This window comes from Ammospiza caudacuta, chromosome 6 (genome assembly GCF_027887145.1).
Source record: "Ammospiza caudacuta isolate bAmmCau1 chromosome 6, bAmmCau1.pri, whole genome shotgun sequence".
In the NCBI taxonomy this organism is placed as follows: domain Eukaryota; kingdom Metazoa; phylum Chordata; class Aves; order Passeriformes; family Passerellidae; genus Ammospiza; species Ammospiza caudacuta.
Window position 1 is genome coordinate 60,038,135 of NC_080598.1, and position 71,848 is coordinate 60,109,982.

Consider the following 71,848-nt stretch of genomic DNA (forward strand, 5'->3'; position numbering starts at 1 on the left):
AATAATAATAATGTGTATAATTATAATTATATTATTATATAAAATAGATATTATATTTCTATATTATTATATCTAGTATATTATATACTATATATTATTATATAATTATTTTGTTTAATATTAATAATCTTATTAATAATAATATTAAGAATAAAAATTCAGAATTAAAATGTATTTTATATTTTATTCTGATATATTTATAATTCTATATTTATTACAATAATTGTTACTTATATTATATTATATTATATTATATTATATTATATTATATTATATTATATTATTGTAAAATAATAATAATGATAATAATAATAATAAATTACAGAGCACTATAGAAACAGCACAGGCAAACAGGGAGCAGAAGCAAAACCCCCACAGTCTCGAAGTCAGCATCAGAGCAAGGTTTGTTCCAGTGAATGCATCCCTGCCCAGGGCAGAGGAGTTGTAATTAAATGATCTTTAAGGCCCTTTCCAACCCAAACCACTCCAGAACTCTGTGGCAGAATCCCAGCACAAGTCTCAGCTTTGCAAGGGACACAGAGAGACACAAAAGGGGCTTGTGGAACAGAGGGGTCAGAGTGGTATGAGGTGCCCTAAGAAAGAAAATAAACCAGCCCCATCCTGCCCCATCCCATCCCATATACACGTTTATTTATGTACGTAGTCTAATTTACAAAAAAAAAACATGTATCTTTTCTGAGCTGTTCCTATACTAACAGCCTTGTCTTCTTCCTTACTATAGATATGCTCAAAAATCATCAATTATTATTTTTTCTATCAACTCAACTTTACCTACAAACCAACTATCAAACCCCTCAATTTAACTGACTGTTTACCCACCCATTGTTCAACCCTCCAACACAAAGCCAATCTATCTGAGATATAAAAAGGAAAGCATCCAAGAAGTTCATTCCAGACAGCACAAATAACTTAGCACCCCTGATTGATTAAAACACCCCTGATTGATTAAGACATGCCTAATTGGAGTTGATTACAACCACTGTTACAGGCTGGGTGTATTTGTATCTGATTGATTACCATGTTTTCCTCTGATTGGGAATTCATCTCCCAAAACTACACAAAGAACACTCTGTGCAAAGTCTAAATAGGAACCAATCACACCAATCTGTAGAGGCAGTGGCTTGCCAGCTCTGAGGAAGCTTAAACTCAGCCCTTGCTGCATAATTGATCAAACTTTCTGTGAGCAGATCACACAAAGGGGACGTGAACACAAAATCTCCTTAGTGACTACTCAACCCCATCAGTCATCACATCAACCTACCTAAGGCACATCTGAGGCTGCTTTTTCAAAACAAAGCTGCCTGATGGTTTTAGAATGTCCCCTGGTAATTATGGCTGCCCCTCTTTGTTTAAGAGATGTCTCTACAGCTGAGCAGCTCCATGGAAGGACGTACCCAGATGGGAATCACTTGTTCCCCACGTGCACAGGAAGAGAAAGAGCACTCCAAGAAGGCAAATAAACATCCAGGCTCTGCAGATGGCTCCCTGAGGAGGGGCTGGCATCATTACTTGGAGCAAAGGCAAAGCTCAGAGCTGCACTTCCCAAAGCCTGACACAGCTGGAAGAGCTCTGGCTGCTTCCAGCACATCCTCAGCCACAACACTCCATCCAAAATCACCCCTCTGCACCGAACAGGACCCACTGCATGGTGACAGCAGCAAATTAAACCAGTGCTACAGCCCTCAGTAATGAGGCTACAGGGATGCATTCAGCTCAAGGTGCCATGCAACCTCAAAAGTATTTGGTTTAGTATAGAGGGGTTTGATAGCTGGTTTGTAAGTAAAGTTGAGTTGATAGAAAAAATAATAATTTATGATTTTTGAGTGTATTTGTAGTAAGGAAGAAGACAAGGCTGTTAGTACAGGAACAGATTAGAAAAGATACAGGAAAATTTTTGTAAATTAGACTACATACATAAGTAAATGTGTATATGTACCTAATTAAAATTCTATAAAAATTTAACCAATTATATTAACACTAATTACTTTAAACCAATGAATATAATAAGTTATTGTGATGTAGTTAATGACTAAAGATCACACTTTGTTAAGGGTATATAAATTAAAGAACAAGCAAAATTAAAACTTGTTTTTCTTAAACTCTAATCATGTATGTATATGTCACGTCCTACCTAACAGTAACAGTTTGGTAGCTCACTTTTGTCCTCAAACCTCTAAAAATGTTATTATAAGCTTGGCTGCAGGATTCACAAGCCCTTTAGCTTTGGAATTTTCTCTGCACCTTTGTAAATGCAGCCCAGTTCTTCAGTGAAGCCCTCTCCATCCTCTCCTCCAGGACATATAAAGGTGTCTATCTTTGTGAAGAACAAACCCTCCTCAGAGGCAGCATCCCTGGAGAATATCCCCCCCACCCCTTGAATCAAAACAGGAAGGACACAGATTTTTAATATTCTCTGATTTACTTTGAGGTCTGACTATGTACCTAAATGTTCTCTCACAGGCAGAGGTGCACAAATGCAGGCTCTTTGGGGAAGTGCCTGTGTTTCACATGCTTAGAAAAGAACACACAAGTGCAATGAATGTTTTCCACAAAGCTGACATTTCTTAAGGTTTGCTTTCAACACAGCCAGATGTGATGCAGGTCTATTATTAGCAACAATTTAGGCAATGTTACACCAAAATGAAACAAGAAAGGAAAACCAAAACCAAGATACAGTGACATGAACTTTCAAATGGAAGTCAATGTACTTCCAGTATTTAAAAACTACTCTGAAGAGTCACATGTATATTTCCTCTTTTAAATATATTCTCTTGGGAGATCTTTGATTTTAAAATATATAGAATGGTCATAATATTATAAGGATACCATCAAGTCATGAAATCATTTAGGCTGGAAAAGACCTCTAAGATCACCAAGCCCAACCAGCACTGCCCAGCCCACCACTAACCCATGTCTCCAGGTGCCACATCTGCACTTCCTTTAAATCCCTCCAGGGATGGTGACTCCACCACTGCCCTTGCCAGCCTGTTCTGATGTTTGACAACCTTTCCACTAATTTTTTTCCTAACATCCAATTTAAACCTCTTCTAGCACAACTTGAAGCCATTTCCTCTTGTCCTATTGCTTGTTCCTCACAGAGCCTGATCCCCACCTGGCTCCATCCCCTGTCAGGGAGCTGTAGAGGGTGAGAAGGTCCCCCCTGAGCCTCCTTTTCTCCAGGCTGAGCCCCCCAAGCTGCTCCTCATCAGATTTGTTCTCCAGACCCTTTCCCAGCTCCATTCCCTTCTCTGCACATCCTCCAACTCCTCAATGTCTTTCTTGACATGAGAGGCCCAAACCTGAATTCAGGATTCAAGGTGCAGCCTCAACAGTGAGAGTGCAGAGGGACAATCACTGCTGTGCTCTGGCTGGCCACACTGTTCCTGGCACAGCCCAGGTTCCATTGGCCTTCTTGGACGTCTGAACCTCACATTCATTGCTGCCAACACCCCCTGGTCCTTTTTCTCCAGGCAGCTCTCTAGCCACTCTGCCCTGCCTGTGGTGGTACATGGGTTCTTGTGATCCTGGGTTCTTGTGATCCAGGTGTAGAACCTAGCACTTCACCCTGTGGTCTCCTAAAATTGGTCCATCAACCCAGCCTTCCTCATCCCTCTGCAGAGCCTTCCTTCATCCAGGTCATCAATAAAGGCTAAACAGCACTGGCTCCCACAGCTTTAATTAAAACTGCATTAGAAATGGAGTCAAATGATCCACAGCTCTGTTTGGCACTGACCTGAACTGTGTCCAAGCTAAACTCATTTCCAATTGAGCTGAAGCCACAGTGACTGGAAACCAAACTTCCCTCACTTCTGATCCTCGAGCCAGCGGGAACAATGAATTATTCAGCAATTAAACCAGAGCAGACAGGATGTAAAATGGATCTCTGATCACCTCAAGTCATCACTGCCACCTCTTCTGGCAGCCCAGAATCACAGAGGGAGAGAGACTTTCTGGCTCTTTCTGCCTTTCTCAGAGGAACAACTCTGGCACAAGGATAGGAGTGGACACTGCCTGAGCTCTCAGGATGCCCTTGCTCTCCTCCCAAAGCTCCCCAGACAGGACAATCCCTGGTCCTGCTGATGGTGCCACTGCTCCATACAAGTACAGGAAAGGCTGGCATCTGCTGAGGTTGGATATAAGGCCAAACAGAACAACCCAGATTTACCCACCTCAATAAAAATCATGGTTTAAATCTAAGTGGAATTTAATACAAGTGCATCAAGTCCAAAGTATGCAAATTTATTCATTTGAACTTCAGGCTTCCCTCCAGTTTTTTTTTTTTTTCATTTCAGGTTATTATTTCTCTATCAAAACATTTAGCAATTCTCAACTGTCAGACGTGGATCCCTGTAAAATCCAACTCATGAAAGGACAGATTCTGCAAGGTAAAAGTGAAATAATACTACTCTAGGCAAACCAGGTTAGTTCCTAACTCTGCTGAAGCCACACTGAAGCACCAAATGGCTCCATGATGTGGAAAATCCACAACTCCACCCATCAGCCTGGGCCTTGCCTGGGATGACCCTTCCTTAGGGACACAGCAAACAAAGGAACATCACCAAATGGCAAAAGGGGGAGAGAAATTATCCTACTGATTAAGTAAAATCTTTTTAATAAATCAAGCCTAGGATTTTTTTTCCTGAGAGGTTATACACTGCTGTATGTCATCCTGGCATCTCTTAAAGGCTCACGTGATTGTTTTCCCCAAAGCTGGCAAAAGATGTAGCAAAATCAAGCCAGCAATGCTCAGGAAGCATTGAAGTTGTCATTTTTATAGAAAATCAGGAGGAGACAGCCAGGGCTGTGTCTAACAGCAGCAGATCAGGTTCAGCAACTCGCCGGTGCTGTGATCTGAAATATTGAGGGAAATACCTGGCAGCAGCACCACTGTCACAACCATGAGCTGAGCCAGGGTGGGTCAACAGCACCATCAATCAAAACAACACCCTCATCACTCAAAAATCCTCCCTCAGATCATTTCTATTATGCTGTGGTAAGAAAACCCAACAACTCCCAGGCTCCCAGACACAGACAAGTCCCCCATGATTACACGAACACCTGTTCTTTGTCATTATCTGCAAAGCCGGCTTTCCTATTCCTTTATTCTCCCTAAAATTGGTGTCTGTGGACAGGAACCCTCTCGGTGGGGAGCACACGGGTGACACATCCCGGCCCTGCTCCCTGTGACACCGCGGGCACAGCCGAGGGGCCCCGCCCGCAGCCGGCCGGGGAGGGGGCAGCGACCCCCCCGAACCTGCTCTCCCACCGCTCCGGGCCCAGGGCCGAGGCTCCTCACCGCCCCAGGGGCAGGGCCACAGGGGCTGGGCCCGGCTTCCCCCTCCGGGGGCCCTCAGCATCCCTGAGTACCCCGCTTCCATCAGCATCCCGCATCCAGCAGCATCCCATTCTCTCTCCCATCAGCATCCCGCTCCTCGCAGCATCCCGCTCCCATCAGCATCCTGCTCCCCCTCCCGCAGTATCCTGCTCCCATCAGCATCCCGGTCCCTCTCCTTTCAGCATCCTGCATCCCGCAGCATCCCGCTTCCATCAGCCTCCCTCTCCCTTCAGCATCCTGCTCCCCTCAGCGTCCTGCTCCCCGCAGCATCCTGCTCCCATCAGCATCCCACTCCCTTTCCCGTCAGCATCTCGCTCCCTGCAGCATCCTGCTCCCCGCAGCGTCCCCCTTCCATCAGCATCCTGCTCCCTCTCCCTTCAGCATCCTGCATCCCGCAGCGTCCCGCTCCCCGGAGCATCCCTCATCCCGCATCCCGGCCCCCGCCCGGGCACCGCCCGCCCGCACTCACCGTCGGTGGCCATGGCGGGGCCCGGCTGGGCGCGGAGGAGCCCGCGATGGGCAGCGCGGAAGGTGCCGCCGGTTCGGCCCCGCTCGCTGCATCCCCGCCCGGCGCGGGCAGCGGGGGGAGCCGGGCGCGGCCGCGGGTCCCGCGGGGCTGCGGGAGGGAGCGGCGCTGCCTCTGCCGGGGCGGCACCGCGAAACGGGGCTCGGCCACATCGCACCCCGAAATGCGGCTTGGGGGCTTGGCTGAGTCTTCCAAAATGCTGTTCCGTGGCTATGGATGGTGCTCCGGACTGGGCTGAGCACAGCGGGCAGCCCCCAGCCCAGCGGGATGGACAGTGACAGCTCCAGCCCTGTGTCAGAATCACCTGCTCAGCAGGTGCACCGAGCCTGTCTCTCGGGTTTAATTGCTGCCTCACTTTTCAAAACCCTTTTTTAAATAACAAAAAACCAAGTTACTCCCCATCTCCAACAACCCTTAGCAGCTGATGGTTATGTCCTGCCTTATTTCCCAGATTTACATTGCTGCGACTAAAGAGGAAGCAGTTTGGTGTCTGTTGGCTGAAAGGTAATGTTCCTTTGATGGTTTCTCTTACAGCCAAACTGTGTCACAGCAGAGAGATTGACACGGGGCTATGAAGATGGTGAAAGGCCCAGAGCTGAAGCCACACAAGAGCAGCTGAGGTCACTTGGTCTGCTCAGCTTGGGGAGAGTTTATCACAGTGTACAACTTCCCCTTGAGGGAAGAGAGGGGCAGGCACTGATTCCTTCTTCAGTGACCAGTGACAGGACCTGAGGGAATGACCTGAGGTTGTGTCAGGGGAGGTTCAGGTTGGATATCAGGGAAAGGTGCTTCCTCCAAAGGGTGCTCAGGTACTGAACAGGCTCCCCAGGGCTCTGGTCACCAAGGCTGACAGAGTTCAGCGTCTGGTCAAGGCTTTCAGGCACAGGGTGTGTGACTCTGGGATGGCACAGGCTGGGCCAGGAGTTGGACTTCAATGATTGTTGTAGGTCCCATTCATCTCAGGATCTTCTACAATTCTAAATCCTAAGTTCTAGGAGAATGACAGAGCTTAGCACATTTTAAATTCCTTGCAGCTGATAAATTCCAGGAGTTCCATTTCCAAACGTTGGGCTGCACATGGAGGGGGGAAATATTCCATTATCTGGCTTAACAATGTGCCCAGATTTGAGGACCAAGATGAAAAAGGGTTGAGGAAGCCACTTAACAAGCTTTGTAAAATCTAAATAGGCAACTCCAGAGGCAGAATGAACTTCAAAATGAAACACTCCAGACAAGAAGGGATAAAATATCAGTGTCATTTGAAGAAACTTGCTATGCAGGGCTCATGTGATGAGAGAATACCAACACTCTGCATAGAGTCCAGTTACATAAGACATTTAAGTACAACAGCAGAATAAACCTTGAAGTATCTTTTAGTCCTTTAGGATCAGGTCTACCTTTAGAATTCTAAAAAGAAAAAAAAAAAAAAAAACAAAAACAAAAGGAAAGCAGACTGCTTTTAATTTTAGCCTGAAAAAGAAAGGGTTTGGAATGAGTGGAAGTGTCTCTCCAGCTTTGTAATGTGTCTTGATGCAGATGGTGATTAATTAATTTTTCTCCCTGCTCACTATGGTAGGGATGTGCAATTAGTAGCAACACAAATTCACTCAATAAGAGAATTTCACAGTAAACAATCTGGCCTTAAAACAAACAGCAAAATCCCTTTTACTGCAGGATTCTCCAGTTATTCTAGAGGTGATACCTACATTGACACTAAGCTGTACACAAAGATCTCCACTGTCACCCATAGCATTTGGAATTTTTTTCACATTACTGCCATATTGCTATTTCAACTTCAGTTTGAAGGGTGCAAAAACCCTCCAGGTTGAGCACAGCTGCTTACAGGAGCATTCCTGAGCTGGTATTTGAGCTTAATTTGCCCAGTCTTTTACACTTACTTTGATTTAATTAGATCTCGTTGGTTGCTTGAATAATAAGAATAAAAAATATATTCTATACTTTCACTTAAAGAGTTTCCAGGTGTTCAAGAAAAGCCTGGATATTGTACTCAGGGCCATGCTCTTGTTGACAAGGTGGTGATCAGTCAAAAGTTGGACTCAGTGATGCCAGAGGTTTTCTCCAAGATAACTGATTCTGTGATTCTGTAAACTGATGTCACCTCCAGGTGTTTTAGGTGTATTTTGTTTTTCATCACCCACATTATCCTTGCAAACACCAAGCACTGGCTCCAGCCTCCACTAGGAGGATCTTTCACCTTTGCCAAAGAAATGGTGATTACTTTTGGATGGACAGTTGTGCATCTACCTCAGAGAAGCTTCAGCCAAAACATATTTATTCCATTTATTTCTGAAAACAACATCCAGATACACACTGTCATATGGCCTCACTCCTTTCCACCAGCACAGCTGGAAGTTAGGCTGGCATTACAGAGATTAAATTTCCTTGCAGACTTTAACCACTGCAGTAGCTGAGGCCACAACCAGGAGAGAAATTAGATCTCAGAAAGTCTACTACTACTATTACTATTTGGATTTCCAGAATTATTGTTGAAGGGTTTTTTTTAATGACAGCTGCCTGCTTCAATGAAGCATTTTAGGGAGTCCCTCTCCTGTTTTTCAAAGCCTGCAATTGCCCATCAGACTGCAGCAAGGGATTTTTTTCTTTTAAAGATTACACCAGCATTGTGAATCTCTGCTTACAGCTGCCTCTAAAGTCTCAGGATTACTGTTTTGAAACATCACCATGCATATAGTCAGCAGTTCTAAGTTTATTCTTAATCATGACTTCCATTTTCCATCTATGTAATTTTATGAACAAATTACAGAACATTTGTTTTCATTATTACAATATGAAAACAACTTCTAGTTGAATGCACCCATCCTTGTGCCAAGCCAACCTTTGCACGTTTTGTGCACCATTTGCAGAGGAGTGCAGGGAGGACTCATGTCACTGAGGATCAAAAATTGTGACAAATTCCACACTTACTCAGCTCTTGGGATGGCTCAAAGGTATAAGGAGAGGTAAATGAGATGGTCACGTTGTGAAAAAGTGAATACTGCAGGGAACAGTATTAAACATGTTCCTTAGCAAAAAGAGTCTGATTAAGTTTCCTTTTGAGGTCTCTTTTGGTTTTTTTGTACCTGCTCATCAAAAAGTAGAAGAAATGCACAGAGGCAGGGTTTGTGCAGGTGATAGAAAAGCACTGTCAGAAAACCCAAATAAAACCAAACTGTGCCAACTTTACAGAAATGATACCTCCAAAACATTTATAGCCATGAGTCCTTTCAAGACCACATTTGAACCATCCACAGCCTTAGCCCAACCTCAGGCCAAAGAGGAAGAGTGAATGATAAACCAGAAAAAAAAGTAGAAATTAAATGCATGTGTGATGACTTTAACTGTGTTGTTACTGCTATAGGGGTTTATACTCTGTGTAGAAGTATTCTTTTTCTATAATAATTAGATCTGGGCTAATAATGACTTTTGGATTAGACTATCAAGACTTTGGTTACTCAACTGACTGTGTGACTGTTCAGTTTACAGTGCAGTAAGGTTTATTATTATTTGGCTTCATTACAAAGTGTTTCCTCTTCTCTCATTAACAAGGTCAAGTGCAACTCTGGCACTTCATCATCAGCTTCTCCAGTGTCCAACCCCATTTTGGCCCATTCCTCCTTGCCAACCAACACATTTAATAAGGAAACCTTTGATAGTAAAACCATTTGTATCTCCACTTAAATGTTTTTTCTTCTAGGTAAGAGCACTTCAATTCCTATGGCCTTTGGCAGTGATACTACCAAACAAATTAATTCAAATTAGGTTCTTTTTGTATTCAAAATCTTTCAAATTTCTAACTGATATTTCCTCTTGAAGAAAAGGACACAACTCCTTTGGCTTTCTTGAAAGAACAGCTGTGATCAACTGGAGAAATTCCAAGGAGAGTAACTCCACATTCCTCTTAAACTGTTGTGGTCAGAGGGGGATATTTAAGGCTACAGCCTTCCAAGGCTGAGTGACACAAACTCTACTGGTTTCAGTGTTCACAGAAAACATTCCAGCTGATGATTCTCAGTCCATTTGCTTCTTCTGCTTCTTGAACTTGCACTGTTACCAAGCAAATATTTCTCCATGCTGTGCCTGTTCTCAGTGCTGAGATCCATGCTTATTTCTGCACCCACTTCTTTCACTCCCCTCCAATTTATAAAGATCATTTTGAATTCCAGTCCTGCCCTTGTACAGCTTAGGGTTATCTGCAGAATTAATGAACATCCTTTACCTCCTTCCATTTTAATACACAGTAACTCCAGATCTGCTGGAGACAGGGCACAACAAAAAGCTTATCAGCAAGTTCATTTCCACACGTGTGGGATCAAACCATGATAAGCAGTGAAGTTCACACACCATAAAATTGAGCAAGTCAAGCATGAAAAATAATTTATTGTACTAATTTCCAACAGGCAATAACCTTATGTTCAGAGATAAGGGATTACAGACATGTCTTACATGGACAAATATTCTCTGAGCCTTCTCTTTCCAGCTCACCCAGGCCACAGCAACTTCAGTCTCCCACAAGAAGTGTTCACCAGGTGGATAAAGGCACCACAAGACAGCTGAAGTATCCCAGTCACTGCCAGCATCCCTTCCAGCATCACCTGTGCTTCTGGTCCCAGACACTTCTGTTATGTTCAAAGGTATCCAAAGCAAGCACTTGGTGTTACGTCTGACATTTTCATTTTGTCATTAAAATTAACATTAATATTTTCCAACTGGATCCTCTAACGTCGTTTTCTCCTCTTGGGGAGAGATACTTCTGAAAGAAAATAAAGAGAAGGGTTTCTCACAAGCTTTTAAATCCATCTTCCCTCAGGGGAGTTGTTCAAGTAGAATGAATTCTATCCAGCACAGGAAATTAATTAGATAAGCTCTTGAGATCCCCTCCCAGTCCCTCTCCCCATGATTTTTAAATATGAAAAAAAATCTTTCTGGGTTCTATAGCACACTGTCATTCAAAGTATCAACTGAAATTCCATTAATATTGTACTTGAAAACTTACTCCATCTTAAAACCTTTCTGCTCCTCACCAACACCTTTCAGATTTTGTTGTGAATTTGACAATGGAATACTCATAAAATATCTGAAGAGACTGCTTATGGGGATTTTTAATGCTTCAGAATTTACTGGAAAATTCTGAGAAATGGGAGAATGTTTCTTATTTAGAAAGAAACTTTTTATCCACAACAAGTGGACAAGTGAAGGGAAAATACACAAAGTACAATATTAAATGCTCCATGGCACCTTCAATCTGACCATTTAAAACTGAATGAATTCCTAATGTCTACAAATAAAAGTGACCAGAGAATGTAATATTGCTTCCATAGTACAGGATGCTCCTTTGCTTCTAAAAACAGCAAATATAAATATACAATGTCACCAAAAATGTATTTTAATACATTTAAATGTATTAAATTGTATTAAATATCCCTTGTATTACATATCCTTCCATTACATACAATTTTGGATAGTAATTTACTACAGGTTTTTTTATACTGAGCCATGTTCTCAAGCAGCTGAGAACAGACCCTTGAAGCCTCTGAGTTGCTGAGCAGCTCAGTATCATCCAACATTGCTCAAAACTTACAGTGGAGCTGCTCTGCAGAAGCATCATTCTGCTTTCTTTTTGCTTCCCAATTAAAATTACATTATTTCCAGTAACCTGAGTGACAGCAAAGCCATTCACTGCCCTGCTGCAGCTCCCAGAGTCCTGCCCTGACAATGTCAGATAACCTCCAGCACAGCAGAGGATGCTATTGCTGTGCTGGAGCTCAATCCATGGAACACTGCCCAGCTCAAAGTAAGGCTGGAGAGGAACCTTCCCTCCCCTCAACAAAGGTGAGGGCAGCAAGGGCTCTTCTCTCCAAAGTTCAGAGTTACCAGAACACTTCTGTAAGTGGGTGACTGACCAAAAAAATCACTTTTCCCTACACACTGGAACTCCTCAAGACAAACTTGTATTACAGAAGAATAAGATTGTTTTAAACTGGACATAGTGTGTTTTAACTTTGAACACGCTATGATGAAATCTATGCAGAAAAAAACTTACTCTGGGGATTTTGCCATGGAGTTTTAAAGTTTCAATTTTCATGCAACAATTTGCAGGCTAAAACCAAAGCTAGCTTTTGCAAGGCAGCAAGACATGATCCAAATATTAAAGGGATATTAAAAACCAAGCCACTGGTTTGCTGGAATTGCAATCATTGTACCTCCTTCCTCTGAGTCCTCTTCTACAATTATTGGCATCCCAATATGCCGAGTTACAGCTTCCTCTGCCACTTGCTTTTCACCTGCACACAGATTTTGAGGAAAAACTGTCAGCTTTTTTTTGCTTCTGCATCATTCATCCAGCAGTTAAAAGACTGTTCACTGCTGCTCTCCTGAGATGCTGTCAAATGCTGCAGACAAACCTGCTTTTCACAGTACCTTCCATATGGCTCACTAAGAAACCTTCAATAACAAGTAATTAACACTATCAATTTAAAGCAAATTAATTACCAACTCAGTTCAGTAACTCACAATGCCCTTACTGCTCCAAAACACTTCATCTGCTCTTATAAAGTCAAGCAAAGGCAACACTGCCTAATCCTCATCTCTGAAGAGGGATTCATTTCCTCAGTAACTTTTTTTTCCCTAGCAGAGGCTAAGCAAGTCTGAAAACTGAGTGTGGAACTTTGAAAATAAATTCCCATCTTCAAAATAAAGACAAATGAAAAAGTGAAAAGACAAATGAAAAAGTGAAAAGACAATTGAAAAAGTAAGGGCAATCCAAAAAGTAAGGACAATCCAAAAAGTAAGGACAATTCATAACCATTTTGCTATTTAGTGTCATTTGAACTGTAAAAATAAGGAGTAAAGAAAAAATTTAGACAGCAGAGCAACTTCTATCAGTTGAAGAGTTGGATATCAGAATTTCCTTAGGAAAAGTACTTTCTCAGTGATCAACAGCAAAATTTAACAATTGAAAAAGTAAAGACAATTCAAAAAATAAAGACAATTCAAAAAATAAAGACAATTCAAAAAATAAAGACAATTCAAAAAATAAAGACAATTCAAAACCATTTTGCTGTTTAGTTTCATTTAAACTGTAACAAATAAGGAGTAAACAAAAAAGAAGTTGCTCTGCTGTCCAAATATCAGTTAAAAAGTTGGCTATCAGAAAGAGAATTTCCTTAGGAAAGGGAATTTCTTAGTGATAACAGAAAAACTTAACCCAGCTAGCAAAGGAATGGATAAATTTTGCAAGCTCCCCAGGTTCATGGAGGCAATGGAGAAGTACCTCTAACTTCTGAAGAACCTCTCCTGGCTGGCTGTGGTGTCCTGCTGCCTTTTTTACTTCGACCTGGAGATTTCCCACAACTGGGCCCTGATTCAGAGGAGTCCAACTGCACTTGCCGATGTCTCCTGGATCTGGAAACCTGAATGACACAAAAACACTGAATTTCTACAGCCAGGTCTTGCTGTGGGTCACTTGACAAATCAGCAGAGACCAAAGCATCAACTTAATGTCAGGGTGGAAAAGGGATAGAAGGGGAAAGAGGGAGGGAGGACCCTCAGTAGTTGCAGTTCTTCAGTTTTAACAGGACAATGCCCTTCTATGATTTAATGGGTGTATAACCTAAAGTGCAAATAATGAAACATTCATTAATTCCCAATCCATTCTGTTATTACCTACCCATGCCATGCTGCATCCCCCAAGACAAAAGAAACACTTCCAAATCTGCTGCTCTGTAAAGCCTCTTCCCCATCATACTTTGCTTAAGTGCCTAGAAAACATCACTGCACATTCACAAGTCTGGACTGTTATAAAATCCAGAGCTGTGTTTTATTCAATGACACATTTTTCAATATGAGATTTTAATAAATAGAGAAAGGTGAGATGTTTCTCATAGGACTGCTAAGAAAGACAAACCAACAATATTCTTTTAAGGGAGAAGCTACTGAAACAAAGTTTTCAAGAACTTGCAACTGACTTTAAACTCCCAAGTCCCATTTACACAGGCATCTTCCAAGATTCCAATATCTAAGATACAAAGAATCTGAGCAATTAAACTCTCAGGTATTTTTATACATCTTGTTAAAACTCCATCTACTTAAACAGAGAGGAGATATTAAAAGATATCCTGTAAAGGAAAATCCCCCAAGCACAGGCCTTATCTGCATTGTCCAACAAGAATAAGAGCTTTGGGTTTCCCTGCTGTGTTAGGAAAACAAAAACATTCAAAAACTGAATTACAGAGTGCAGTTTTAACTCATTCCTTTTAGACCCAACCTTTACATTAAACTGGTACTTAAAACTTGAAAAATAAAGACATTTCCCATTAGCAATTTTGATACCCACCTCAACAACTGCAGAATAAGACTTGTATTTGATTCTGGCCAGGGCATTTGCTCTTTCAGAACCCTGTAAAGAAACAGGAGTCCAGTCAGAAAACATTCTTATTCTATTCTAGCAGTACTGAAATATTGCATCAGGCAACCACTTGAGCAATAGCTCACTACAGCTGTAACTCCATAATTAGTTCTACAGAATTTCCATGCCACCAAAATGGTACTTCAAGGAAAAAAAATTCGTTAAAAAGAGCATAATCTTGGTTGCCTTCACTGTTACAAAGCCCAGGAGGATTCAAATTTGAAAATTCACATCTTACCTAAATTCAAAGCAGATACCAGCTGAGAAAATACAGCTCATTTCCCTCCTCACCTGAGAGAGACTTTTTATGGTGATCATGTAAGAGCTGTCACAGCAGTGAATGCTCTCAGCTCAACAGAAAACAATGAGAGTTAAAAACAAAACCCATGGAACCAGCACCACCAGCTGTCCTTGGGCTTTATTTTGAGACTATCAAACTTTGATCTGCACTGCTTGGCCTGAGATCTGAAGTCAAAAAATGAACAGATCTGGCCTGTGCAATGCAGCAAAGCTTCCTCACCTCTGATTTTAGCAAAGTCTCCTCTTTCTTTCTGTCTTCTGCTTCAGGAACTACTTCAGCATTTCGGAGTAATTTCTGTGGGGAAAAAAAGTGTTTTTCTTTGAACATCTGTGATATACAAGACAGCTAAAAGCCAAGAACTGTAAAAAACAAGACAAGCATTTACACACATGCTCATTTTCTACATCTCCCTTACACTGTGGCCTTTCTTTGATCCAGAAATGTGTTACAGAGGTATTTAATAAGGTCAGACCATCAGGGGTTCCCTCTCAGCAGTCAGCTGTGGTATCCCAGAGGGAAGACCATCCGCAAGTAATTTCTTCCATACCACATCCCTGCCTCAGGTTTCACACACTGCATGCCTTCAGTGTCACAGTTCCTTCTCTTCCAGTCTGAGATGTAATCACAGCAAGAAATCCAATTCTTCCATGTTCACCCAACCTGCTAAGGCCCCACAGCACAGTGGTTGGGGGTACCTACCATTCTGTTCTGCTGCCATTCCTGATGTTCCAAAGTTATGTCCTTGAGATTAACCACAAAGTCATCTTTTATCAAGCTCAGGGCCTTGTCTGGCTGGGATTTGTCAGCTGAAATGACACACTTCATTTTCTGGTAGTGGTCGTGAATATTCATCAGTTCCTAAAATTAATTTTTTAAAAGTGTCTTTCAGGAAAAAAAAAAAAAGATTCCAGCAGTAAAGCAATATTGGTCCTCAATGTACAAACCCAGAGTATAGAAACCATTCTAAGGAGACCATTGGCATTGGACCAGGAGGAATGTTAGAAACTGATTGTGGTTAGATTATTTGAGTTTTAGAGCCAAGGAATCCTGCTAACCAGAACTGACCCACCAAATAAGCTAAAGAAGAAAGAGTATCTTATATTATTTAAACCAAGAAGGTGATTCAGGACCACTGTGATTCTGATACTGTGGTTCCTTTTCATCTCTTTGGAGGAAACATTTTACTTCACAGATTTCTGTACCACTGCAGTCAACCTTGCTGATACACATTTGAATGAAAAAACCTGCAAAGAAAGTTCTGCCACTGAGTGATATAAGAACCTTTACCTGGCTCTATATAAGAACTTTTACCTCACTTGAATTACTCAGGTTTTTATAATATATAATAAATAATATAATAAATGCATCATATAATAAAAATCAAATGCATTTTCATATAATAAAAACCTCAATGTTTGAAAGGAGAAATAAAGGTGGGAGAAGGCTATGAACTTGCAGATAAGTAAATTCATATTATCACAAGTATCAATCCTCCAGCTGCAACCTGCAGATGTATCAAAACAAACATGCTTCCCCACTTTTCCATTTTTCTCTAAGTGACAATTAACCATTTACACCCTTTTACATCTTACTGAGGCACAACCACAAAACATTAGAGCATATTTCAGTATTGAAAAAGGTACCACAATTCTTCCAAACTAAATGCCACAGTTCTGAGTGTCTGGTAATTACCTGAGTCTGCATTCCACAAAAGAACAAGACTGCTGATTAGAGAAATTACAGCTCTTGGACAACAGAGAAATTAAAACAAAAAAAACCCCAATGATTAATCTGTATTTTAAAGTTACTGTACCTCCAATACATCATTAGTGATGAGGCTGTTTACTCTATTACTTGGGTCCTTAAATTCTTCTTTAAAATCATTTTTCTCAATCTTCTTCTTAGTTCTGTAGGTCAGCTAAAACAAGAGGAAACATTTGTAACATAAAAGAAAACTTTAAATGGCATTTCCTCCTGAGAATTCCTACTGCATATCCAACAATCAGGAGATGGGAGATACTGAAAGGCATAAAACCACATAAAACAAACAGCTTTGCTGTCACATGCTCAGAGGCAGCACTTCTCATAAGTTATTGTTTAGTTAAGAATTTAATCCAGCCACTAGACTAATTTCCCCAACTGGTAAGACATTTCAAATCCATCAGGAACATCAGAGACTGAAAAACTAAAAACTATTTTCAGGTGAGAAGCATTCAAACATCCTCTATTTTAAGTGGCCTCAAGGCTGAGCTGACCATGACTGCTGTTGAACTGTCAGGCACTGAAAGATGAGGGTATTTTGTTTAAAAATGTAAGACATTAATGTAATAACTCACTGGCTTTGGCATTGCTGTGAAGTGGAAGGCTCTGGCAAGTCTCAGTCTCCTGAAGATATAGACTGCATCATAGTGCTGGGCATCAAGCAGATCCAGCTGAAATTTCTGGATTTCAGGCCAATGCTTGAGTGCAATTCTGATCTGCAACAAAACAGTTACATACTGTTAAACCAATACTTCAACCATAAAAATTAACTGAGCTGACTACTGTGATCTACAGTCTGATCTGACTGCAGACAACACCTGCATGTCCAGAGCTGCAGAAAGGATCCCACCATAACATCTGTTATTGCCATCATCATTTTATGCACCTAAGATCATTATTATGCCACTTTCTTTGGCAGTGACATGGAACACAAGTCCTCTCTGACATTTGAAAACATTTATTCTTCACATTCTGAAGTGTGTGAAAAATAGTCTGCACCTGGGACATTCCCCTTCACTTGTGATTAGGAAACAATAATCTCACCAAGTTGTGCTGCCACTGAAATGCTCATAAATGTTTTCTTTCCCTTGTTTCTTCCTTTCTCCACTCTGCCCACTTCCCTTTCTGCTTAACTTTCTGGATAACTCCTGTATCCTGTTATAGCTGTGGCTTTAAAATTGTGCCTAAATTCATCTTCATAAAAAGTCATTGATTCCTCTGAGGTCAAAATATGAGCCATCATGGCATCATTGTAGACTACTTCTAATTCATTTTGTTAAAGAATTTGGACTCAATTTTGCACGTGCACTCAACATACATCACAGAGTTCCTAAGCAAGCCACTTCTCCTTGCACTGAGTTTGTAATTCCTTTAGACATTGGTCTCCTACCCTAAAAGCAGCAAGGAGGGTGTCATTCACCCTCTCAACCCTTTTATGAATTCTTTTTCAGGTTAACAGCAAGTGGAAATAATTCAGTCTCCATTCTGTTGGAATTCTGAAGAGTAACTCAGCCTGTAATGGGGTTCACCCTACAGCTGAAGAACACATTCTCTGTCCCTGCATTTTCCAGTAGCTTCTAATCTGGTTTTAAGTATTTTTGTGTTGAGAAAGCAAGAGGAAATGCCCTAACCATTTATGATAACAAAGCAGACAGCAGTGTACCACATATCTTATGCCTAGCATCTCCTGAGAATAAAACCTCAGGAACAATTACCTTTTGTTTTGGCTGACAAAGCTGGGCATTATAGAGCCCATACAGAAGGTACAGAGCACCAACTCGGATCTGGAAAGAGTAGGGGGGAAAGAAGTACTGCTGGGCCACATCCAGAGTCTTCTTTGTGATCTTATTCCTCTCCAAAGCTCTTATTCTACCACTAAAGCAAATAAACAAAAAAAAAAGGCAGTATGTTAAAACAAGTAAATATAAAACTGCAGGCTTTAGGAGAATCCATAATGCCGAAACAAGCTTTAGATGTTTTAAAAATAGAGAATCATTGGATGTCCTCAGCTGGAAGGGACCTGCAAGGATCACTGAGTCCAGCTACTGGCCCTGCAGAGGATGACCCCAAGAATCACAAGCTGGCAGAGTTCAAGAAGAGTCCGGACAAGATTCTCAGCACAGGCTGTGACCCTTGGGGTGTCCTGTACAGGGCATGGATCCATGATCCGTGTGGGTTCCTTCCCACTTAGGATATTCTGATTCAAACATGCACGCCCTACGATCACACTTTTAAATCTCCCGAGGATCGCACCAAGCTCCCTGCGGAGCCAGCGCTCAAACCACACACATTCCTAATGCACGAAATACCCCGAATTTAACACTCTCTTCCATCATCACAGACGGACCGATGCTCCTCTGAACTTTCTTTAGAGCCCAGCCAGGCAACCCTCTCCCTGAGCCAGGCCGGAGGGGGCACACGGCTCACTCACACCTCCTTTAAGGCTGGCCTGGCCCGGGGGGAAACTGAGCACCGGGGCTGCGGGGCTGGCGAGGGGAAGGTGAGGGGAAGGAGAGGGGCAGGGGCGGCTCGGCCTGAGGGGCGGCCGGGAGCCATCTCCACCATTACACCATCCCACCATCCCCCTCTCCCTCACTAGAAGATGGTGTGGAAGCGGCGCTCCCTCCACAGCTCGGCGAAGCGCTCGAAGCGGACGGTGTCTGCCTGCTGGAAGGCGTCGAGCAGCTCCTCGCAGTCCTCCTTCAGCCCCGGCACGCCGTCCATCCCTCCGGCTCCGCGCTCACCCTGCGGCCGCTCCGCGCATGCGCCCCCGCACCACAACAGCCGCACGGCGCCTGCGCACGGCCCGTGCCGGGCGGGGCTGGGAGGAGCTGCCCGGGCTGCCCGTGAGGGAGCGGGGCTGCCCGACCTCGGTACCGGGAGGAGCTGCCCGTGCTACCCGTGAGGGAGCGGGGCTGCCCCGATCCCCTGCACTCCCGCCGCGGTGCGGCCCCGGTGCCGTGAGGAGCTGCCCGTGCGGGAGCGGGTCTGTCCCGACCTCGGTGCCGGGAGGAGCTGCCCGCCCTGCCCGTGAGGGAGCGGGGCTGTCCCGACCTCGGTGCCGGGAGGAGCTGCCCGCGCTGCCCGTGAGGGAGCGGGGCTGTCCCGACCCCCTGCGCTCCCACCGCGGTGCGGCCCCGGTGCAGTGAGGAGCTGCCCGTGCTGCCCGTGAGGGAGCAGGGCTGCCCCGACCGCCTGCGCTCCCGCCGCGGTGCGCTCCCGGTGGTGCCGCTCTGTGTGGCGAACCCGTCAGTGACGAGCGCTCGCTCTGCCCGCCCTGAGCGCTGTCCCGCTCCTCCACGCCGTGGAGGGAGAGCCCGGTCCACAGGCAAAATGCTTCTCCGAGCAGCGCATCCCTGGGTGATCCCGGGGCGCAGCCCGCGGGGATGAGCGGGTTCCGGCGGGATGAGTAGCGGCGAGGTTGGTGCCGCTGTACCACAGCCCACAGATCCCGGGGACGCTCTCGAGGCGCGGGGCTTCACATCCCCGCCCCAGTCCCCACAGGCGCTCGGGGGCCGTGACCCGGCGGGCTCGGGAGCAGCGGTTCCCCCGCGGGAAGGGCGCCCGCGCCGCGCGGCCGTGGGGACGTGACACACCGCCACGCTCCGGTGAAGGGACACTGCCGGCCCCCTGCGCCGGTCCCCGCTGCTCCCCCGGCTGTCCCAAAACCCCGACGGCTGCAGGAGCCCCGTTTCCGCCTGGGCGAGCGCGGCACGCAGGGATAAGCCGGCGGCCGCCCCCCCGAGCGGCGGGATGCCGTGCCCTGCCCTGCCCTGCCGTGTCATATCGTGCCGTGCCGTGCCGCCCGCTCCCCGCATGCACGGCCACACGTAGGCGGCCGGGGCAGCGGGGCGGGCGGGGAGGGGGCCGCGGCTGCCGAGCCGCACGTAGGGTGGGTGGGTGCGGCCTCGCCGGCGGCGCGGAGCGGGCGGCGGGGGCTCCCCTGCCGCACGTACAGTGAGGGGCCAGCGGCCACCGAGGCGGCTGCCGGGACCAGCGCCGGCGTCGGAGAGCCCCGCACCGCGGTGAGTACGGACCCGCGGCACCGGGCACCGCTCGGGGCAGGGCGGGCAGTGTCCTGGGGAAGCCGGTCCTGGTGCCCGGGAGGCTGCGGTGCCCCTCGGGCGGGTCCCCAGAGGGTTTGAGGACGGGGCTCAGGTTTCAAGGCGGTGTTGCGGTGATCGCCGCTGCGGTCGGGGCTTGGCTTGGTGGGAGCGCGGCTGGACAGCGGCACCTCGCCGGGAGCGCTCCCGGGCCGGGCGCCTGTGCACCCACGGGATGCGGGGCTCGGCAGGTGCGGGATCCCCCCTGCCAGGGGAAGCCACGCTTCCCCTACAGCGTGTAGGGAAAGTATGGGCTTGGGATAGAGCCTTGCGTGGTGTCTTTGGGGTGTTTAAATCTGCAGGAGTTTTCCCAGCGACCGGGTAAAAAATTCATATTTTGCTTTCTTAAATAATCATGCACTGCAAAATGAGTGTTGAATTCTGCTGGCTACGGTACCGTGATGTTCTCCAGTTCACCAATAGCATCAAGTAATTGATCCAAAAGTCGCTTCTTACAGCGAGGCGCATCAAGCTGTCAGCTCCTACAATGTCAGGAGCTCCCACAGTGCTCCAGGCATGCAAGCATCTTTCCATGTTTATTGTATTTCCCAAAAGGTTGCTGGAGTGCAACCTTTAGCAGCCTTTATTAGGAGGTGATTTGCCATCGGCTGAACAGCAGTAGCCTTTGAGCACCACTGGTTGCCAATATCATTGACTATAGGAACAGAGATATTTGTAGAGCTGTTGCATATGAACTGTACAGAGTTTAGCAGGAGAGCTGCACCTGCCAGGGTTTGGTTTGCAATTTTTTCCTTTTTCTGAAAAGGCACTTTCATCTATCATTTGGATTCATGTTTGGAGAGGTAGGGCAGTGACCCCATTCATCCAGTACGTGACCCTGACTTCAACAGATTGTACTGATTTTGGGACAGAATGCCAACACTGTTAGGAAAACAGATATAATGTTCTCCCCCTGCAATGGATTTAAGGATTCAAAGCACAAGTAAGTCAAAAGTGACCCATCATGGAGCGAGTTCATTGTTACACACAGCTCAAACCAAGCCCTCTTTACTTACAGGAGTCATCCCTTAATTTAATAGGAGCAGAGGAGCCTGGCTCTGGAGTGGTGCTGAATTTGTGAAGCTCAGAGTGTGTTTCCTGATTTTTGTTTTTCAAACGTGCAGTGAGTGAGGTGATTTCTCAGAGATGATGTTTCAAGGAACGCTATATGGATTGTTTTTTTCCTAAGGCAGATGGGGCTGCATGATGCAAGATGTAGTGAGGATGAGGCTGTTGTACCAATGTGAATGTGCCCTAAATCTTCCCTTGCAGGAAGTTTGGGTACAATGTAAAGAATGAAAATGCAGAAGAATAAAACCAAGTAACAGGGTCTCTTCATACAATTTCTCTGATGTGGCATATAACATTTAATACACTATCAATTTTTTGACTAATTAATAGTCTTCTTCATCACCTGTGTTTTCAGTGTTCCTTCAAATTATTCATTAATACATTTTAGTACAATACCTTCAAACTAAAAGAAAAAATAAATAGATGATGTAAGGAAGAATGTGCTGGTTACTATATCTTCTTCATACTCAACTACTAAACAAAAGGATGAAATCCTATTTGCTCTATTAATTCCTAGTTTATAAGTTGCAATTTAAAAGCTATTTATCCTGCACTGATATAAACAATGGGTTTTCCAGGTGCATGTGGCACAAATTTTTTTTTTAAATACCTTATATGATTGCATTAGAACACATTTTCAAGTTGAAAACATGAAAATAAATCATGAATATATTTTATTAAATAGCTTATTCCACCTTCAGTATGTACAACCTGGCGCATGCCTCCTGCTTTCAGACCTCCCAGCAAGCACAAACATTGCAAAAGCTTTTTAATCTGTGCAGAAGGAAGTGGCATTGATTTAAGGAGACAGCAGGAGTCACAGGTTCTTGAGATATTTGTGTGTACTGACAGCAACTGAAATCACCTGGAGACACGGCCGTGGTTTCAAAGGAGTTTGTTTTGTTACTAAGGGTATTCCTGGTGTGATTAATCAAAGAGGCTCCATAAATGTCCTCTGTCCCTCTGGCTCTGTAGCTGTTGCTCTCTCTTTGGCTTCTTCCAGGAAAAGCTACTCCATCCCCATATCTGACTTGTTAAATTGTATGTTTGACCTCTTGTTCACACGCTGCTTAACTCAGATGGGACAACCACATGTGAATAGGATTCAGCTTATATATAAATATTATCTATTTATATTATATTTAATACAAAATGTATGTTTTTGGGACTGTGACCATGTCTGCTTGATGCCCAAGTTTCTGACAGCAGGTAGTAAAGTCTCAAACCTGCAAGGAGTTTGTTACTCTGCACAGTAGTTTAGTTCACTTTAAAGTCACCTCCACCTTTTACAATAGGGAAAAGGGATGGACAGAAAGATCACAGAAGTCACAAATTAGAAACAAACCCTCTCTTTTATTGAATTTTATACTGGTACACAATCAAAAAGAAATACAGTCACAAGTACATCAAAATGTTTCAAGAGAAATATCAATTGCAATACGTTGTACTTGGTTCCAAAAAAGAATTCCATTAAAATATACCACTTCTTCATGAGAGAATACTGCTATTATTCACAAAATCTACTGTACTGTATAAATCCAGCAGCAAACTCTTGAACTTTTTGGTAACTTGCTCAAGGTAAACAGGGAAGCAGAAGGAAAATGATAATTCAATTCTAGAATTTGGATCAAAAATCACAGTCCTCCAGAACGGATCTTTTCAGGGAGTCAAGTCATAATGGTATTTTCAATGAAAGCTGGATACCCAACTCGTGTGGAATTCCTATGAAAATGGACTTCCTACAAAGTCCTGGTGGTCTGTGAGCGTTTATTTTCATGCTGGACAGTTACAGTTTGAGCAGTGTGCCTTAGTGCAGTGACACTGGAGTGAGATGTGTGCTCAGGTCAGGAGCAGGGCAGCAGGGGAAGGGGACAGATGGCTGACAGGGACAGGATGCTCCCAGGTCCCACCACACTGTCAGGAAAGGTTCACTCAGCAGTGAACAGGAAGAACACTTGCCAACAGACACTGCCTTTAGCTGCCAGTGCTTAGCTGTTTAATTAAACAGCTCTTGAAGTAATGAAACATTACTATTAAATATGCAGTAGTTTAACCTGTAATCATCAGAATTACCTGACCCAACAGTTGTATTTCATTGGAAGCAGAGCTGATCATTCCATCCAAACTAAGCTTTGAAGTCCTTAAAACCCTCATCAGTGTTATGTGTAAATAGTTCTTTTGGGCCCTAATCTGTGATTCTTTAATTCAGTAATTACTTTGGGAGAGTTTAATGTGTGTACACAGATACTATTAAGTTTTGCTTCTCAGGTAAGTTGTTTCCATTTCACCCAAAGGCTTTCAAAGGTCACCAAAGTCCAAACCAGTCTCACTAGGTGGAAAGTATGTTAGCAAGAGGTACTTTGGACTTCAGGCTACCTTCATCTACTCATATCTTACACCCAAGACAAGTTACTGCACACCCTATGCAAGTGATTTCTGGGGAATTACAGTTGCAGTTAATTGTAACTACTTTCAGGTAAAGGAATGAATTATATAATGATAAATACTACTTTAAAAATTCCTTTACCCTTTAACAGATCATCACTGTTGATGATTAAAACATCAATAAAATCTGTACGTAAGAACAGTAATTGTACTATGCCCTGAAGAAGGCCTGGCTTGACTACTGCTGTAGTCAGGAAACCTGGAAGGTAACTGTTCTTCTCCTCAGTTTACCACTTTCACATAATTAGCATGTTCTATATACAGGAGACAATATTGTATTTACCCACAGTTTATTCTTTACAACAAAGAATAAATCACAGAATGACTTGGGTGGGAAGGGACCTTAAAACCCACCTAGTTCCAAGCCCCTGCCATGGGCAGGGACACCTTTCACTATCCCAGGTTGCTCCAAGCTCCATCCAACCTGGCCTTGGACACTTCCAGGGCTGGGTTATCCACAGCTGCTCTGGGAAACCTGTGCCAGTGCCTCACAATCATTAATTTCCTCATCATTTCTAATATAGTGTCTCAACATTTTAAAAAGCCAGCAAGTTGGTAAAGAAAGCATGCAAGAAGAACACTAAGAAAACACTTAGAAAGCTGTTTATTCTAGAAGCTTGTACTCCAAATTAGCTCTAGAATCCGACTGTGTGTTCCTGGAGTCTAAAGAGGCCAAAACCAAAAAGTTTACCTGGATACCTGGGGGGGGAACATTAGTAAAACAGAAATTTTTAAAAAAGCAACTGAAAGGTGAACTAGGTTTTGCAAACTGGCATCTGCATTTAGCAAAGCTCTTACAAGGCCATAGAAATTACTGCTCCTTTTCTGTGCCTTGTTCAGTGTCTTTAGGAGGCTTGGGGGGGATTTTGTTAGGTTATTTTTCCCCTACAGTAAACCAATACAGCTACAGCAGTTCATCACAGTAATCAAAATATTATTATGCATACTAAATGTTGTTATTATGCATACTAAAAAATGTTAGAATAGAGATTTTTAGGTGAAACATGGCTGAGTTAAATCTACAGCTGCTGTCACTAAGATCAGAGATGATCAAGGACAGGGTGGATGGGGCTCTGAGCAACCTGATCTCATGGAATGCCCATGACAGGGGTGTGGGAACAAGGTGATCTTTAAAGTCCCTTCCAACCCAAGCCATTCTCTGACTCCAGTGGGCTCATGACCATAAATCACATGGGGCACTTCAGTCTTCTTTCTCTTCTTAACACAGATCTTATTTTGAAAACTTTCTGCCTTCTTAGTGCACTGAAGAGGACCTGACAGATCCAAAGAGGTCAGGCTCCTCCAAAACACAGCCAAGAGAGCAGCAGAACACCTCTGACCTGTCTCTTGGAAGTGCAAAGGGATAATCCCCCCCAGGCCAGCTCAAAGTCTGGTGGGGCAGTTCAAAAGTAGAACCCAGCTGCACTTTTCACCTGCCTGCAAGACTCTCACAGAAACACCACATCAATCCATGCAGGGCTAAAGCAGGAGGGAGGCCCTAAACAGCAGGGGCTTAACCCAACTTCACTATTTAAACCTCCTAACTGCTGACACAGGAAGAAATGCCATGGAAAGAATGCCAGCCCAGACACAGCAGGCAAGGAGGAGCTCTGCTGCTTTTAGCCATTAAAAATGCATTAAAAATGTTCACTAGTGAAAACGTTCTCTGCATGAAGCTGCAGATGACTGCCCCACCTTCTCCTCTCTGTGCAGCTTCTACTCAAAACTTTATCAAGTGTGCAACTATCTTCTGCTGCCAGTGCCTTATCATTTTTTGTTAATAGTGTCCTTTTAATTTCACAGAGTTGTGGCAGTTTGGAAAGTGCTCCTTTCAGTGAAACAGTAATTTTAGAGAACAGGTTATGCTTACATACTATGACATTGATTTCAAAACACTGCAATGAAAACAAAAAGTTCACAACATAAAACCAAAGTAACTCCTGTGACACTCCATGGCTGATTACTTATATTGAGATAAGTTTTGTAAAAATAGTTTGGAGAATGCACAGAATATCTTGACCATATTTACACAACACAGGGTTACCAGTAGCATTGTGTTTTATGACAGCAAAATGAGGAAAGTTACTGGGTCAGCAGCACAAAAATGTGGAATAACTTTCATCAAGTACCAGCTTAATTTTCTAATCATGGAATTTTGTGATAGAAATCCATCTCAGACCAATCACTCCTGTCAATTTTACCTTTTCCTGCTTTCCTGTGTTACCTTGATAAAGCTTCCAGAGACAAGCCTTTAAGCTGTTCATAAAGATGAATTCTTTCTGCTCTAAAGTAAAACAAAGATGCTGCCTCCTTGCTGGCAGGTTTGCTCACTGCTGTGATTACAGGTTGAGAAGTGTAAGGTCTTTGGCGAGTGGTACAACACTGTCTGGGAGACTTCAGGACTGAACAGGCTCAAAGAATGAATGCAGAGATGTTACAATCAAAGAAGGAAGCAGTAGTTTCCAATCAACTCTAAGTTAAAAAGGGAACACGGATGAACAATAACCACTAACAAAAATATAAATTATCTCATTTCTCTCAGATAACACACTCCCCAAGGGGGCCTGGTCCACATATAGTTTATTGATGTAAGAAAACAATACAGTTAGTGTTAGATCCAACCACAAAGAGCAAAAAGAATGAGTGAATGAAGGTTTTGTACAGTACATATAGGAAAATAAGATGTTTGTGACACTATATATTTCTAAATAAAAAGGCTTCTAAATATATTCAAGTTATTGAAATCTACATGAAAACATATGGATGTTAATAGCAACAAGGTGCATAAAACCAAAACATCAAAATATTGAGCAACTCAATGATGTACTAGATAAAAGTTTGCTAACAATGCAAGATGTTTTACAATCTGCTTGAAATATCACCTATACCACACAGGGTAAGCTGAACATTTAGATTTAAGATCATACACAATATTAGCATTAACTTCAACAACTACAGGCAGGGATTTTTTTTTAAGCTGGCAAAGTGACTACTTTAAGAACATCAAACTTTCTCTAAATTGAGAACGTATCCAAAGAAAATGCTGCTAGCCCTTTCCAGATAAAGCCTTTCCTTTGACTTACCACACCCACTGAAGTCAAAAGCATAAGACAGCATTTGAGAACAATTTATATTACAACGTGACTAAAATAATGACATAATCCAGGTTTAAACATGTTTTCATAGGCAAACAAAAGATTCTTCTTAAAAACTAGTTTTTATAAATGCAGAATATATTGCATGAGGAACTGCTGGTATTTTTTAAGAAAATATATTGTGCGATTGTGGCTACAATGCACCGCTGCAAAGCATTGTTGTTTCTTATAAAAACTATTAACATAAAAAACTTACTTGAACATAAAGAGTAAGAGAGCACAAGTCTTCCAACTACCTATGAAAAGCAGGATGGAAGTATTGCCAGTTTTTCCTGTGTTGACATTTTACTAATGATAAGTTTTGGTGACCAACTCCCCAGCCAAAAAATAAATATATATTTTTTTAATCAGGTGCATATTTCAAAGCTGCTATTGCAAGTGTGTTTTAAATGTAATGGACTTAAAAGTGTACGTACCAAAGAATTATAAAAATGCACTAGAGTTTGAGTTATTGTTACATAAAGAACATATTAAAAAGACTGTCAAAATAAGTAGAAAGGGGATCAAAACTGAACTAACTGAATTAGTGCAGTACTGTAGCCAGGCTTCTAAAATCAGATATAGAAAATATAAATAGACTGCTTTAGGTGATGATTCACCAGTGTCCAAAAAAGGAGCAAGTTTTGTGAAAGCTCAGTTAACTTGATCCAGAGCTCTGAGCAGTTCTTCCCCCTGTAGCAGGTTTCTGTTGCCCTGTATGGGAGCGTTTACTTCGCAGTCGTAACTCGTGAGTTGGGGGAGTCCACTCTCATCCATCGACTGCCCTAGAAGTTTACTTGCTATGTCTAAAGAGGGAGGGGAAGGAGAAAAATGCACTTTATTCACCATGCTTAACCTCTCCTAGAGCTGTTCACAAGGAGCTATGTGTGGATAGTTCTGGAGTCTCTGTTCTCTTTCACACAGCCCCCTCCACCCCCTGTACCTAGGGAAGGAAGATACCAACCAGTTGATAGTAGAATGATTGTCTTTTGCTCCACTCCACTGTGATTATTTGTTTTGCATCCCTTTACACGTTTCCAAGCAAGTGATGCACTTCCTCCACGGTCACCTGTCTGCTGGAATAAAGACCCCTAGAAAGAAATAAAATTAATCTTCTTTAGTGAAAATTGTAGCTTTATAACCCTCCACATCCCTCTTCCAAATGAACAGTTCCTGTCACTAAGTACTAATATGGCATTGTTACAATTTAAAGTGGATTTGGTTCAGAATTTCCAAGTACACTAACTTGAAAATTATTTAACAGAAAACTGAATCAGGTTTCAAGACCTGACTTCCCTTAGAGAAAACAATTACAAAATCCTGGTTATCATCAGGTACCAGGCTCAAGATTAGCATGTACATGTACACAAACACACCCATTTAATTACCACTGCTCTGGGGTGAGTAAGCATCAGGTTTTCACTGCAGTCTCTAATGGCTTTCTGCACTGGAATTAACAGTGTAGGCAGGAGAGTCAGGAGCCTCAGCAGGCCGATTCTATCTACACATCTAGGATGTAAATTCTGCTTGCACTCCAGTTATTGCCACCAAGCCACCCAACCCAAGCCCTGTGAAAAATGCAGTCCTACACCAGCCTAGTGCAGATATGGCTCCTTAGCATATTGTTTTGACAGCAGAACAGAAGATATGGCGATTAGGAAGCTGTAAGGGATTCATGTAATTGGGATAAGGAAGAAGAAGCTGCCACTGAAACAGATGGGATGGAAAGAAAAAGCACCATCTTAGTATCAAGTCTGCTGGCAAAAGTACTTGAATCTGCAAAGTTTGGTCTTGTTAGTGACACTGACTGCTGCAAAAAGAGGAGAAGGTATTTCACAACACTGCCATTTCCTCAAAATAGTGAGGAACATATGTTTGCAGGTTAGAAAACACCTGTGTAAGTCAAGGGAGCAGCTGTGTAGTAGAAGTTATAGTTAACTCAGAGCTGCAGTTCATAGTGAGATTAGTCACCTACATTGCTGCTGCTTATTTTTTACCAAAAATGCATTCCAGCCCTACATGTTAAGAAGATTTGGCTTGTAACTGTTCCCATGTAGTGATTTATATCATTATTTTATAAACTCACTATAACACAATATTTTATCATCTTACTATATCTTGTCCTTGTCTAATTCTCCTGTTTTCTAGGAAGCTAAAGTAATATTTTACTTTGGTCTTCACTTATTTTCACTCTTGCAAAGTACATCCCACTTCCCTAGAGCTAAAAATTTGTGGCAAGTGTTTGTACAGCCCTAGAACAGCATATATTCTAAGCCTGGATTTAACATAATTTTTCTTCTGCTTGTGTGAAAGGCCTGTATATCCTCCCAGAAATCCATTGTGGAGAGAGAAGCCAAACAACAAAAGCACTTCTTAAAATAACTTCACTAAGACCCAGCTTCATGGAAATCCAGCTTCTGACTCTGAGAAACCATCACAATATTTGTAACACTTTTGTCAGATACAGACAAAAGAAAAAGTTTAGCAAAAGATGAAGTCTGAACCTGTAAGCATGAAACTGGCACTAAGCACAGAAGCCTGAACACTATTCCAGCAGTTCACACTGAACTGCTTGTGTTCTGTGCATTTAATAACATTCCATGCTGTTTTGAATATTTTACCAGCAAAACTATGAGCTGTAGCACCCTTGCATGAGAAAAGGGCAGTGGAAAGCAATAACCTTTCTTGCAGAGCTGTGAATTCTTACAGGGCTTCTGGAAGCAGCAGAACAATGTGCATGGAAGTGCAAAGCATTTAACAAATGAAAACAATCACATAGAAATGGCATAGAAAAACTGATTTGTCTTATGCCCAGACTGGAATGCTAGAACAGGAGTAAGGAGTGTTCAGAGGAAAAATAATCCTGCACTGTAAGATAGGGTAGATGACTACAACTAGGAGGTGGCCCAGCAGAGAAACAAAGAAGCTCAAAGGCTACGCTGCCATACAGGAATTAAGACTAAGACTTCTTAAAACTTGACAAGTGGGAATTTGCAGTGAAGATGAGAAAGAACAGTGTGCAATGGCAAAGCTCAAGGTTTCAAAATACTGAGAATTGACAGTGAGAGACAAAGATTATGGAGACAAGGTACCCTTGCGGAAAATAACAAGCTGGACAACCCCCAATCAAGTGACACAAATGTAGGACTATCTACAAAGTTTCTTTCGAATAGCTGGGACAGATGAGGATGAGCTATTCCCAAGTGCCCACACTAATACTAGAGAGAGCATGCATGAAGGGAGTGGCAGTAATAGACATCAGCTAGGTTATTAGAGGAGCTCTCTTCCCTCACAGTTCAGATGGTCTTATCTGATTAAGCAAAGGAATCTCAGACCCAATGGAAAAATAAAAGCATAGGAAGAAGCCTAAGAACACTAATCTTCAGTGTTGACAAATGTGAAAACTGAGTTTGAATTCAAAAGTTAAATAAATACAGCAATTACACATTTAAATGTGATGTCTTACACTTGTGCATATTCTACTAAAGAAACACATATGTTCACAGAAGAGTATCTTCTATCTAATCAAGAAATGCACATGGGTGTAGAGGGCCCTTTTGAAAAGTTGACAGTAAAAGAGAACTAAAAGTGGAGTATCTGCATATATAGATCTATTAAAATTTCACTATCAATTATCTCTCATCCCAAGATTCCAGTGCTTACCAACAGCTTAACTCAGAAGTCTGCACTGATGCCTCATTTCAGAAATTGCAAGGTTAAAAGTGAATATTTTAAAATGGTAAAACAAAACTCACAATTCCAACTGCCTGAAAAAGTGAACCATCATGTTCCATTTTTCGTTTTCTCTGAGCATTATGCAAAGCTAGCATCTTTGGATTTAGATCTTCATCCAGTGCAGTAGATCTAAGAAAAATTGATTCAGGCTGTTAAGACGTTTCTACTTTCCTTGAGCCATTCTTCTTTGGTGGACACTTTTATATACAACATCACAGAATTTATGAGCTCCACTACTTTTTGTTCATAAATTGACTTATTTCAACAATCATTTTCTATGAGCATAGCAAATATTAGCCTTTAATCTTGCTGTGAAGCTCAGAATGAGTTTTAACAAAAATTTTTAAATCTGCAGAAAAAAAGCATAAAAGTTCAACAGTTCACTAGCAACAGAAAAAAGGGAAGGAAGGGTGAGGGAAAGTCTACTCTGAATATTTCTATGTACAGATAAATCTTTGACATATCACAAATCTCATGGTTGACTTAATATAGTTTTCTATTGTGATAACTAAGTACTACAGGCACCACGGATCATCACAAAACACATTTAGCTTGAAAAGCAATATCTATTGCTTGTAGATATCTGTACATCTGATATCTGCAGTATCTGCAGCACAGACTGTAGTTGCCTCTTACCTCTAACACAGTGGACAAGGAAAGCACCAGAAACATTGTATGGGTGTAACTACCTGAATTGCCTGCTTTTTTATAAATGCTGCACACCAGGTACAAGAGTAGAATAGAATTTTTACATGAGGTGCTTAGGTAAAGGCTACCATGAAATTACCTTTAGAGGAGTTTACTATTAAAAAAGGACTCATTTGACATGTCCAAATTTAAATGTCTGTGAAGAACGCTGAGGATGAACACACAAGAGCTGGCAGAACTTATATCTAATTCCTTGAACAGGCACCACAGCTTAGGCTGCACTTTTAAAATACCTTTCATTGAGAGTGACTGTTAGCAAGCTGGGTGTTCCTGGAGAAGGCTTTTCCCCCTGCTCCACCGTTCCCTTCCCGGCCCTGATGGGCGAGGCAGTTCGACTCCTGCTCCCCGCGTAGGGCGAGGCGGGGGCGCTGCCGGGCTCAGGGCCCCCGCGCGGGGGCGAGGAGGGGACCACGATCGGCTTCACCTCATCCCCGTGCTCTGCTGGCTTCAGCTTCACCTCCTCGGGGCTGGCCCCGCCTGCCTGGCCCTGCTGCTGCTGCTGGAACAGGGGGATGCTGCTGCCTGCACTCTGCGAGCTGGACGAGCTGCTGCTCTCCAGCGGGGACAGCTGATCGAAGGAGCGCAGCTGGAAGTCATCATCCATCGGGATGTACGGAGCCAACATCTCTAAATCTAAATCCGTTTCCTGGAATGGACAAGAGGGGGAACTTAGCAGTGTGGAAGAAACCTCAGCTAGGACTTCATCAAGGCTTTTCCTTTTACCAAATCCTTAAAATTTTTTTTTTTTTTTTACATTTTAATCAAAATATTACATAAAAAGGGAAGGAGGTGCCTAAAAACATTCAAAAAAGAAAATAATTACACTCAAAATTCTTTATAATCTTATTCTAAGTTACTGTACATTACCTGAGTAGAGAATGGATTTTTTGCTTCTGTATCTATGGCAAAGAGTTTCTCCACTAATTCCAGTTTGAATTCACTGGCCATATCATTATCCACATCAAAGCAGTAGTCGTTGGGACTGCTGGGCTGTGAAAACATTTTGAACACAATTTTAGGTTTCTGTCACTGCAACACTTGGCATTGTTACCTACAGATTCTCTGCAAAATGTTCTAATGTAGAAACTAATCCCAAGCTGTAGCTGCACAAAATTAAAATGGGAGAGGAAAACACATTTACACTCAAATTTACCCCACCAGGGAAGCATTGCTTAACTGAAACCTGGAAGTAGCCTCTACAGGAATTCACTGCAAATACTTTGCTGTTTAGGGAAGCTGTATCTGAACCAGCTGAACAAAAAAGATCAATCCCAAGCTCTCCTTATTGCTGTCAGATAGTACTGCAGACATTTGCAAGACTCACTTTAATAAAAAGATATGACAATTTATCAGTTTCCTCAGATCATGGTGTGAGCTTAAGTCATAAGGTAGAAATAATTTCCAATTCCTGTCCTGGCTGCATCCTTTACCAAATCTGCCCCACAAAGCCCAACAGCACATCCATTTTAATGACAGCATATCCAAATGACAACACTCACCTCAGGTGAACTTTGGCTGGTACTTGCATCAGAAGGGCTGGTTGGTTGTTCTTGCACCTGAGGCATGGTAAAAGAAAGTTCGAGTGGCTCTGTGTTTGGCTCCAGCTTTGATACAACTTCTCTATTGAGTGCAGGATCAGCATTGCTACGAAGTGGCTTTGTAGTTTCAGAGGCAGGTAGTGGGGACATTGCCATATTTATATTCTGCAATTTCTCACTGGATGAGGGGAGCATTACATCATTATACAAAGGAACTTCATCACATTGTTGTTCATCAGACTCTATAAAAATTAAAAGAAACCATCAACCTAAGTAACAGTACTGTGTGTGTCTATGGACCTCATTAAATTGAAACAGCAGCTGAAATACCACTGGGCAAGTGGTACTGGGAGGTTATTTTATGAAATCTATTATAAAAAGTAACTTTGCTAATTAACATGCTCTCCAATTTAAACACACACCCACCATTACTGCTGAAATCTAGAGAAATAATTGTGTCTCCAGCAGCTGGGGCTAGCACAGTTAAAGCATCTGGTTCCTGTTTAAGTTTTTCAAATAGGCTGTTGGTATCATCCAGGTCATCTTTACTGAATATTTTGGTCATTTTCATGTCAGGAGACTCCACTGGTTTCAGCATACACTCAGTTTGTCCAAGGGAAAAAATTAAGTCCTTCTGAACAATTCCACTGTCAGACAGAGAAGAAGATGACTGTTAAAGAACAGCTAAAAGCAATAAGTTCTGGACTAATAGCTTTGTAGGTTGAAACCCACCCACTCTCCCCACCCAAAAACCCCAAACCAAAACAAACAAAAAACATCCCACCACACATATCCCACAAAATTACCAGGATAAGAGCTTTAAGAATTTATTTTGTTACTCATTCTTTCCTCAAAAGTAACAGACAAAGCAAGCACTAATTGTGGTGCAATCATAAAAAGGTAACAAACATAAACATGCTTTTCTGAAAGCATTGAAAAAGGAAAAGATTTTTTAAAGAGGGAAAAAAGATATTTCCTAAACAGCTTTTTTTTGTTTTAAATGAATATGCAATATCTTGCTAGACTTATATTGGGACATTCACTGTAGTTTTGAAAAACTAATTTAGGATTATTAGACATTTGCAGAAGAATAGTCAACCAGTCTGCCCTGAGCTGAAGCTTTCAACTAAAAGAGGAGTTCAAAGGAAGAAAAACATAGATGGGATTGAGAATGACACCACTACTGCTGCTCTGACTCCATGACAAAGTTGTTGGTGGAATTAACTGCTCCAGACTTGGGACAAAGATTAGAGAGTTGTCTAAAATGCAAATGCTCAAATGCTTCCAATCATATAGAAGAGGCTGGTTCTACACTCATTTGTCTGCAGAGATCATCTACTGACATCACTAGACCAAAAAAGCATCTTATTCTCAAATACAATTTCTAATCCTAGGACTGGCAGTATTCTAAGAAAAATTCCACTGGTAGGGAACAGTACCATCATAACACACTCAGCAGGGAAGTGTGCCATCAGAATCTGACTTGGTCTTCACTAAAAATGATGACAAAGAACACTGAAGTCCACTAAACTTACCTCAACACATAGTTCACACACACTATGCACTGTGGCTGAGAATTCTTAGTGTTGTATATAACAGTTGCTTGAGTTTCAACCCAGACATAGCCACCTTGTTTGGCCAGCATTCTGTACTGTCCTGTTGTCACCTGCCCTTTTGTGAACACTAAAAGCAGAAAGAACACCAGCTTCAATTACAGGCAGAAAAACCCCACAAGAACTGTTTGAGGTCAGTATTCATTGCAGATTCCTATCTGCAACTAAAAGAAAGCCTTTGTTCTTCTGCTGCTTTCCCCCAGGGCTGTCTCTCATCTCCTGTAGTTTGAGGGCTTTAAATTGAGTTTTCACTTACTGTCATGGTGTGTTTTGGTCAGATGATCAGAATCCAGTGCGTGATAGTACTCATAGATTGAGCGACCCAGGAGCTCCTCTGGCTCATACCCCATCAACTCTGTAATTCTTTAAAACAAGGGAAAAAATTGCTATGTGAAAGCAAACACTGGCCAGCACAAATACCAGAGCATTTGGATGCTTGCACATCTAGAAAAACCTTAAGAATCACTTCCACAGATATTAGCAGCAAATTTGGCTTATTGGGACTTTTCATTTTGAAATAAATTGCTATTTTGATGCTTCTTTAAAAGAGAAATTTCAGTAGACATAGGATTTTACTTCTCACTGAGTATTTATAAATCATGTAGTGGGGATAAGATTAAACAAATCCCTTCTTTTTAGACATTTTTGTCTTTTTGCTTCAAGGTAGACCAGCTACTTACAGACCAGCTTAGGCAAACATGAGAATTTAACAAAATAATAAAGATACACTTCAACAGCTTTAATCCTGTAACTTAGAGAAATAGGAAACAGATTTACTCTTCCCACTCAAGCACTGCCTGCTTTTAAGGCAAGTGGGATTTCTTTAGTCTCTAGAGGGCAGTGCTAACCAGGGAAGTGCTTCTATTTTGCCCCATTCTAGATGCAAAAAGTGACCAAATAAGTACCTTTTATGTGACACCATCAGTCCTAGAAAGGTTGTTACTGCAGAGGTCAGAAATTACCATGTATCAACCTCTTCCTGCATCTAACTGCAACAACTAACTAGAAATTCACTTTTGTTATAAAGGAAATGGGTAGTAACAAATGACACCAAATTAAAAACAAACAAAAAAATGAAACAAACCAACCCCAAACAAAAAAACTTGAGCTATTTCCTTCATTTGCATTTATCAAATTTATCAAGCTAAGTTCCCAGAGGATAGGAAAATCAGTCTGATGTCTGACTACACCCCTGATTTGCACCAGAACACAAAATCTCATTTTTCAACAGCAGATGTATTGCATTAAAAGTACAGCTGAACATCTGGGGTTTTTTTGATAGAAGAAAGCAGACACTGATCCCCTGAGGAAGGAAGAGGGGGGGAAGCAGTAGCAATAAAATACATCTGACAAGTATTACACACATACTCTTTTCTGTCACCAGAATGCCCCATCTTTGACAAACCTAAAATCCTGCTTTATCAGTGTCTGGAAGAATCCACTCATTTCAATTTAAATCACTGCCACTATAGTAAAGACCAGTTTGAAGAGGCAGTTAAGTGAAGGCAAAGGATTTATTAATAGAATCCTAGAATGGCTTTGGTTGGAAGGAACCTTCAAGACCATCTTGTTCCAAACCCTTGCCATGGGCAGGGACACCTTTCACTAGAGCAGGCTGCTCAGAGCTCCATCCAGCCTGGCCTGGAACACCTTCAGGGATGGGGTAGCCACAGCTCCTTGTCAAGAATTTCTTCCTAATATCTAATCTAAACATGCCCTCTGTTTACAACCATGGTCCTGTCACTGTCTGCCTGCAGAAAACACCATTTTCCCTCTGTTATTCTGAAGTGATAACCCTGTATCCTCTTTAGATCTAAAAATCTGGCTTTTAAAGCATCCTGATCAGTTAGGAAAAGCCCAAAGCATGCCATCAATGATTGCATTGTCAAGATAAATCAAATTATTGAGAAAACAAACACTAGCCAACATGTACCAGCCCTGCAAATGTTTCAAATGAATGATTTTTTACAGTATAAATCATACACATTACCTTTCATCACAATAGGAAAATTTCATATCCAGACTGTGACGACTGAGGAACGTTTTACTGTCCAGGGGGACCTCAATGTTTGATGGGTGAGGAATAGGTTCACAGATCAACACCAGGCAGGTCATGGGAGGCTTTTTGTAGCCACAGTGGGTCTGGTTCCCACACGTGTCGTACACACGGATGTGGCCAGTGCAGTGCAGCACCTGCAGGGGAGTTGGGGTTTAGAAAGAAACAAGGTTTGCTCTGTCAGAAAACACAATCCTGTTTCCACCAGCACACCCAGAGCCAAGTCCTTCCCCATCCCACCCCTCAAGGGAGGGCTGGAGGAGAGCAGTGTCCTCCTCCTCCTCCTCACCCCACACTGCTGGGATGGGTTCACAGCCCAACTCCTTCCTCAGCAACAGCAGCCACTGCTGCATTTCTGTGAGCTCTTCTCTCTAGTCACTCTGATGAGCAGCTGCCTCAGCAAAAGGCATCCACAATTTAAATCCTAAAGTTATGGTACTAGTAGAAACCCCCATTTTAGATATTCTGCAGAGCTGATGACACAGATCAAACACATTCTTCAATAGACAGGAACTTTTGCATTCTGTGGGGTTTTCTTTTAATCATTCTGAAGCAGAAATAGTTCACAGAGAGCAGCAAAGAAGTTGTTTGATCCAGAATAATCAAATTCAAATCATAAAAGAGAACTGTGAGCCATAATCCACTGGATACAGTAAAAGGTTACTTTGTCCAGAGGAGAAAATGCATTCACTGCAGAAAGTTATCAGGCTGGCCTCTTTTTGTTCCAACTGTTACAAAAGGGAGAGCCAGCAGCTTCAAAAGAATGGCATTGAAGTCCTTCAGAGAGACCTCAACTATCACATTTTCAGTGACAAATCAAAAGAAATCAGGGATCAGCATAAGTGATGTCAAGTGCTTTTTTCCCAGAGAAGGCTTTATGCAAACATATTTGGTAATTATGTTTGTAAGTAAATGACCTCTAATTTAAAATGGAAAATTCATTAAAAGAGTTTTGAAAAACTAATTTTAAAACATTGTTTCAGTTACCTCTGTGATGTAGTCAGCATTAAAATTCAGCATAATGAAGCAGAATTATTAAATTATAAAGTACTTAGTGAAATTCAAGCTCGTTACATGAAGCAAAAATGTTGAAATACAGTGTTATGACATCTGAAGAGGAAGCTGCCAAACTATGCAAATATTTCTTTGCATTAGTTACCTTCCATGTAGCAGACTTTATATTCACTGTTCTTCCCCTGCTAGTGAGTGTACACTTCATTCTGAGAAAAAAGCTGCGCTCCGTGTTCTGCTCTTTGCCCTTTTTCACAGGACCTAGCAGAAGCAAAAGCAAACAATTCTTAAAACACTTGGATCATCTTCCAAAGGCAATAAAAAACCTCCACAGACATGTTATAGGAGTCTAAGACTAAGGGAAGATCCGAAAAATAAACTAAGAAAATTCATACATCTAATAGTACTTCTAATAATGGTATTTTTTAGAGCAAGTTTTACTATCAAGTAGATTTAAAAAAAAACCCACAAAGTTTCATAGAGCTTTAGAATGGTTTGTGTTGGAAGTGATCTTAAAGAGATCATCTTGTTCCACCCCTCCTGCCATGGGCAGGGACACCTTCCACTATCCCAGGCAGCTCCAAGCCCCATCCAAGCTGGCCTGGAGCACTTCCAGGGATGGAGCAGCCACAGTTGCTCTGGCACTTAAGCCTCAGCACCCTCAGTGGGAACAATTCCTGCCCAAAAAGCACCTAACCCTTCCCTCTGTCAGTGGGAAGCCATTCCCCCTGTCCTGTCACTCCAGGCCCTTGTCCAAAGTCCCTTTCCAGCTCTCTTGGAGCCCTTGTAGGTACAGGAAGGGACTCAAAGATGTCCCCAGAGCCATTTCTTTTCCAGGGCAAACAAACCCAGCCCTCTCTGAGTCTGTCCTCACAGGAGAGGCTTTTGATGCAGCCCAGTTTCAATAATTTAAGATCAGGATTGTATTTATAGCCAACTCCACATTCCCAGATTTCAGGAAAAAGGAGCAGGAAGAAAGAGAGACCAATTGGAAATTTAATATATATTAAAATTGTGACAGAGGAGAAGAAAAACATATGTAGAATAAGAAGCCTTGTTGAGGTGGTTTCCACTGAAATGCATCAGTAATTCACTATGAGGAGGCTCAAACCAAGCACCTTTTGGGCTCATTGCTCCTCAGGACTGCAAGTTTCTCAATTCAAAACTAACAACTCAGCTGTTTCTATGCATCCAAGTATTTCCACGGTGATTTACACTCTTGGAGCAAACAGGGACCAAGGTTTTAGGCACATTATTAACATTCTTGGGAGGAAAAAGTTGAGAAGCCCTAACACAAATCAACATAGGCAGCACTTATTTTTTGCTTGCTACCAGCAGGCTTTAAGTGAAGTTTGTGCCTGTACAGAAGAGAACCTTGCAGAGTCAATTACTAGTTATGCTCTTGTGGGCAAAGAAAATGTAACTGATGCTATCAGGAGAGCTGCATCAGCTCACAATGTGTGCAAGGAGGAAATGCAGCAGCCAGGAGAAGGAGCAGTGGAAGAGCCAGTTTGCTGAGGCTTGCTGAAGAGCAAGGACCAAACCATGGCAGAGGGAGAAGTTTAGAACACATGAGCTCACTTCTGGTACAAGTTTATACAATAATTTGCTCTCATCCTCCACAGACAATAGTAACTATGAAATTCTTCATGGTGGCTTGCACTGCAGTCAAAATTAATTAGAAAAATGTTAAAGCCTCTATGCAAACTTGTTTATTGCTTCTAGCAGAGGCAAAGACTAAAGGGCTCAAGCATATTTTATGCTACCTTAAAATAACCTTGATAATGGAGGAAGTGGAGGAGAAACTAAAGCAGAATTCACAGAAGCAGCAAAAATTTATTTAATTCAGTAAGTTTTAAGAGTTAAACCAATCTAGAAATTGATAGCTGAAGATCACACAACATTACTGTTACCAAGTCCTGATGCATGTGGCTCTGCTTCTAGAAGCAGCTGTAAAAGATGGAGCAACTTTCAAGTCTGATTCAGCACCAGACATTATTTTTTAAAATGGCCAGCTTTGAAAGTTTAAAAAGCAGCTTCATAAAATGAGAATGCAGTTCTGTTTCTGCCAATTGCATTTATATTCACTTGCACTTGTACAGTCCCAAAGGGGAATATTTAATACTCAATTCAAAACCAAAATAATTCCACTGATGTAAGAGCTGCAGTAGAAGGCAGCCTGGGAATACCAATAAATATAAAAATGTACTATTACTACTGTAATTTAGACTTCTGTCTGCCAACGTCATTTGCAAAACAGCTTTTGTAATAATGGTTTCCAGACATCTGATTCCAGGCTGGCCAATTTAGACATGCTTGAGATGGTTTGCATGAAACTCAGTGATAGGACATTTTTAAGAATAAGCTTTTGCAACAAAAGCAGGTTTTTTACACTTTAGGGAAATTGCTCCCCCACCCCCAAGATTTATTACTGTATTCCAAAAGGGGAGGCAGGGGAGTCTCATCTAGCCTTAGAAACATTCTAAGGGAAGACAAATTTACAAAATGCTTACAAAAATCAAAGTCAGGCCCTTAATGCTATGGCATCTTATCAGGTCCTTTCCACTGAATTAAATAGGATGGCAACATAAGACTTAAACAAAATTTACAGTGCCACAAGAAAGCAGAGGTCAGGTTTATTAATTTACCACTATCTGAATTCAGAGTCCATATAAACCTCATTTGATGAAAGAGAAAGCAGAGGTCAGATTTTAGGCTTCTAACTACTGAGTAAAGCAGATTTGTTTGGAGACATGCAGGCTGCCAAGTCTTTATAGCCTTTATCAAATCTTTAGAAGACATAAAAGCTGTAATTCATGGGTAATTGTTAAATTTCAAAGCACACAGCACTGTAAACATGGTGTTCTGCTCCCTCAGATGGAGAAAAGAGCCAGAAATCTGTGAAAAGATACCAATTTCATGCACCAATTAAAAGGTGCAGAGAAGCATCAACCCCAAAGCCCTTTTTTGGGCTGTTTAAGTATTCCCAGATCAGTGTCTTGGTGTCCTAAAATTTAAATACAGTATTCTTTTTGTCTTGGGTATACCACCACAGCTTGCTGGAAGAAAGCCTTTCTTCTCAGCTGTCCTGTAAAAGCAAGGCCAGACCAAGACAAATGCACGAACTGAGCTTCTCCATGTCCCTCTATAACAATTGCTTAAAATCATTCTCATTCAACCTACCTCTAATTTTATTCCTCTAGGCACTTATTCTTTCAACCCTCAAAACCTCCATTTTAGTAATTAATTTTGTTAGATTAAAAAAATCTCACTTCTTCTATAATTAGGATATAGCCAAAACATTTTGGTGATTCCTGTTGTTAGTGTCTCTCAACAAGGTGCAATTTAAGATTTAAGAAATAAAAATATATTAGCTTTTGAACTCAACACCACTTCCTGGCAGATATCCAACTGTATTAATGCCAACAGAAACTATCCATAAGTAAATTAAATTGATTATTGATTTTTTTTTCTTTTTTCTCACCATTTCTGTGTGTAAGCATTTCTCTCAGCTCCTCGTGGTCACATGGATGAGTGAAATCAAATACACTGTGCCCCGTCAACTCAAACTGCAAAAACGAACAGGTACATGGGTGTTTAACTTCACACACACAAAAATGGAACAGCTTTGTGAAACAGTCTTAGGAAATGTCAGTATTTCACCTGAGTGAGTCCCATACACTTGTTCACGTTTTCAGACATGTAAATCATGTCTCCATCTTCAGACAGAACCATGACAAAGCCATCAAGAGCTTTCAAGTAGAAACAGTTCAGTTCCTTCTCCATTTTGGCTTCTGTCTCCAGCTCACCTGCAAACAGCCACACATTTTTGTTTAAGCAAGCACCAGCCATTCTTCACTTACCAGCAGGAATGACTTCTGGCACCAGTCTGCAAGGAGTCAATCTTGCAGGACCATCAAAGCCAGTATAATTCATTTAGATAAATTATGAGTTCAATTCTTCAAGCTCTAGTAAAGGTATCAGAAATCACAGAAAATCAGAGTGAGTAACCCTCTGTGCTGTTATGTATTAACCAATGAAACTTCCACCTTAAGGAAAAGGTCTATGTGGCTAAAAATTTATTACCCATCTCAAAAAGGCATTCTAAACTTCTCTCAGGGGCTTTCTGGGAGAGTTTTCCAAGTCTGGCTACTGAAGTTACTCCTCCACACAGCAGAGGCAGACATGCATGAGCACAAATAACCAGCACACTGCCCATGGCAGGCTATCAGCCACAGGCTACACCCTGACTCAGATATTCCTGCAGATGTAGCTGCAGACACAACACATCCTCAGCTGACTTCACCTTCAGAGAAGCACACCACACAAACACAATTTACAAAACTATTCCTTGCAGTTTATTGTAAGGAGACACAACTATAATTAGCTCAGTCAACCTTGAACCAAGTACCTACAGTCAAGAAAGCACAGCTGAACAAACAAGTTTAGAGGGGAAAAAGTTTAAATGAAGGAATTTAACTTTGGAGAAGGGTCAGATAAGACTGAAAAGGGCACTATAGCTATGATGAGACAGCCAGGATCACCAGAATAGAAAGAGAAAAAATGGAATCCATTGAACAGTGAATTTTTCTTGTGTCATTGCTAACAGCTGATTTCTCCTGTAAAGCCTCCCACCTTCACGAAACAAGAACACATCTAACAACACATTCATTTATTTTACTGCTGACAGCCCTTACAAACAGACTCCTCCTCAATATCCCTCCCAGAGGGTGCCACGTGCCCCTTACCAGCATCCAGCAGCTTCCTCATGCGCAGGTAGCTGATGGTGAGCCTCATGATGGAGGCCTTGTCCAGGTGGGCACTGACAGTGTGGGGCAGGGGCAGCTGGTGGGCCAGCTCATAGAACACCTCCGACTCCTTGCTCCTCCTGCACCGCGCTGCGTCCCGAGACTTCTCTTTCCTGCGTTCTGAGCTAATCCTAGAGAAACAAAGTTTGGGGTTATACAGGGAACTGAGCTCTCGGGGATGTGTGGCTTTGAAACTAAGTTGCCCAGCAGTCAACTGGAAGTTGAATAAGGTTAAGATTCAGTTTAAAAGTGCAAGTAAGTTTCAGTTTAAAAAGTGCAAGTGTAATTCTTTGTATCAACTTCTGCCCCCTGCCAGAACTAAATTCAAACACGCAGTCTTCCAACGAGATCAGTTTTTCAAAGAGACACTTCCATACTCAGAACTTGTGGATCTGTGCAAAAGTCCTTTTTAGTTAGCACACATTTTGTGAGAGGTACCACAAATTACAGAGCAAAACAATTAATGAGCTAATGATCCCTGGGACATAATGAACCAGATTCAAAGAATCAGAGAATGGTTTGGCTTGGAAGCGACCTTCAAGATCAACCAGTTTCCACCCTCCTGCTGTGAGCAGGGACAGCTTCCACCATCCCAGGCTGCTCACAGCCCCATCCAACCTGGCCTGGAACACTGGAATGGAGCAGCCACAGCTGCTCTGGGCACCCTGTGCCAGGGCCTCACCACCCTCAGAGTCAAGAGCTTCCCTATATCTGATCTGTATCTCCCCTCTTCAGTGTTACCAAATACATACCCAAAAAACACATTTTCAGTTCTTCACCTGCTGTGCTACCCACATGGGCCAAAATCTTGCTTAGTTTGTGCAGAAACACAGATGTGACAATACCTTGTGTTGGATGTTGGAAGTACAAATGCCTTGACACATGGGGGAAGTTTAATAATCCATGAAAAATACAGAATAAGCTATCAGAATCTCTTTTACAACTACCTTCCTTTCTACCAACTTGGTAAAATTGTGTGCCATGCCCACCATCCTCTCCTCCTACTCCTGCCACTGCCAGCAGAGAAAAACTATTTCTGTGGAATGAGAAACATTAATTGTTTGACATAATAGCAATAAAGACCTTTGGAAAACTAACTTGTGGGAATTATAGTTGTAAAAAACTCTGGACATACAACAGTCCCATTGATTCCTGTGAATACAAACCCATGTCCTTAGAATGGCAGCCTAAAATATTTGACAATATTTCCCCATATTGAAGATTTCTTCACATTGAATTTCCCTGTGACAACAGTGTTCCTGTTGTAGTGATGGATATCTTGGTCTGAGAAGCTTGAGGCTCCTGACATACAGGTATATCTGGAAATAGCCATTACGAAAAGTCTGACCTTTAACAATACTGCAGAAATATTTTAGCTATTTAACCTGACTGATTAAACATTTATTACTGAAAACAGGCCTCAAGTACCTTTTCTCTTGGTGGAAAACCAAGGGTGGAGGGGGAAAAAACCATCTGGATTCTCTTTGTCCTCTTTCTTGAACCACAGATTTCACCGTAACTCTATTTTGCCAAAGGTATTTCAAGGTAACTGTCGTGGTTTAACCCCAGCCCACAACTGAGCACCACAAAGCTCTTTGCTCACTACCTGTCCCACCCTTGTGGCATGGGGAGGAAAACTGCAGTGAAGGTAAAACCCATGGGTCAACTTAAAAACAGTTAAAAATTGAAACAAAATAATAATTGCAGTGACAAGGGATACAATAAAGAAAGAAACAAGACTCAAGAGAGACAAATGATTCTCGATGTAATTGCTCACCCACCCTCTGACAGATGCCCAGCCTGTCCCAGAGCAGGGACCAGCACCTCCCAGCCACCTCCCCCAGTTCACTCTGTGCTTTGGAATGTCTGTTTGGTCAGTCCAGGTCAGCTGTCCTGGCTGTGTCCCCTCCTGCCTTCCTGTGCACCTCCTCACTGGCACAGCAAGGGAAACTGAGAGTCCTTAACTCAGGAGAAGCAAAAAGAACTAAAACCTCAGTGTGCTGTCAACATTATTCTCCAAAACAGCCCTGCACCAACTGCTAGGAAGAAAATTAACACTATCCCAGCTGAAACTGTAACAGCAGAACAAGAAATTCTGTTGCTTTAGACAGATTCACCTTTATACCTTTGATTTTTGTTAGCTACTCATTCAAGATCATTTCACAGGCAAAATATTCATTCTACAACAAAAACTCAAGAGAGAATTACTGGAAGTAAATGGCTGAATCCACCCAGATTGCTGCAGCTTTGTCACTGTTTCCTTTACAACTGCAGACACTTTTAAGTTAAAATTCCCCTGCTTTGGCAATCAAGCTGAGCACTGCAAGTCCACAGCTTTGTCAGGCTTGTGTGAATCACACAGGGCACTCAAGAGATGAAAACAGACAATAACCTCACAAGTTGGGATTTCAGCCCTTGTATTTTCTTTCTGACAGCCTAATGTTCTTGAACATATTTTGGGTAGTTTCCAGATTTTGGCCAGGTTTTAGCACCCTTGGCAGCAGCCTTCAGCAGGAACAGTCAAAACTTCTCCCAGCCATTCAATTATTAATTACCAACTGAAATGCTGCTCAAATCCAGCCCATAGTGCTTTCTGTTAAAAATTAATCCCAGAGTAAGATCATCAAGTGCTGCCAGCTGGAGCTGATGGGCAATACCCAAGGAAAAGGGGATGTTGGAACCACTCAGTGCTGCCTGAGTGGCAGCATCTCCTCTCCCTTTTACTACAGGATTCCTTTCTAGAAAGGCTGCTACTATAGATAGATGTTTAAACTGTACAGCACAACAGTTGGCTATTTTTAGCTGCTATTTAAACCTAAGCTGTAACCAATCTGAGTAAAACCCAGCCATTTAAATAGGAAGATTAACTACCAGCTTCAAAGAGCATTTCTTTAATGGATCAAATTAATAGGGAAAAGGTCTTTCACAAATGAGGTTTAATTACCAAGTGAAGTCATTGTTGCCTCAACATTGAAATGCCACCAAACTAAAAAAAAATTCTTTGCTATTGCAACTACTCAAAGCTTTGTTACAATTGCATAAAGTAAATTAAACAACACACATCAGCATGTGTAGCTGCTCACAATTTTCTGTGTAGTCAATTAAATGACACTGAATTCCTGTAAAGAAAACCTATTTCCAAAGTGAGCATTCTCCTCACCAGAGGGGAAGGAAAGGGGGCTCAGGGAAGGAGATTTGAAACAGTGAGATGTGAAGTGCCACAAAATCAGTTTAAACAAATCATATCACTTCTCTTATCTGTTCTTTTTGAGCTGCCCCCATGTAAAGTTCATGATCTCAATAGAAAGATCATTCTGCAGAAAAGGAGAATTTAAAACAATTTAAACATTCTCCATTTGAAACAAACCCCAAACTTCAGAGCTGTATTGCAGCCTTCTGCTCTCAGTCTGGCAGGAAACAAAAACACCTCAAGAGCCTGAAGAAAACCTCAGCTGCTGAGTGGATTATACATGCAATGAAAATATCAGAAATGCCCGTGCTGGACAGGAAATTGCATGCATTTGCAGGTCTGATTTTTCCTGCACAATTTCAGTGCCAGACATTCATTTCCATTTTGTATTTCTACCACAGAATACAGAAGCAGAGAATCATAAGCATGTTATCCATGAGAGCTCACTGAAAGCTGTTTCATTGACCCCTTCAAACCCAATAGTACTTCTTATATATAATAGATATTTACATGCAATAGCTGAACAAAATCTGAGCTCCAGAAGATATTTCAGTTACAGACCCAGAGCAAAAGGGTATTTCACAACCAGGACTCACTGCAGCTGAACCAAGAGCTCAGCTGAAGGATATAACCCAGACTCCCACTCCCTGCCTCAAATCATAGAATAGAAACAAAATTGCACAGCAACATTTGCCCAAGAGCCTTGAGAGCAAAGCACACCAGCAGCAACCCCGTGCCACCAGTTACAGATGCTAAAATTGGCCTCTCTACTTGAGTGTGCAGCTCCTGTCCTCATGGTCATCCAAACCTTGTGGGCCACAGCATCTCCCAAATAACACATCATTCCCCAAACCAGCCCAAAGACCCCTCCACAGCAGATTCCTACAAGTGAGCCCCCAATTCTCTAAATGCAGCCCAAATTTTTCATCTCCTTGACTGAAAAATAATCAATCACCACATATAAATTGGCCTGTTCCTCCTTATTTACCAATGGCAAATAGACAAAAACAAAACAAAACACCCACAAAAAAAAAACCACCAAACGAAAAAACACCAACCCTAGAAAATACCACCCGTAACTGGTAAATTTTGGTTGAAGATACTTAGATAAAAAATGGTCAATGGATAGAACTTAAAATGTGTAGCAGTCAACTTTGTGTCCTTCTAGCTTTTTAAATCACCACCCAGTATAAGAAAATTTTTATACTGTGTACATATTATTTGGTTAAAAAAAAAAATTAAAATCAAGAGGTTTCCTTTCTTTCACTTTGCTATGGGCACAGATTTTTCTCCCATTCAAACTTACTATTTCTCTAATCAGGTACATTTTACTCTAGAGATGTTTTCAGTTCCCATGTAAAATAACTTGTGCATGATTAATTAACTCAGGCTCATCTTTCTCGATACAGGTGTGAGAACATTATAAAATATGAACATCTTCCAATAGCAACTCACATTTTTCTCTTTAGATTTGCTTTCTTCAACCAAGTGGCTTTGTATTTATCATATTATTTGTTCCCAAAGTTTCATAGACATATACATTGTAGAAAACAAGAAATCCTAATTATTAATGTGTTTCAAATCTGGTAACATCTTCTTGAGCTTTAACTAGTTTTCAGTTCTGCCATTTATTGCCATCATTTGCCAGTAAAAGATTAAGATATCTCCTTGCTAGTAACAATCTTTCCTCTCAGACTGTAAAATTACTCTAGAAAACACCTGGCTTAGAAATGGAGTCACAAAAACTATATCCATTATAATACAGCTTCATTTTTTTCTTCATTACACCAAAAAGAGATGTAAATATTACAACATAAAAGTATATGGCATCAGGATGGTGTTGGAACTTTAGAAAGTAGAACTTTACAAAGCAGACCTGCAAGTGGTCTCACGTTTAATTTTAAGGCTGAATGCATTCCTGAGGTTGATATAAAACTTGGTCACCTTTCCAGGCCCAGCCTAAGCAAGGTGTTTCTGGCAGCACAGCTGAACAGGACACAGGGGCAGCTCCTGGTTTGCAGCCATACCCAGAATAACCAGTTGTGTCCATGTGGAGAGCACATGGCTCAGCCCTGGGCTTGTCCCACCAGCCACCCTCACCTACAGCCAGAGTGTCAGGACAAAATTTACTCTCCTGACTGTGCTGAGTACATGTTCACTTGGGGTTTTTCACTGTTTGTAAGATGTGTGTTTTGTCCAGAGCTGCTAGCCATGACACTTGCTAAATCATTCCTCCATGGAAAGGAGAAGCTAAAACAGTGGAACTGCCCTATTGACAACTTCATATTAAAAACTGGTTTATAGTTTTTACCACTCAAAGTTAAAACTTTGAGTAGTAAAATTGTTTAGGTTATTTAGGTATAGGGGACCTCAGGAGCTGATCAGCTTTAACAGGGAGGGACAGAGCTGCAGTGTTAGCACCATCTATCAGGCCTTGAGACAGACCCACACCAACATGGCCCCGAGAGCCCCATTCCCTCTCCCTCCCAGCCCTGCAGTGACACACTTGTCTGTCCTGACCAGCAGCCCGGACTGCTCATCCCTCAGCAGGCACACTTTTTCCAAAGTGCTTGGGAGGGGTGCTCCTTCCTCCTATTGCAGCCCTACAGAATTACTGCAGTCTCTCACTGCCAGTTCTCTATGGGTTGGGGTTATTGCTTTGACCCACCTTGCTCTGATGTGATTTCCTGTTAAAGTATTATTGCTTTATGGCCAATTTTATTTACTAGTTCTTATGTTCTAGTCCGTGTAGAGAGTTCTTGTGAAGGAAAAAATAAAACCCCACACCCAAACCTCGTGTGTAATCAGAAGCATGTGATTATACAGAAGAAAGTCTTGCCCTTCATGAATTAATGAACATCACAGCCCACTAATCCAGCTCAGGAAAAGAACTCAGAAATTCCTTACATACAGTATGAATGTTCAAAAGAGATTTAACTACAGAAACTAATGTCATATCTAAGCAGAAACAACACCACAAAAGTCATTCCTTGGTATATTTCTTTCTAACACAGCAATTCAAACCATTTTCTACACATGAGGATAGTTACAGGCATTTCCCATAGCCTGACTACCACCAAAACAAACCCCTAAGTGATAAAACTCTAATAAATCAGGAGAGCAGGCAGGCAGGTCAGCCTGGATTAGCCACAGCAGCACAAATGCTCTGAAAGCCAGCAGTGTTTGCAAAATGAGAGTGGGAGAAGCAGCGAGAGGAGACTCACTCAGCTCACCTAGAGAAGCCTTCCCCCACAAATGCAGATAAACACCCATCCCACAGACAAACCCCAGCACAGCAGCACAGCCCTAATGGCCTGAACCCACCACAGCACCACCCTGACAAGGGTATCCATCATCTGCATTTGCCCTTGGATTGACCTGAAACCCCAACTACCTCCCCACACAGAAATGTGAGTAAGAAGGGAAAAGCTTCAATATTGTCATTTCTAATTTAGATCATGGTGAAGGGATTCTATCATGTCTTACTACACAGTGTAACCCACCCACAGTTCACCTTTGCATGGTAATATACTGGTTTAAAATAACCACATGGCATACAGTGGTGGCATAAAAGATTTTTTTTTCAGCTACATTATTTGGCTTTTTCTTGAGAATATTTTTTTCCTTAATTAGTTGTGCTTTACCCTTCAGGATTAAAGGTACATGGTAGTAAAATTGTGTTTATTATTACAGAAAAATCAGAGCTATTCAAAAGAGATATCTGAACACAGGCTTGACAGAACTAGACACTAAGTGCTCTCCTCCCTTCAGCCCTTCTGCTTTTGCTTCTATCAAGCTCACAAAAAATGATGCAAAACATATCCCCAAGATATCTGTCAGGCTTTCAGTAAACAATGTTTTAGCTAAGAACTGGTCTACCTTCAGACAGATGCAGACTCTTGATAAAGTAACTAATTTTAGTCTAAATCATGGCATTAAAATCCATCTTCTGTTTTGTTCACTGCATTTTGTTTTCAAGATTGGAGGCTGGACATTTTCCCTCATTGCTTCCATCCAAGTTTCATCCCTTCACCTCAAGTTCCTCAACTGCTTTCAGTTAACAGGGTATTTTGTAATCAAAGGTTTTTAAGAACAGGGGGAAAAAATAACAGAAGTAAGAGATATCAAGTTTTATTTTTCTCTGTGAATAAAGAGCAAACCACAAAGCAGTCAAGAGAAACATTTACAACAATAGCTAGGACAAAAAGCCTGTAGCAATGTCAGCTCAGCATCCAATAGACTCAATAGGGTGCAAGGAAAAAGTCCTTTCTGAAGGACTGAGCACCAAAATGCCAGTCCCCAGCTAAACCATTCCTTTCTTTAGTTTAGCTAGTGGAGGCTGCAGCCTTTATATTTGATGTGGATTACTTTATGTCTTCCAAAGGAGGTGAACAAGAAGCAAACATAAGGAGGTAAGCCTTTAATAACTCCCTTTCTATCATAACAGTCCATTTACTATTCTCATTTGTGAGCAAAAACAGGAGGCTTGGCCTCAAATCCTTTTGCTTCTTGAAATGCACACATTTCCATAAAGTGACATCAGTCTAGTTTTGGTTTAGGATTGACAATGAAAGAACTCATTCTGGTAAAAAAAACAGGTCATCTTTTCCAGGTAACATTTCCAGGATTATTACATATCAAGTCAAAATGTTTATTAAATTAGTTGCTTGGTAAAACCTTCCACTGTTGCAATTATAATCAGTGCTGCTGATTCAGAAGACTCAATTTTTCACTTGAAGTTCAGGCTCTATTTTAATGCAGTGAGTTAAAAGATTTGTTGCAACATTTCTCAAAATGCTTAAGGAGCATTCATTGACACCAAATTAAACAGAAGCTGAACAGTATCTCTGCCAACACACACATTTAAGCTTTGGTGTCTTTAAGGAACAACCAGTGGACCATCCTGAAGCACCAGCTCTTCTCCAGTGCCAGCAAAGCCATTTTGAATTTCTTGCTACTAAAACATCTCAAGCTTTTAAAGGGCTACATTTCTGTACTAGTCCCAGTGTTATCAGACTTCAACAGGAAGAAAGGACAGATGATGCACATGATGAAGCTGCTCTTTATCAATGCACTTTCTCTGAGTTCTCAAACCCAACCCCCAGGCTGGTATGAACAGGCACAGCTTCAACCCAGGCTGTGGCTCCACATCAAAGAACCCTCATGTTCATCACCTACATAAACTGCATTCACAAAATACATATGCTGGCATGCATTCACTTCATTCCATGCTCCTAATGATTTCAGAATGTAATTTTGGTAGAGATTTTTATTCCAACCTAAATAGCAGAGACTCAGAAGAGAAAAACCTCAACAGGCTTCATGTCCAGTGGTGATTTGGAAATCTGGATCTTCCTTGAATTTTCAGTCACTAAAGTGCAAAGGCTCATCCTGTAGTCCCCAGCATCACAAAACCTCCCTGTGTCTCCCATTTCAGAGCAGCCCTCAGTGGAAAACTCAGATTCTCCTGCATTCTCTTCCATCCCCTCTAACACTAAGGGAATTTCTCAGAAGAGGCTCAAAATGCTCAGACTTTCTCAAATTCAAAAGGGAAAGGGCTGTTATAACATGAAAAGGTGATTAAGGTCCAAGTTCTTTCCATGCATTACCTAGGTGGTTTTTCTGAGGCATGTAAACACCTGCCCATATAACTGTGTGTGTGAAGATAAAAGGTGCAATAATCTGGAACATTCCTTCCTTTTGGACACCAGCTTGCTAGGAACAGGTATGGGCTACTGTGCCTTCTTGGAAAGCTCTTGCAAGATTTGTTTTTGCTTTGAATCTGCTTGTTTTTAAAGAACACATCTTGTAATTGAATTGGTATTTGCATCTCCTTGGAAGTACCATCAGGAAAAGCTTGATGCTCTTGTACACCACCACTAAACCATGTGGGACTTCCCTCCTGGCCTTACTTAGCCATGCACACTCTACAACCAGGTAAAAATTATTTTGTTGGCATGTCCTAACACCAAAGCTCTTTAGGAATAAATTAATACTGCCAAATTCTCTTTGGTAGTGCAAAAAAAAAAAAAAAAAACGGGGGGATTTTTAAAAATCAGCAGCTTCTGTCATTTGATGTCCCCTTTAAAGTCACAAATCTAGTTGAAATCCAGTCTATTACTATTGAGCAACATGAACACATCCAAGAATTCAATCCAGTGTTACACAGGCTCAGCAAGAGTCCTCCAGGCTCCCAGGCTGGAAGCACACCAACAGGAACACGCACAATCTTAGGGATTTTGGGCTCACACTGCAATGCCACTGACATTTGACAAGGTTATTAATATTTATTGACTAATTTTTTTTATTCCTGTTCACCATCAGCAATCAGAGTCTTGGAGCCAGACACATAAACTCGAGGCATTATAGTCCAAGGCCAGGGAGGAATGAGGAATAAAGTCTGCGGCTGCTTGCACAAGGTGCAGGGGAGGGAGCAATCACCTGCAGGGGAATTCACGCATGGCACCCGTGACAGCAGCGTGGTCTCCTCTGGTGGCAGCAGCAGGACAGCGGGGCACAGCTCCTCAAGGCTCACAAAGAGCATGCCACCTCAGCCTAACCCAGGTAAACCCTTGATGGGCACTTCTGATAAGAGAGAAACCAACCAGCAGATGGGGATGGCAATTAAATGAGAGAATAAAATCGATTATCCACTTCACACCTCCACCTTTAAACCAACAGTTGACTTAAGTGCCACACTTAGGATGCTGATAAGAGCGTGCAGCTAGGTTTGTTACCCCCTACACCTTCCAAAAATGGTCCAGCATGTGCCTCCAGGAAAGGAAAAGCTTTTCAACACAAGGTTGAATTGCTAGAAAAGCCTGAAAGGGCTTCAAAGGAAAACCTCTTACTATCACATCACCCTGTTACAGACCCCCGACAACCTGGACCATCTGATCGCAGCTGCAGCAGCCCTCTTAGCTAAGCATGGACTGGTTATTGGTATTTCAGGCACCCCAACCAAGAGACCCAGACTGCAGACACTGTGTTTTAAAGGGCAAAGCAAGCATGACTGTAAACAAAAACCAGAAAACCCTCCTGCTGCTTCCATCAGCTCACTGGCAAATTATCACACGTTCACTGATAAATGGAACCAAAGCACGAGCAGAGCAAAATTATGGAAAATTTCTGCAATAAGCAAATCCTCCACAGCTATTCTTCCCTGATTTTCAGTGCCTTGATGATGATGAGGATGGGCAGTAGCACTATGCTGTCCCCTTCATCTTTAGTGGGCACTGGAAAAACATTTCTGGTCATTTTTGTAAAAGGAATTCACAAAACTTTTCATGTTTGAGGCAGTGCAAAGAACAGACAACACAGGTAAGTTGTATGGCAAGGCAAACAATCCAGGAAAATCCAGAAAGCAGAAAAACCACTGTTCTGTGAGCCAGAAACCACTGAGCCTTCCCCATACCTGTGGGGAGACTCTCCAGGAGATTTACTGAAAGATTCCTCCTCTTCTTACAGCCCGGATTACACAAAAGGGTTTTGTATTCACTTTCGACTCCAGCAAGGGTGGCTCAGTTCCCCCAGCGCTGAGAGAAATTAACAGACAAAAGCGGTGGCACAGACAGTCCTAAAGACCTCACACAGGTTTGAGAATAACCGGGGCAGCCACTGCCCCTCAGAGCCACCAGCACAGGGCACAGCCTTCTCAAACAGATTCTGGAGCTGGACTTTGGTGGCAAAATCCAGCAGAAAACCCCTGGTCTTCCAAATCATCCCCTTCAGAAGCTAAAAAAATAAGTTTCAAGGCCCAGCTCTGAGAAACTGAAAAGCTGAAGTTCTTCTGCAAGGCACTCATATTAATTTTATTATTAAATTTCACTGGCTTATACCATCTTAAAACTCAGACTGAATGCTCCAGAAACCACTCATTTTTTTTCACACCTATGGCATTAAAAATATGTATTTTATGCTAAAAAGACTTACAGCACACTAGAAAAATGAATCTGGGTTAGCTACCAGCTGCAAGCCACTACCCAAGTAAGGACTAACCCATAACCCTAAATGGCTCATTGACTGAAAAAGGCACCAAAATTCCTCTGCTAATAGTGAAGTGCCACAGCACAGACCCGAGGAAAAGCTTTTCATTGCATCAGCCATCTGCATGCTGGAGTTTGCTAAAAGAATATTGAGAAAAATCTCACCCTTCTCACCAAAACCTTAAATGTGGCTCAAATGAGAGTCAATGATGAGCACACCAAGCTCCCAACAACTCTGTTTCACCCACTCCATGCACTGAAACGCTGTCCTTGCAGCACCCGGGGGAAAACCCAGGAGCACATCAAAGTGATACAACTACTGAAGAATGGCTAAAACACAAATAATTCAGTATCTAATCATGGTGCTGATACTTGATTTCTTAGGGAGTCTTGACCCCTCTGCATATATGAGAAGCTTGGAACCACATCAAAAAATGGATTCAACAGGCCAGTAGAAAAACCCACACCTCCAGATACTGCTATGACCAAATTTCGCTTTAAGACATAAACTTGGGCAAATTCCATGTTTTCTGAATCTCACAGCATATAATTAAGTAAACAACAACCTTTACATTAACTATCAAGGGATAAACACTATCCACATACAAGCAGAGGGAAAGGCAAGGAATAAAAGAATCTTAACCCATGCCAAAATTGAGGTGTACTGTATATACAATTAGCCAAAGTTTTATCATCAAAGATGATAAAGAACAGGACATAAAGGACTTCTCCCTTCAAGGTATTCTGAATATGGACACTCTAAAACCTAAACCCAACAAAAACAACCCAGCTTTTTGAGAAATGTTTCATATTTCCATGCAGCTCTCTGCTGAGCTCACATCCTTCCTTTTTTTGCTTAGCCATCTTCACTCAAGTGTACATCCACAGCCCCCAGGACGAATGTACCACAGACACAGCTTTATGTTTTCCATTAAAACCCTACAACAGGAGTAAGGGGAATATCCCTTTATAAGAAACATTCCCGACTTTGAACTTTGTCGTCAGGAAACAGAAAACAACAAATTCTCTTTCTTAAGCCCTGCCTTTAGGAAGAAAGGATAAGCTTTGCATACTCATTCTTGCATTCTGAAGAAAGCAGATTACATCCAGGATAAGGGAATTTCAATAAAAAAAAATAAAAGTCATTCAGTGGGGCAGAATGGTAAGTAAAAAATAACAAATGCTCAAGGGCAAAAGAAAAAATAAAAAAGGGGGGGGGGAAATCCCAATAAGAAACAACAATAAAAAAAAAGTATCAGGAAACAAGTCTCAAAGCCCCTTCCCAGACCTGCCACTAAATTAGGGCATCAGAGCAAAGCGCAGATTAATCATGTTGGTTGCAACATTTTCTCACAGGCTTCCCAAGAGCCATCCGGCAGAGCAGAGAAGCTGGAGGCTGAGTGCCACCCCAGGGTGCCCCCGTGTCGGGATTTCTCTGCACCCAGAGCCGCTGCTCCCCCATCGCAGCCCGGCCGCGGCTCCCAGGGCGCTCCAAGGCAGCCGGTGCGGTCCGGGCGCTCCCGGTGCCGGTGCTGCCCGATGTTCCCGGCGCTCCCGGAGCTTCCCGCCCGGCACAAAGCTCACCATCCATTTTACAACCCGGCCAGGCTCCTTCCCGACACAACTTACACGCTGTAACACTTAGAGCGCTTAACCTGCTCAGATGACCCTCGCATACAAGGGCAGGCAAAACCCATCTCGAAGAATTAAAAGCCGAGAAAAGGTATCGATAGCCATATAAACAAGCCTTCTGCAGATGGCGAAGAAGGCAATTAATCCCCCCACAAAGCCCCATCGCCGGGACCGGCTCACCCGAGCCCCCCGGCTCCTTAAACTTCACCGCCTAACAAAGGCTTTTAAGGCTTTTATTCCCCCCCCCCCCTTTCCTCTAATTTGCGCTTACAATCCTCGGTGAATTATTCATACTTCTCAACTCACATTGTCCATCCGCTCCCCCTCCCCACTCCTCTTACACCTCCCCAACGCGACTTTTGGGGATTTTTTTATTTAAAGCTTCATATCTCCAGACTGAGAACCGGCCCTTTTCCGCACAAAGCCGGGGCACGGCGGGCTCGGAGCGCGCCGGGCACGGGGCACGACCAATCCCTGCCCGCTCATTTCCCGGAGCGGAGCAGCCCCCGGCTCGCTCCCCGGCACCGCGGCCGACACCGGGCACCTCACCCCCGGCCCCGCCGCCAGCCCCGAGCCCCGGCCCGCTCCCCCCGCCGACAAAATGGCGACGTGGACGAGAAGGAGAAGAAGGAATGGAAGAGCGGAGCGCTCCGCGGGCCGGGGGAGCGCGGGGAGGGCAGCGGGGAAGAGGCCGAGGAGGGGGCGGCGGTAACAAAGCAGGGGGCGGCGGGGGCCGGCAGCAGCGAGCGGGGGGGAGGCGGGGGGCGGGCGGCGCGGCATCGGTACCTCTTCTTGTCGGTGACGCCGCCGGGGCTGTCCATGGCGGCGGGATGGCTTCTCCTCCTCCCGCCGGCTCCCTGGATGCGAGGCGGCCGCGGCTCCGATGGCCGCCAAGGGGCGCGGGGAGATGGCGGCGCTGGCCGGGTCTGGGGCCGCGCGGGCTCAGAGCATCGGGGCACAGGCTGCGGGAGGTGCGGGCGCGGCGGCGGCGGGCGCGGCGCGGGGCCCGCGCTGCGCCAGTGAGGAGCGGCGGCGCGGCCCGGCCCCTGCGCGCGGGGTCAGCTGAGCGCTCAGCTGGGCGGGGGCCGGCGCCTCACGTGCGGCGCTGCGTGCGGGGCGGGCCCGGGCACGGCCGGCCCCACAACCCCGGCCCCACAGCAGCCTCCCCATAGCGCCGGCCCCACAGTGCCAGCCCCATAGCGCCGGCCCCAAAGTGCCTCCCCATAGCGCCGGCCCCACAGCGCCCGCACCACAGCGTTGGCCCCACAGCGCCCGCCGGCGGGGGCTCGTCCCTGCCCAGTCCAGCCCGGTTCAGCTCAGCTCAGTTCTGCCCGGCCGGCCCTACATCAGCCCCACAGCACCGGCCCCACAGCGCCCGCTGGGGGAGCTAGTGCCAGCCTAGCCCAGCCCGGCTCGGCTCGGCTCGGCTCGACCCGGACCGGCCCGGCCCGCTCCGCTCCGAGCACCGCCCGCGCGGATCCTGCCACAGATCGCACCCCCGTGGGCACAGTGCGAGGAGCTAGTCCTTTCTTTATCTCCTTCTTTTTTCCTTTCTCATGTAACTTTGTTCGATGCTTGACTCTGCTGCCTCTCCCAAAGGTGTCGTAGTAGAATAAAAACCCAGGATGTTTGGAGTAATGGAATCATCGAGGTTGGAAGAGACCTTTAAGATCATCCAGTTCAAACATCCACCTAGACTGCCCCTAACCCACATTCCCCAGCACCTCTTAAACACCTCCAGGGACGGGGATTCCAGCACCAGCCTATTCCAATGCCTGACTATCCCAACAGAGACATTTTTATTTTTTGTATTATCTAATCTGGATCTCCCATGTCTTGCCTTAAGAGAATGTCCTCCTGTCCCCTCACTGCGGCCACGGCAGCAGAGACCTCCCTACAACCTCCTCTCTGTGAGTTTTAGACAGTGATGAAACCCCCCCGAGACTCCTCTTCTTCAGACGAAGCAAACCCAACTTCCACAGCCACTCCTCACAAAACATTTTTTAGTCCATTTCCAGTTAAAGGGTTCAGAACCTCACATTAATTAAATGGAGCAGTCAGCTCCACAGCCAGGCAGCCCAAAGGGGGAACTGACAGGTAATTAAGCATATTTCGAGCAAGTTTTACAACTTCCCAAACCAAACCCAAGAGCAGAGCCAGGAGGTTGGACCAGGGCTGTGCCGAGGCACTGTGACCCCCTCTGCCTTCCTTCCCTGCTACCCACCCAGGCTGGCCCAGATCCAATGCCATCATCCCAGTGCCTGTGCCCATTTTTCCTCTCCCTGCTCCCCCCACGGCAAGCCTGGCCTTAGGCACTGCTCACCTGAGAGCCCCAGGAGCTCCTGCTAACCACTGTCCAGGAGGGGCTGGACAGTGTCCACCTGGCACTGACATGGCCACACAGGTGAGTGGCCTCCTGGATCAGGAGCCAGGATACAGCCATGGGAGAGCAAGGAGAGGAAACTGGGGCAGAGCACACACATTTAAAGTTAAAAGCCTTAGTTCTGTCAGGGTCATGTATGGGTGAGCATTCTGGGGAGGCAGGAAAGGCACAGTTCCAGGTGTGGAGTGGAGTGACCCCACAGAGCTCACGGGTTCCTTTACATCTCGTGGGCTCCCACTAGCAAGGACTTCAAGTGACCATCTGGCGCTGAACCCTAGGAGACTACTCAGTTTGCAGCTCAGCAGTAATGATACCTTTAAAAAAAAGCAGCTTTGACAGGCATAAGTGACATTCTTTAGCTGCTGTGTGCACGTGTGGTGACATAAGAAACACCTGCAGGGCAAAGTAGATGGTGCTTCAGTGCTGCACCTTCCTAACACTTCTGCTGTGGATTCCCAACTCCAGGTAACAAGCAGTTGGTTTAGGCATACAGTCATGGGTGTTCTGTGTTTGGAGGAGTTATTATTATTTTATTTTATTTAGAAGAATTAAAAGCAGTGACTGTGACATTTGTTAAAATCACAAGGAGTCCCTGTATGAAAAGGATTGCTTCTGCCCACAGCAGTCAGATACATGGAAGAGGCACAGGTGCTTCTGACTACTTTTATTCCTTCAAGGTATTTCTATCCAAACACAGACAAAGCCCAGCTCTGCTTTGCTTATGAGCTGTGACAACACAATAGCCTGTGGCAGTGTGGCTGTGAACTACTGATATTTCTGTTGTTTTGTGCTCACTGGAGCCTCCAGAAGAAAAACAATCTAAGCAAGACTCAACCTCAAGTGTCTTGCATAAGTAGCAAGAAGCCCTCCCCAAGGGCTCACAGACAACTTTATCTATCAAAATGAAGTTTAGGCAGCTCAAACATAGGAAGAAATTCAGTTGTGCACTGCAACTGAGCAGGGTTTTTTAGTCTGTTCAGAGTCACCATAACAGCCCTTAGAGAATTTTCTGGTTAAATGGGAAGGAATCTCCTGGTGGGTACAGAAATGACAAGGCCAGCTCAGTGCCACCTTCCCCACCAGAGGCCCTGGAACGCATCTGGGGAGTTTTGGTAGTGAAGTGGTGATAACAGAGGTACTTCCCATGCCTTAGAGGAGGCTGGTGCAACTCAGAGCAGCCCTTGCAGCTTCTCTAATCTCTCAGACTGAGGTTGAAGTGGTTCCTGGTGAGCCTGGCACACTTGAAAGTGAAAGCCTCTTCTTTACTTTGACGGCAATCTCAGTGCCCTTCAAAGACCAAGAGGCACTTGATGCGGTCTGGACCAGGGACTGCTGAGTTGTAACCTACAGAACCCACCTTACCCTACCCAATAAGATTTTATTTCCACTCTAGTCACTCTTTGAAGGACAATTTTAGTGCCTATAAGAATGGATGTTTTAGGATTCACTTGTGCACCTTCATTACTACTATCCAAATTCACATAATGTGCAATACATCAAAAGGGTTTCTCATTGAGTATTCTTAAATATTCTGCTCACTTTGGGCACACTTGGACACAACAGCTCAAGATGTGATGGTGACCCCTGAATAAAAATCACTGGAGAAAAATCCCAGTCCACACTTTGCTAATGCTGCTTAAGTGATTATTCAAAGATATCATACTTTCCAGCATGAACTGTCTGGGGAGCCGTGAGTAAGTGTTGTGGTCTCCTTACGAGACACATTTCTTTCATGCCAAACATGCTTACCCTGAGCTCATCATAAAGAATAATACTTCAAAACCCGGCTGTGTTTCAGGAGGGTGTTAGTGGAAACTTGTACTGCAATTAAGCATTTCATACTGTAGCAGTTCTTGAGAGATGTTAAGCAAATGCTCTCCCTCACACACATCCTTCCCTTTATTAAACTTTTGCGTCACTCCTCTAATAGCCTGCATTTACACTTTCTTTCCCGCTTTCCCAGTGGCTGATAACAGAAACTCATTCCAGTATATGATGCCTTAGTCACTTTTCTTGACCTTTATTGCTGCTCTAAGTTCACACTCACGCTTACGTTAGAGCACTTCCTGAGCACAATGGTGTTTGCATATGACTAATTAGGGCAAATGCTCAAGCTGATGAGTCAGCGAACGGCTCGGGAGGGCAGCGGCAGCGGCTCGGCAGCAGAACGAGTCGGGGTGAAGATGGGAGAAGTGCTCCTGCCTCTGCCTTCGGATCTGTTTGCTGATGGAAACAGCTCTGTCACCGTCATGGGCTCTGTAGGCATTTACCGAATGCATCTCCGTCAATAAAGCCTGCCCGAGCTTCTGATTTCGGTGGGAAGCAGTCAGGGATTTAATTAAGGATTTTACCTCCCAAGAGCATTCACCATTTCTGAGCAGGGACTCGCCGGGCAGGCAGAGGGTGTTAAAGAGAAGCTCCATGTGTCTCTCTGGAGCTGGCAGCTCACATCACAGGGGATGTCACAAACAACCTGCCCTCAGCACTGGCTGTCCTGGGCTTTGGCTTCATTGTACATCCCCCTGTGATGCCCTGAGAGGCTACCTAGAACCTAGAGGCTATACAGTGTTAAAGGAATAAAAATATTTATAAATATTTATTTATTTAAAAAGTCTTCAAAGGATACACTTTAAGCAGTATAAGAGCCCAGCCAAGACTACACCCAAGATGGATGACAGGTCACAAGTTTTGACACTTTTATAAGTTTTGGTCCATTTACCTATTGGGGTTAATTGTCCAATTACAGCTTCAGGTTATGAAGTCCCATCCTCCCAGATTGCTCCCTCAATTCCCTGTTGTTTACACTTTTGGGGCTGAAGCTGCAATGGTGTCCTTGGTTCTCAGGCTGAAAAGGATTGTTTTGTCTAACTAAATTGTGAAGAGATCTTGCTAACAATTTTTATGAAGTTCAGAGCTATATACCAATGCAGTACAGAATCTGAAAAATATGAAAGCTAAAACTTGAGGCATCACCTACGTGTAGGGAATTAACACTCACTGGTTCAGTAATTGAGCTGTAATTAAGGGTACATTCTAGTCTATCAATATTTTGACCAAAATTTTGACCGAAAAACCTGTCTTGCACACAGCATCACTGTGGAGTGTAGAGTTGACAGAGGAATGCCACGAGGTCTCAAATTCTGTGCAGACCCAGGCTGTGTAACACAGGCTAATAGTTGTTACTACAACTTACTGTGCTTAACAGTACAAGAACCTGAGAGCTCTGGTGGTCAACTCATTTCACAATAGAAAAATGAACTGAAATTTGAATCTAATTCAAACCAAACCATTGGCATTGGAAGCCTAATGCTGCTGTTTCTCAAATCTGAAATACTTTCTGAAATGAGAGTATACGTGATGGGAGACACAATCTCCCTTTGGCAACTGCTGTTTCCTCCTTTCTTTTCTAACCTCAGTGCTTCTTTCCTTCTTGTGCCAAGACCTTGTTTATTTTTCCTTTTGCATCTACACAATCCCCAAACTATGACCACCTCTTAAAGCCTGCTTGGGACAGTGTACACTTAGGCATTTGGAAATACTCTCTGGACTGTTGTTTCTACACAGGTACCCCAATATGGTAACAAATTCTGCAGTGCAATAAAAGCACTACGTCCCATTCAGTGCAATTAGATTTGGGGAAGGATTTTCTATCCTTGAAAGGAGTTTAACAGATGAAAGTGTAAGGCAAGCAGGCTACACTGTACAATTTCACCAGTTAGCTGCATCCTGCCTATCCCAGGTCCCTCCTGAGCAGATACTGCCAATTGTACAGTGGTTTTCCTGATGTGGACAAAAAACAGCATGGAATTTTAAAATTGTCCTTACAGAAAACATGGGTTTGTGGTCAAAGCCCTGAACAAAAGCTCTGGGGGCCGAGGTTTGGTTCCAGGCTTCCTGTAGAACTCTACACAACTCAATTAGAGAAAGGCTTTCTATTTTCAGTGCTGCAATCCTTTGCCACAGTGCTGAGGGGAGGAATCCACTGTGTGCACAAAGTCCAGCTCCCCATGCAGCAAACTGGCAGTGCTGGAGCCCTCAGGAACCAGCTGAGGAGACAGCAAGGGACAACCAAATGTAAATATGGAAAAAAAGGACCTTGTCAAAGCCAGGTCCAGGTTCTGGCTTTCAAGATATGTCTGTGCTCAGGATCCCCAGCTGGTAACTCCACCTGCAGCAAAGCACAGCAATGGGACTTGGAAAGAGCAGCCAAATTCTGGGGCATAAAGTGCTCTCCTGGAGGTCAGAGATGCTTCTTCAGCCTCTGTCCTGTCCAGCTCAGAGCAAGGTTTGGCAACAGTTTCCCTTTCTCTCTCCTGTGGGAGCTGTTTCAATTTAGCCCCTTCACTGCAGTTTCCAGAGGAACATTGGGGACGTGAAGGATCTGGGTTAAAATCCTCCCACCAAACCAGGCAAAAGAGATTTGGGCAGAGTTTTCCCCACTCAGAGTGCCTGAACAGTGGGTTTGGTGTTCCTTGGCGTGATCCTGAGTACTCCTGAGCTCACCAAACACTGTTTTCATGGCCACCAGCCTCACTGTGTGAGCTGGAGACACAAACACCTCCTTTTGCTCCTCTGCTCTGCTCACAACTCCAAGCACAGCTTTCCTGTGAGGCTGTGGTGGCCAGGGCAGCACAGCCTGTCATCACGCTGGGAAGCAGGACACAGACTGCTTCTCCCTGTGACCAACACCGTGGTTTTAACCCACATCTCTGCAGCCAGCAGGACACTCCCCACATGCCAATCAGCTCATAACACCTCAGACCTACCAGGCTAGTTTTACTTTCTTCTCTGCACTTCTTCCCTTTTGAAAGCACTATAAACACAAGTGAAGCTCTTTGAGGACAGGGGAGGGAAGGCAGATGAGCAGCCAGCACCAGCAGTGTGAATACGATGACAGTCTTTGCATAAGTTATATCCCAGAGCATGGGGAATATGCCTTTCTCAGAAGGAGTGGTTTCAATTTCATGCAGATTTCTGACTCCTACAGCTAGTTATGATCCACAGGAACATTCAGAAAGAGGCTTCTTTTTCCTTCTTTTGATCCTTTTCATCCCTCCTACGAAGCCTTTTGTTATTTTACAGCCCGGACCACAAGTTTCTCACACAGAGCAAGAAAGAGTCCAAAATAAACTGAAAGATGAAATTTAATGGGCTGCACTTGTAATGAAAATGTAAAGGTGACCAAACTCTTTTACCTGATCCTACATAAAGAAGTTTCAAATTCTGATTGGGGTTTTTTCCTGTTTTGACATTAAAACACACTTTCTTTCCAATTATACAGTTTCTTAAGTGTTTTTGCCTAACGTTTCCCCAACTTGGATCTAGCTAAAAGACAAAGGGCTTGAGGTTTTATTTGTTTGTTTGTTTGTTTTCCCAGCAACATATTAGAAAATGCAGTGCAAGCTTTAATGACTATGTCTGTTTTAACATGCCTTTTGCAGGACTGTAGGCATTTATGGGGGAATGAGGTAATTAACATATTACTTGTGCATGCAAAGACAAGTTCCAAGCAGCTGCCTTTATTCTCTTGATATGGCAACACAATTGTTAAAACAATGCCTTCTTAAATCTTTCTTTTTTTCCTCTCTGTGTTCACAGACCACTCAAGTTGCTTGTTTAAGCCAAAGCTTTAAGAGCTTGCCAGATTTTCAGGACCAGTAATTTTTCTCTCAAACACACTGTTCCCTCTTACTTATTTGAAGCAGCAAAATAAAAATCAATATCCCAATCCCTTTAAGGAAATGTTGAACTCAAGAGCTCCCATGTTCTCATTTCAGCTCCTAAATAAACGACTTTTATAGTACATCCATTTTTCTCCCAGACTTTCCAGATTTTCCACCTATTAATCTCAAACCTTCATGGTTCTTCACATTAATCTCACCTTCAGAGAGGTGGTGAGAGGTGGGTTTAGCTGATCCAGCCCGCTGTGAGAGGTGTCAGGTACCCCTGAAGTACCTGGGAAGCACAAGAAGATGGAGGATCCAGCTCTGTTGCCTCCTGGCTTGCAGAAATGCAGGTGGGTAGGTGAGGGGGGATCCTAAACAGGTGTTTCTAAACCACAGGGTCAAGGAGCTGATCATTGCTCTAGGCAGAAAGAATCACTTTGCCAGCTTGATAACAACAGAGCTGAGACACAGATTACAGTTCCTTTAATTTTCTTCCAGTTAATTAAATGATCAATTGCAGCGCTGGCTTTCAGCCACATCAGTGCCAGCTGAAATGAGCTCTCCAGCTTCTGAGGGGATAATCAATAGGCATCATCTGCTCCAGCAATATGGGGTTTTATTTTAAATATTAAAATGCAGAAGCAACATAATGCTGTCATTCACAGCTGACTGAGATCTTCTCCAGCTCCCAAAAAATTCCCAGTGTAGGGAAGAGTGGCACAAGCAGTTACAGCTTTAGCTTGCATTGTGTTTTCACTTCTCTGCTTACCATAGACTTCCTGCATGACCACAGACAAAACACTCAGGTCCAGATATGCAAAGGTATCCAGGCAGCTGAGATAAAAATCAGTTGGACCTAGATACATAAATAGTCTGTGGATGTGGTCCTTTGGAAGGGAGACTGAGTTCCCCACTTAGGAAATGTGTAATAGGTACTTTCCAGAAGAACAACTCCTGTCACAGAAAGCCAAGGCCAGGAGAGAGCTGAGCATGGGTATGAGCAGCTCCAGGTATTTGGCCACAAAGCAGCATCTGAGCATTCTGCCTGGTGTCTCCTCCTTGGTGCCACCCACCTCAGCCAGCAGCAAGAGACCAGCATCCCTTTGATGGCTTTCCAGGCATTTCTTTGGTCAAACTCCTCATTCCTTCAGCTGGAGATGCTGTGGAGAGCAGGAAGGGTGAAGTGTGGGGCAGTGAAACAAGGACCACCAGTGCTGGGTTCTCAGAGCACTTTGGCAGGTGGGAAAATCAGGAAAAGCAATAAAGTGGAGGCATAGAATGGGCTGGGGACATTTCTATATTGTTAATGAAGACTTTGACATGGTTCTGGTAGGAACTGACAAGCCCAACATGTCAGAGCCCAGGAAACCCTGAGTTTGTAAGATGTCAACACAGGATAGAAGGAGTTTGCCAAGTAACTGAGTAAGCAAAATTCAGAACCATAATGACAAAGTTGGTGCATCAAACCTCACTTTGCTATCTAAGATCATGTGCTAAATAATGAAATGTTCATCAATAAGAGGCAACTCATGAGCGTGGGAAATGAAGATCTTGTGGGATAAGATAAGAATGGCCACAGACCTCATCATTTTCAGAACCAAATGAAAATTTATTTATGCTGACTGCTTTTTCTCAGGGCAAACCTTTAGTACATATAGGTATTCACACATACAGCAGAGAGAGACACACAAGCTAATCAATTTTTGGTTTTCCTGTTGTCTTGGAAAAGAAAAAAAAGTTCATTCATGGATGTAATTTTCATTTTTATTTGGGAAGCCCTTGGTTCATCATGAACAAAGCACATCATCAAAAACTGGATGACAAGGTCAAAACCCATTGAAATTTCATCACCATTTCAGGACTTTCTTTTTAAAAATGCAAGAGGATTGTAGCAATAGCATCTCTACTACTCATTTATTTTACTGGAACTGTTACGCAAAAGTGAGAGAAGGCAGCGCTGCTGCAATCTCCCCCAGGTAAAAGCAAGCATAGGCCTGAGCACAGCAGCTCCTGGATTATTGATAGGACCAGCAGCTGAACAACTTCTCCCAAAGCAGCAGAAAAGAAATCTAATTGCAGGAGTAGAGCGTGGGTTTCCGAGAGGGAAGAATCCATTCTGGTGTAACAGGAACGTTTCTGAAAGGTTTTTAATTGACGCAAGCTTGAAAATGAGCAAACAAAAACCAACCCCTTAGGGAATCACCTCAGAGAGATCTGAGGCTCCTCTCCAGCCAGCCTGGCTGGCTGAGCAGTGCCCCTTAGGTGGCATCTTGGTGTGACCTTTCTTCCCCACAGGTATGTGCAGAGGAGGGGACAGAGCCCATGTGAGGTGTCCCCAGCGCACTGGGCTGCAGGAAAGGCAGGGACAGGCAGCCTGCTCGGGCTCTGTGGCTTCTCAGTGGAAAATCAGAGATGTGAGAAAACAGCCACAAGTATAAAACCCAACAAACCCACCCCTTTTCCCCTCAAAGTAGGCTTGGCTCAACCCAAAGGTTACTGTCAGCCCACTGACTGCTTCTAGGTCACGTAGACAGCCAGTCAGCTTCTCAGGGATTCACAGTTTCCAAACTCACAGATCTCTGAGGTAACCACAATCATCCTAACACAGATTTTTTACAAATAAAAAGTCCCTCATATGTTTTTTACCCCAACAAGAAAAAACAAGTAGCTTGCATCATACAACTTTTATTATTTTTCCCTGCTAAGCAAACTCGTGGTAAAAAATGGCTGAAAGTGACCTAAATGAGCAAAAACTACCCAGGAGCAGTGTTTATTTTGCAGAACAGAATTCTGTTCAGGAGCCCTCATTAATGTGAAAAGTTTCCACATGACCTCAGAGTTTCTGCAGCCTGTGAGTGTCCTGCAGTCTTTGCTGAATGTGATGGCAAAGAAATTGCTGCTGCAGCCCTGTGGAGAGGGTAATGAAGTTCTGCCAATCACGTCTGAGACAGCACCACTGGTTTATTTTTTAAAATAAATTATAAAACTGCACATCTCAGTACAAGAAGGTTAATGGTGCAGATGGATAATCACCTGAAAAGTGCTGCTAGGAGAGGCAGCTGCTGATCCCAGGGCTGTGGCCACCAGACACATCCTCATGTTGGATGTGGCCACCTTCAAAGTGCTGAATATCAGTGAAATCAGGCCAAGCTCTTGCTGGCTTATAGGAGGGGTATGAGGAAAAAAATAATTTCCTGGAGTTAGCCAACATATCAGACCAGAGAAAGTCCATCATCTCATTGATTAGCATCTCTTCTTCTGTTGGCCCTCTCTAATCTCTCCTGTCTGGGCAACTCCTCCCAAACACCTCATTGCTAAATAGCAATTAAAGCATAAGAACATTAGCAAGTCCATATTGTAAACTGGCTTGTGAGCCACACAGTGCTGCCAGCTCTCCATGGCAGTGGGACTCTGCCTCATCCCTGGCCACTTTCCCATGTCAGGAGTTATTGATCCATCCCTCTGAAACAACACCAGGGTTCATGTCCTGCTCTAACACCACTTTGACCTTTAGGAAATGACTGCAGCTTCTGCAGGGCAGCAGGAGTTAAACGGGGCTGGGTTCAGGTCATTGGCTCTGTTCCCTTCTCCTGCTCCCTTCTCCACTTGGCCAGGCCAGAAGTTGTCCTTTCTCTTGTCAGGTGATGGGAAATGTTCACAGTCAGTCATAGATGCAATGGCATTTTGCAACTCTTCAGTCACTTCTCTCTGTAGCACTGACAGTTTCCCACAGGGCAGGGAAATCCAGGGCTTTCCTCCTCAATATTCAGCTTATCTCCAGGAATATGGGGACCAGCCCTGGAAATCCATGTCTCCATTTACCTTGCTGGAAGTGCAGGGGAGCTGGGATGGGGTTGTGTGAAGCTGAGGCTGATTTTGATGGGAAACCATTGTCTGGGGAGGGAAGCAGCTGTGATAGCCCTGGAGATGGGAACTCTCTCACTGCCAAATTGAGGGGATGTGCATGGAAGAGGGGAGGACAGGCAGCAGGAAGGCACTGCCTCTGTATTTCCCCCATACACAAAATAATCTCAGTTTTCCTGAGTCATCTCTGTGATGTTTTGCTGTGGTAGGTCAGAAGCAGCGCTTTCCCAGGAATTAAATGGGACAGTGCTCCAAAGCTCTTTGAGCTTGACTCAGTTTGCTGATGCTGCTGAGCACAGGAACTTCCAGAGCAGCTTTCCTTTGCTGCTCTGCTCCTTCTGCATATCAGAATGGGCAAGTTCACTTCCCCTGTGGTGAAACCAGGAGATAAAGAGTTATTTTAGAGTCCTGGGGACTTGTGTGAGAGCAGCATGAGGGCCTCCTCATTTTATCCATGCCGTTTTGGTGGTGAAGTAAGTAGCCAAGCCTAGGAAGAGGGAGGATTTCCCAGGATATCCTTGGAAGTGCCTGAGCTCCTGAAGCACACAGGGGATGAGTAAAAGAATGGAAGTGTCCCTAGAGCACAGGGATGGTGAGCACATGACTCAGGCATGAAGTGGTTTCAGCAGAGCGATGGTAATGCACGAGCAGCAAGATGGGAGCCACCAGCACAACATTTCCTGTTAACCACACACCAGACTCGCTTGGCTTTCCAAGGAAAAGGCACCAGGAAGGGGAAACAGGGATCTGCTGAGTAGCCATGGCTTGGTCCAGGTTGAAACCTTAGGCATTAAAGATAAGAGGGGCCTTGGTGCACAAAAGAGCTGCAGCAGGAAATGAAAAATAAACAGGGGCAGAAACAAGGTGAGCTCTGGAGATAGCCCACAGCCTGGCAGAGCTCTGGGCAAGGCTGGGGAACAACCCCCAGCCCTGAGCTGGGGCTCAGCACACAGCTCCAGCCTGAGCAGGGGCTCAGCACACACCTCCAGCCTGAGCAGGGGCTCAGAACACATCCCCAGCCTGAGCAGGGGCTCAGCACACACCTCCAGCCTGAGCAGGGGCTCAGCACACACCCCCAGCCTGAGCAGGGGCTCAGCACACACCCCCAGCCTGAGCAGGGGCTCAGCACACACCCCCAGCCCTGAGCTGGGGCTCAGCACACAGTTCCAGCCTGAGCAGGGGCTCAGCACACAGTTCCAGCCCTGAGCTGGGGCTCAGCACACACCCCCAACCTGAGCAGGGGCTTTCCCAAGTGGGCTCTGCTTTTTCTTTTCCCTCCAGCACAGGGAATTTTGGCTGGGCCAGTGGGGCAGTGCTGCCATGGCTGTGAGTTTCTTTAATAAACACTCTGCCAGCAGCTTTTTAATGGGAGCTTTGCCTGGGGAGGATGTGACGTGTGGTAACAGTCTGTCTGCAGAAACACTTGCCTGTCTGTGTGCAGAAAGAGGCCAAAGCAGGAGTTTTCTCCTTATTCACACACACCAAAATGATGTGTTTTTAACCTAAAATTCACATGCTTTCATGGAGCACGAGCATAGAGCTGTCAGATTCTGGGGGAGAGCTTTTCTCTCCATCACACACAGCAGGATCTGCTGCCAGGCTGCCCCAGAGTGGCTGCTCCCAGTGCATCTCTTTATCCTGGTGGAATATATTTTTGCTTCCCAGAACTTGGATTTACCGAAGTCCAGCACTTACAGAAAGCTACCAGATATTTTTTTAAAAAGCACTTGGATTAAAACTGAAATGTACAGTGAAACAGAAAACTGAAAATGTACAATGTTAATAACAGCACTGATTTTTTAAGGAGTTAACATGTGGAAAACAGAGCTGACCACATTTAGTTAATGTTTAAGGATGAATGGTATCTTGTGGCAAAATGCTTTTTTCTGACAGGTGGGGAGGGAGCATCTGAGGCAGAAGGACTAAATGACATAAATTTGTCTTCCTGTGTATTTTGGAACATGATTTATTTGTGTCCATTGACATGACAGCTTTTTTTGTAATTTCTTCCTTTCCCAGCAAAGAAGCTTTAATCTCCTTACTGGAAATTGTACTATTTATGCAGAAAATCCTGCCCCTGAAATTGCTTGAGATCATGAGTTATGTAACCTAAACAGATGGAGCTGGAACTCTTTTTTTTTTTTTTTGAATGTCAATTCATGTTATAATCCCACAAGGCTGGAATCATTTATCAGTTCATTTGTAGCATAGAAAAAAAAATAGATTGAGGATTTTAAATGGGCATTTAATACATGCTTACATGGGAACACCTCTGCCAGTGACAAGACTGTCACTAAATACCAATAGTAATAAAGCTTATTAAGGATTTTCCTCATTCTTACGAACACAAGGACTCAGTGTGACTCACAGAATTGTATGGACAAGACATTATGACCCTCACCCTGCCACAACATGTCTATGGGTGTATTTACTCCTTGGATAGATGAGTTTATCTGCAGTGATGCTCTGAAGGCAGATCTGGGAGATCAAACTGGTGAATAAGTGGGAAGGGAGAGGCAGAGGAGAGCTGGGTTGGAGCAGTCCAGGGCAGGGCAGTCAGTGTGGAGAACCTGATTAATCCTGCCTTGTCCAACTCCTGAGCACTGCTAAGCCTTGTAATGATGAATCACCCACCCAGCTGATCACATGGGTGCACTGTAGAAGCCAATATATCACACACAATACCTAGTTTTAAATTTCACATTTGCTTAATAGCCCTTTTGCTAACATGGTCAGGCAGATAAAATCCTAAAAGGCTCAATTACCCTTGCAGAAACCTTATCCTTTTATTGTAACTAATGTGGCTGCTCTCGTTGCATGGGACTTGAAGCCACAGTGAATGTAGACCACAGGAAAAAGGATAAAAAGGGATGGGAAGGAAAGGTAATAAGACAAGATTGTTCCAAAGGGTAATTAATAAAAATGGATTAGCTAGGTGTTCTTAAAACTGACAAGGGCTTGATCAGATGAATATGGGAGGAAGAAGAAGAAAAAAACAAAACATTAATTTGAACCCAAATATAATTTTATATCAAGGCGAAGCTTACAAGGGCTTAGAAAAAAAAAAAAAAAACACCAAAAACTACTGTATTTGAATATGAACTTAGTCCAACTACATTACTTTTACTCTATATGGGAATTCTCAATGTGACACACTTGCATATTTGGGCCCAAACTGTAATCCAAGGCTCAAACCATGACAAGGAGCTTTGCTAGAGGAGAGATTTCAGTGCAACCACAGAAAACTGAAGAAGAGCTCCTGGCATGATGCAGAACTTTCTGCTAAAGCAAAACCAGCATGAAGGGAGGGATGAGGCTGCTGCCAAGGCTGGGGTCAGGGGTCTGTGCACTGAGCTTGGCCCCTTTGTGATGTGTTCAGGTGTCACTGCACAACAACTTCCATCAGCAAGGGGTGTAAGGCAGCTGGAACAGGCTCTGGGCCAGGGAATGCAATAGAGACCCTAAAATCTGGTCTGTCTCCAACACCCTCTGCTCCTTTTCCACACATCTGTGGGGGCATCTAACTCCATTTAACTCTTCTTGAGGCTCTCATGGTGCTTGCCCTGCGGGCTGGAATTCCCAAGGATGTGGCCCAGGATGATGGCAACAGCTCAGGCTCCATCACAGGACCAACCCTTCCTTAGCTTTTGATCCTATCCTTCATTTTGCTGAAGCCCAAGCACTTCCTCTGGGGAAAGCTGAGCCAGAAAGCTGCTGGCAGCCAGGCACATCAGCATCAGCCCTTTTCAGGCTTCACCACTGACAACAGATCTTGCTCTGAAAATATTTCTGAACAGGACAGTAAAAAACAAGCCAGCAGGGGTTAAATATTTTAATCCAGATGTGCTTACAGTCTCTGAATTCCCCGTCCACCCTAATTTCATTTTTTCCCCTTCTCATATTGCATTTAAGACTGCAGAGAGAACAAAATATTTTAGTGAAGCATCAAGTGAATGAGATTGTTGAAACATGGTCTGACAGTAGAAGGAATTACAGCATTTCAAAGATAGACCCAGAATAGCCAGGGAAGTGCCATTGCTTATACACAATGCTAAGCAACACCTTGATCTCCTTTCTCCTGGATTGGGGACTTTACCTACTTAGTACTACTAATGTGAGAAAAATTGTAATGGGTTTTTAAATCATTCTGGATCTTGGCCAGTTAACTAATTTAGTTAGATGTTTTTCTATTAGCCAAAAAACTTCAAAGATCTCATTTTTCTTTTTCTTTCTTTTATTTTTTTTCTTTTCACAAGGAAAGCAATGAGCTTCTGCTTGTAAATATATGTAAATGTTTACCTGAGCAGGATTTTGCTCAGGCTTATGCAGCGTGAGCTTTCTTTAGAATAGCTTTTCCCTGGATGATGTAATTTACTTGACTGGATATTTTCTACCCTTGCACAACTGTGTTAGTCGATCTAAGCAGATTAACCTAAGCACCAACCTGGCACTCACTTTGCCAAACAGTGCCCTGCAGAGAAGGATTGTTATTTTGGGGAGACAAAAGGATCTTTTCTCTGTGCCTGAGCTGACTTTC

General features: G+C 43.4%; 2 protein-coding genes across 2 annotated transcripts; both read right to left on the minus strand.

The window, feature by feature from the left end:
* Positions 1–10,126: 10,126 nt before the first annotated feature.
* SNAPC1 (small nuclear RNA activating complex polypeptide 1) lies at positions 10,127–19,102 on the minus strand. Its single transcript, XM_058807509.1, has 10 exons — positions 18,966–19,102; positions 18,085–18,244; positions 16,945–17,085; positions 16,422–16,526; positions 15,308–15,466; positions 14,828–14,902; positions 14,236–14,298; positions 13,174–13,312; positions 12,104–12,184; positions 10,127–10,653 (listed from the first exon to the last, which is right to left on the minus strand). Exons 1-10 carry the CDS (start codon positions 19,091–19,093, stop codon positions 10,619–10,621), a joined length of 1,086 nt encoding a protein of 361 aa, XP_058663492.1. The 5' UTR covers positions 19,094–19,102; the 3' UTR covers positions 10,127–10,618.
* A 3,774-nt stretch (positions 19,103–22,876) lies between these two features.
* On the minus strand, positions 22,877–56,417 carry HIF1A (hypoxia inducible factor 1 subunit alpha). Its single transcript, XM_058806172.1, has 15 exons — positions 56,185–56,417; positions 42,532–42,722; positions 41,447–41,592; positions 41,268–41,352; positions 37,932–38,044; positions 36,707–36,909; positions 34,973–35,079; positions 34,639–34,786; positions 33,530–33,750; positions 33,065–33,345; positions 32,433–32,555; positions 31,799–32,211; positions 30,878–30,986; positions 28,087–28,213; positions 22,877–27,928 (listed from the first exon to the last, which is right to left on the minus strand). The coding sequence occupies exons 1-15, from the start codon at positions 56,217–56,219 to the stop codon at positions 27,777–27,779; spliced, it is 2,454 nt and encodes an 817-aa protein (XP_058662155.1). The 5' UTR covers positions 56,220–56,417; the 3' UTR covers positions 22,877–27,776.
* Between the last annotated feature and the right edge of the window lie 15,431 nt (positions 56,418–71,848).

Excerpts from the sequence above, each read along its gene's own strand:
- SNAPC1 (XM_058807509.1), bottom strand. The coding sequence starts at position 19,093 with ATGGACGGCGTGCCGGGGCTGAAGGAGGACTGCGAGGAGCTGCTCGAC. Across the intron at positions 16,527-16,944 it reads TCACAGCAATGCCAAAGCCA|CTGACCTACAGAACTAAGAA; the intron begins GTGAGTTATTAC and ends CTCTTGTTTTAG. Across the intron at positions 10,654-12,103 it reads AGAGGACTCAGAGGAAGGAG|AAGTATCTCTCCCCAAGAGG; the intron begins GTACAATGATTG and ends ATTTTCTTTCAG.
- HIF1A (XM_058806172.1), bottom strand. The coding sequence starts at position 56,219 with ATGGACAGCCCCGGCGGCGTCACCGACAAGAAGAG. Across the intron at positions 36,910-37,931 it reads TAAAGTCTGCTACATGGAAG|GTGCTGCACTGCACTGGCCA; the intron begins GTAACTAATGCA and ends ACTCCCCTGCAG. Across the intron at positions 35,080-36,706 it reads TTTTCCTATTGTGATGAAAG|AATTACAGAGTTGATGGGGT; the intron begins GTAATGTGTATG and ends CTTGTTTTAAAG.